The sequence below is a fragment of the Mustela lutreola genome, chromosome 5, assembly GCF_030435805.1.
Source record: "Mustela lutreola isolate mMusLut2 chromosome 5, mMusLut2.pri, whole genome shotgun sequence".
In the NCBI taxonomy this organism is placed as follows: Eukaryota; Metazoa; Chordata; class Mammalia; order Carnivora; family Mustelidae; genus Mustela; species Mustela lutreola.
In genome coordinates, this window is record NC_081294.1 from 18716235 (window position 1) to 18788323 (window position 72089).

Sequence of the window (72089 nt, forward strand, 5' to 3'; positions counted from 1 at the left end):
TTTCATTTTTGCTACAACATATATTTAAGATTTAATCTAAATATATTCATGAACTTTGCAAAAAACTCTAGAGTCTTTTCAACCTTTTAGAGTTGCTGGAAAAAACATTTTTTTTTCATATACTCATGAACCAGTGAGTTCAAGAATATTCAATTGAGACTGAGATAGAGAAATAAAAGAAAATGGGAAATATTTGTAGTAAAAATGTAGATGAGCAGACTTTTTAAAAAAGTAAATTAAATTGGAGATGTACAGCTAAAGTGACTGAGTTTCAGTCTCTTTATTTTAGCTATTTGCATGCAGAAGTAATAGAGCATTAACAAACTATTGTGCAATCTGCTGTAATTGCCGCACCAATGTAACCCTCATATGCCGTGGATGTATTTGTACACAAAATAACTATGATGATGGAATAACAAAGAAATAAAATTTGAAGCTGGATTTTATGTGATAAGAAAGAGAAAGCAAAGAAATTATGGAACACAGGTAGCATTTTTACTCTCTTGTCTTCTTTCAGGAGCTACCAGCTGTTATGCTCACACAAATAGATTAGTTGAAAAATGCATTAACATGCACAAATTATGTCTTTACAGTGAAATTAATGACCAGTTCATTCAGCATAAAAGATAAATTTACAAAGGAAATACTGCATCATTAAAGTTCGCATTTATGCAACCCAAATGTGCAGAATAATAGGACAGCAGCTTTCTCAAAGTGGTGTTATGTCCTACTTAAGTGCCTATCATTTAAAAGGAAGAGCAATAACAAAACTCCACTCCTTTCAGGAGGAAGGAAAGGGTGCTGCTAAATTCATTCATCTTGTTCTAAAGAATAAGGATTTTAATGGTCTTCAAACTCTTAGAACACATTTTTGTTTCATTATTATATGATATTAAAATTATGCATTGAAGGAGAACAATGGCTTGGTAAGATACTAAAATTGCTTAATTTTAAGGCAAACTGACATAATTATATACAGATATTTTAACTTATGATATTAAAGTACTTGGATATCTTACAAAATTGGAAAGTCTCACTGCGTTCAAAGAACTACACTAGAAGCTAGTTATTCAATCCTATGACTAACTGAAACAGTTCTAGTTAACCGCCTCCAAGTCAATGTTTGCAAGATAGAACACATACTGTCAAGAAATACTGAAGTTTTATAAACACTTTATCAAGAATCTCAGAAGGGCAGCACGTGGGTGGCTCAGTCAGTTAAGCATTTGCTTTCAGCACAAGTCATGATCCCATGGTCCTGGGATCGAGCCCTACATCAGTCTTGTTGCTCAGCACCGAAACTGTTTCTCCCTCTGCCTACTGCTCTACCTGCTTGTGTTCTCTTTCTCTCTGACAAATAAATAAAAACTGTAAAAAAATGTTGTATCAATCATCACTATGGATTAGTAAGTTATATATCTAATGCACACTATTAATTTTTTTCACAAAAAAAATCTCATTATTTTATATTTTAATTTGACTCCAACTTCACAGAAAAGTTGCAAAATCAGTACAAGAATCTCCTAGCAACCTTTTACCTAAATACACCAACTGTTTGTATTTTGTCCCACTTGCTTTATCATCCTCTCTTTCTCTTATTTTCTGTTTCTTTACATTTCTCTGTTTATCCACTTTTATGTATGTGTTTGTGTGCCACCTTTTTTTTGAAACATTTGAGATTAAGTTGGAGGTATCATGTCCCTCTACCCTAAATACTTTAGCATGCTCAGCCTAAGAGCAAAGTTATTTTCTGACACATCTGCATTATAGTTATTAAAATGAGGAAATTTAATATGAAATGCAATTAACTAGTCTGTACTCCATATTCAAAGTTCAACAATTTGTCAAAAGAGTTATTTACAGTTATTTCTCCTCAGCCAAAATCCAAGCATGTTTAGTTGTCAAGTCTTTTTAGTCTCCATAAATTTGGAATAAATTATATTTTAAAATATGTAAGAAATTATCAAGTGGATATTGCTTAAAGATTTTTGCATTTTATTGTAATTTATCTTATATGAATTTTATAAGAGAATTATGTTTGTCAAACATGTTGAGAGAACAAAAGACTTTTCAAGAAATCTCTGAACTTAAATTTGAATAACAAAGTCTGACGAGTGCTGGGGAAGAATCAGAAATGACTGCATCAATACCTTTATCTTGTGCAAGATTCAGATTCCACTACTAATTATTGCACGCCCCCAGAGCTGGATAATAGACCAAGGTATCTCAGACACACTGACTTATTTACTTGGGTCTTCTAACCCTTTGCATCACATGCCACTATCCCCAATAAATAGAAGCAAATTGACATACAATGAGGATACCAAATACTAACTTCAAGTGTACATAGTCGGCGTTTTGAAACTGGAATTCGAATCCAGGTTCCGAACTCTACTTAAATTGGTATAATGCATGACAGAAAATAATGAGAATTGTAAGTAAATGCAGATTAAATTCCAGAAGCAAGGGATAACACTAATCCAGAATATGAGAAATTACTGAGAATTTAGAATTTGAATGTAGATGTGCATAAGTACATTAAGAATACAAATGCAATAGTCTTTTTTTTTTTAAGATTTTATTTATTTATTTGACAGACAGAAATCACAAGTAGGTGGAGAGGCAGGCAGAGAGAGAGAAGAGGAAGCAGGCTCCCTGCTGAGCAAAGAGTCCGATGCAGGGCTCGATCCCAGGACCCTGGGATCATGACCTGAGCTGAAGACAGAGGCTCTAACCCACTGAGCCACCCAGGCGCCCCAATGCAATAGTTTTGAATGTGATGCATCCTATCCCTAAATTCCACCAGTGCTGACTTTAATGATCACGTATCTGGGTCTCATCCAAAATGAGTTCATTATTCAAGGCTGAGAATAACCCGTAATGTTCACTTCTGGAGAAATCATGTTTGTGTTGGATGGGATGCTAGTACACAAATGTAGCATAGGTTGTTTTTCCCTCAAGTATGCAGGGTGTCTTCATTTTCTATTGCTGCAAAAATAAAATATCAAAACCTTGATGGTTTCAAACAGCATTCATTTATTAGCTCACAGATGTGTAGGTCTTCAATCTGGCAGGTTGGGGGATGCTCTCAACTGGGTCCTGTGTTCAGAGAATCATAAAGCTGACATTAAGGTCTTGACCAGGCTCAAGAATCATCAGGAGGCTCTGGATGAGAGCCTGCTTCCAGGCTCATTCAAGCTGATGGCAGAATCCAGTTCCATCTTCCCTGCTGGCTGCCAGCCAGACATTGTTCTCCACTACTAGAGGCCTCCTGGATCCCTTCTCACGCCATCTTCAAAGCCAGCAACTGAGTGTTTAGTCTTTTTCACACTTTAATCCCTTGCAATTCCCCTCCTGCTGCCGGCTGGAGAAAATACTCTGCTTTTAAAAAGCTCTTAATTAGGAGCACCTGGGTGGCTCAGTGGGTTAAAGCCTCTGCCTTCAGCTCAGGCCATGATCCCAGGGTCCTGGGATCAAGGCCTGCATTGGGCTCTCTGCTCAGCAGGGAGCCTGCTTCCTCCCTCTCTCTCTGCCTGCCTCACTGCCTACTCGTGATCTCTGTCAAATAAATAAATAAATAAAATCTTTAAAAATAAAAAGAAAAAGCTCTTGATTACAACTGGCCAGGATAATTACTTCCATCTTAAAGTCAACTGATTATAAATTTAATTACATTTGCCAAGTCCCTGTGGTCATGCAAAGTGACATATTCCTGGGCATGACTTTCATTATATTAACATTCCCGGGGATTGTAGTGAACATTGTTGGTTGTGTGTGCAAGGGTACTTCTTGAGTTATCTCTCCCTCACAGGGTATATTCAGGTATGTCCTAGACATAATTCACTTTAGCCTTCCTTCAGGGCAGCACTTCCGCTCTCAGAACAAATCTGCCAATCTGGGGTGACCGTCTTTGTAAATCAAATATTAAAGAGCTTTTCTTTTTCACTAAGGATTCTATTTGACTTCACAGTATTATTTGATACAGTATTGATAAACTCTATTTTATATACCTCCTACTCTCTTGGTTTATGCAAAACTATTTTTATTCTAATTTAATTATATGTATTTGGCCACATATTTCCCTGGCTTTCTTTGTTGCTGTTTTTCATGTGAAGTTGTATTTTGTTTGCTTTACTTTCGCTCACTAGCCATGGAATGTCCACCAAGATTCTGGAATAAAATCCTTTCTTATAGTGCATTTTGTTTCTGCTGAGTACTTTTTCTCATGGATTTCATTATCATATCGCAAGATTCTTTCTTTTTTTTAAGATGTCTTTTTATTTGAGAAAGAGCAAGAGAGCACAAACAGGGTGAAAGGGAGAGGGAGAAGCAGGCTGCCCACTGAGCAGGGAGCCCGATGTGGGGACTTGATTCCAGGACCCCAGGATCATGACCTGAGCTGAAGCAGCCACTTAACTGATTGAGCCACCCAGGTGTCCCTCTCAAGATTTCTTTCTTTCTTTCTTTCTTTCTTTTTTTTAAAGATTTTTATTTATTTATTTGACAGAGAGAGATTACAAGTAGGCAGAGAGAGAGAGGAGGAAGCAGGCTCCCTGCTGAGCAGAGAGCCCGATGCGGGACTCGATCCCAGGACCCTGAGATCATGACCTGAGCCGAAGGCAGCGGCTTAACCCACTGAGCCACCCAGGCGCCCATCAAGATTTATTTCTAATATTGATACCATTTTACTATGAAGTCTTCCACTTATATTTGAAAGATCTTGCTAAATTCTCTCACCTCAAATGCCTCAACCTTTAGTTTATCCCTAATATCTCTCAGTTAGAAATATCACAACGTATCTAGGCACCCAAGCCAGAAATTTCAAATGTACTTACTCATTTGCTTCCCTTTTCTTTCACCTTCTTGTCAACTCTAACTAAAAAATTCCCCTGAATATTTATCTTTTTGTTACTATTAAAAACTACATCATGAATTTATTACCTATACACTTAATTTGCTCAAAAATGTTCATATCTAATTTCCTACGTGACACTCTATCTTTATACTCCAGTAACCCAAGAGATGTTAGCCCAAAAGTCATTATATCTATAGATTACAAAGAAATGGACACCCAATATGTTATACTCTTCTAATATAATAGAAAGTAGACTGTTGGTAGTGAAGAAAATTGGCAATCAATTTGTTCTTATCCATTACATTGAATAAATTCTCATAAAAAATTTAAAAAGTAAATCAAAGAGTAATTCTTTTTAAGTGGTAAAATATATGCTCTGTAGAGTCTGAGGATTGTCTCAAACTTTTAATGATGCATGTCTAAGAAAGTAAAGAGTCCTTCATTCTTCATTTTGCGTTCCAAATCATTTTGGACGTGGCAAGGTAGATTTTGAGTTTGTATAAAGGTAAATTATTGTTGGGACTCCTGGGAACTGACAGCTCCCAGAAGAAATCCTCTCCAGGAAATTCTCTTGTCCAACTTCTTGCTCATCTCTAGGCAACTGCCCATATCTAGTGACTGAAATGTGAGAAGTTATAGAGACTCAACATATGTCTCAAGGCGGGATAACTCTGGAGTCCCTGTGATCAACTGTGGCTTTGGCTGCAAATACATCGCTACTTTGCAGTCCAGCAACTCCCTCTGACCAAGCCTACTTCTTTCACTATTTCACAGGTGTTAAGAATCTTCTGTTACTATTTTAGCAATGTATTACGTATTTTAATAATTACTAAATAATAGACTAGGGTTTTTCTCTGATGATCTCAAGATACCTGCCCCCCAAAAAATAAATAAATAAAATTTAAAAATCTATTTCAATGCAATCTGTTAATTTAGTTGTTTTCGTTCAATTACCATAATTCTCAGAAACAGTGCCTCCAAATTATTTTCAACAAGACTGCACAATTTATAGTTTTGCTTTTAAAAATGCTTTGACATAAAACATGTCTAAGTTATGCATCATTTAAAATAGTGGTAACCTAGACCGTGCTCTATGTCTCTAAGATTTCAGTTTGTGATTTTTCTCAAAAGAGTGGATTCCCTAATGCAAGCTATTTAACAGAATCGCCATCTGCCTGCCCTTTGGTTTAACATCTAGTGGAAGACAGAGACTACTGGGGAAATTTCCACATGTATTTCAGTTGAAAAGATAAGACTTACTAACCTCTTGCTGTCCTTTGTGCTTGGGGAAATGGAGTACCGTTCAACACTGCTGGTTAAAGATACAGCTGGCTGATTCTGACCTTCTGGATTCTGGCCAGCAGCTGCCCAGTCTGTGCTCTGCAGCCAAGAGGCTTGAATTTCAGGCATCATCTCCTCACTGCCAGTTCCACTCTAATTATCTCAAGCCCTCATAATCCAATCCTAATTATCTCAGGATTTTTTTTTTTTTTTTCTGCTAGGATAACCTGGGTTGCATTTCCCCTATCAAACGTGTAGAATCTATTTATTACTAATCACCAAATGAATGATTGGAATTCTAATATTTATCAATTCAGTAAGGATAAGGTCAATATTGTGTATTTGTTTAAGAAAGCAAATCTGAAAACTTTCACACTTATGAAAAAAAGAGCAGTGAGCCACAGTTAGCAAAAATATGGGAAGGAGTTTATATTTAGTTATTAAATAAGAATAGGAGGGTGATAAATTTACCTCTACTTTTATCAGATTTACAAGAATGTTTGAGTATTATCTTTTGATTATAATAATCCCCTAAAAATTGGCTGGTGGAATTATTTTAAGAAGATTTGAACTAAATGCTCTGATTTCTTTCTTTCTGTTTTACTTTTTTTTTTTTTCCAGGCAATGGGACATTTAAAAGGGTTAGATAACTGGAGAAGCCTGGTGTACTTACTAAGGCATTGGGTGACTATTTAATAAGTGGAAGAAAGAAATGTGTATTTTTTGGTTCTATTTTAAAATATTTTCTGTAACTCATATTTCCAAGAGTGCCTCTGTTTTGTAAGGCATTTTCACAATTTTCCCCTTTAAATTCCCCACAGAATTGTGTATGCCACTTTTCCATAAGCTCAGAAACCACCACATAGGGCTTTTCCATTTCTTTTTCAGTAGTGGCAGTGAAAATGAGCTACATTCTGCTTACTCTTATGTAAGAGTCCTGTGTCTAATATCATCACTGAGTTGCATGATGAGGTAGAATAAAGATAACAGATCACATGTCAATTGTACCTCTTATTTTATTTTATTTAAGATTTTATTTATTTGACAGATAGAGATCACAAGTAGGCAGAGAGAGAGGAGGAAGTAGGCTCATTGCTGAGCAGAGAGCCCGATGTGGGACTCCATCCCAGGACTCTGAGATCATGACCCGAGCCGAAGGCAGAGGCTTTAACCCACGGAGACACCCAGGTCCCCCTGCACCTCTTATTTTAATAAGAGTAATTAACTATGGTATCCATCATATTATGATGCCTATGTTTATTACTTTAAATACGTTCATGTCTTATCTGGCACACTAGCCGGGAAAACGCTCTATTGTTATGGCTTGTGTAATTGGTTAGAATAAGGTGATATTTGGATCGTTTTGTTTTCTAGATGAAATCTCATTTTGTCCATATATTACATAGAATTTTAAAAGAACCAGACCTGGAGATTGAAGTTTGGATGTAAAAATTTTGTTTGGGTTATTGTAAGGATTAACTATAAAGGCAGGAAGGAACTAGGACTGAGCAAAGGGAGGACCTGACCGCAATGTCATCTCAGAGAGAGGTGTTGGCCAATCCTGTGGGCAGCTCTGCTGGGTTGGCCCTTCAGAATATTCCTCCTTTGAGGTAGAGATGAGGCACTTATATTATCACAAGACCCAGTCATTTGATACTCAGTGTCCCAGTAAAGGAGTGTTTCCTTAGGTAAGACAGTTTTCTTTGGTGAAGGAGAGTTTCAAAGTTTGGGACTCAGTAGAAAGATGTGGTGGTTAGGTGAATGAGAGCTTCAGAACTGATGGGTAAATTCTTTTTTTTTTTTTTTTTAAGATTTTATTTATTTATTCGACAGGTAGAAATCACAAGTAGGCAGAGAGAGAGAGAGGAGGAAGCAGGCTCCCTGCTAAGCAGAGAGCCCAATGCGGGGGGCAGGGGGGGGGCTCGATTCCAGGACCATGGAATCAGGACCCGAGCCGAAGGCAGAAGCTTTAACCCAGTGAGCCACGCAGGCGCCCCCTGAGGGGTAAATTCTGATAACACAACAGCATTGCCATTACAGTGCATCCTTTTCTCTCTTCAGTTCCACATACTTTATATACTAAATTGTGAAAATTCTATCTCTAAGATTTGTGTTGGGTACGTTTTCCTGGGCTAAATTGCAACAGGAAGTTTAGTGAAATAAGCATTAGCCCTATCTCTGCAGATGGTCTCGAAGATGCATCTGAAATAAATTCTCTCCTCTTCCCCCCTCCCCCCCAATTCAATATTCTCCTCACTTCCAACAAATGTCTCCACTGTCTTAGGGACTTACCTAGTATTTTGATTCAGAAGTTCTTCAGTGGGATCCAAACTCCTGGTCAACATGGCCCTCCCAGCCTCCTGAACCTGTGCATTTGACATCAACATTGGGTAAGAAAATAGCAAGGGGCACCATAGAGTGTCACATGGCTTTCAAGCAGATTGTTTTCCATCATCCCATAATAGTATTCAAATCTCCTCCTCATGATCAAGATCAAACACTCCTGCAGATGGTGACTGCTTTACTTGATTTTAGCTCAGAGTTTAAAGGGACTCTTGGTGCATATCCTGGTAAAAGGTTTCTCCTTCAGGAAATTCAGATCTCGAACGTTAAAAAAGATAAATAAGCAAAATCCCCATCTGGTCATGGGAAGTAAGAATAAGTTTCAATTCTGCTTTTAAACCTCAGTTCTTAGATTCTTATATCGAACTTTGGGGGATCCCGGTAAGATAGAAGGATTGTTGATTTAGGGAATACTTACCTACTGGAGGATAGTGCTACGACCCTAGAGAGTCATTATCTTCAGATTGGCGCATCAGTTAAGCCTTCTGTAAGCTGTTTTATAAGCTGCTCTGTTTGGTAAGGAGCTCCTGGGTGATATGTACATGGTTATATGCTTTTGTGGGTGTTTGTGTAGGTGTGTGAGAGACAGAATCAGTCGATTCTATAAGCAAACCAAATACTGGCACACTGCGTTGCTCTAAAGTGGATTCTGAGGCAATCCCATATCACTTTATAAGTCCTTGAGGAATAGTGCTGAGTGAAGTCCTGTAGGCAAGAGCTGTACCTGGAATAAGTTCTGATTCAATGGTGCATGGCTTTTGTTGGCTATTATCATTCATATACTACAAAGATCATATAGTATAGCCATTGTCATAGCTATATTGACATATATGTTCCCAGACATGCTTGACCCTTTTCTCTCTCTCTCAATCTCTACTCCCCTTGTTTATTTATTTATTTATTTATTTATTATTTATTTTTTGTGGGATTGGTCATAGTGAGGATGAGCTTGCTAAGTTATTTGCTCATGGTTCTGTATGTATTCTTTCACTGGTGTTGTTCTTTCCACATAAAGTGAATGACCAAAGTTTTGCTTGCTGGGGAGAATATCTTTTCTCCACTAACTTTCAGGTCTACCCCTGGAGCAGCCAGGCTTTTATTAGCTTGCAAACAAATACTGAGTCCTACTGACCCAAAGTCTGAGAAAGACAGAAATTATCAAAACTAGTTCAAGAAAAAAATAGAAAATCTGAATAGACTTACGTCAATAAAAGAAAATTAATCTGAAATTAAAATATTCTCCCAATATAAGTGTTTTCTTCCCTCCCCAAGCAAAAAAAAAAAAAAAAAAAAAAAAAAAAAAAAAAAAAAAAACATAAAACTAGCTCAGACAGATTCAATAGTGATTTTTATCAAACATTGACCAACCAGTACTGGGGACCTAGATTCATGAGGAAAGACATAAACACCTCTCTCAGAATGAAGAATGTCAAAGGACTGTGAGGTCATATTTTAAAATTTCTGTAGTGTGGTTGTAACAATCTTAAGTCTACTTCTGAGAATCATCTGAGGGTATCTTTTTTCTAGATTGCACACATCTTCAGATTATGGGATTGCTTCAAGAGCATGGTCTTTAAATCCAAAAGTTGATGATGATTTAAGTCTCTAATTTTATTATTATTAGAGAGAAAGTAAAACTTATTAATTTGTGGCTCTGTATCAAGAAAGCTAGACAATTTTTTTCACTTCTGCCAAACTAAAGTGAATGTCTTCTTGTTTTTGTATATTTGCATTATAGTGACTACAAAAGTAATCTAGAAGCTGAGAGACCTGAACAATTTATTTTTCCACACGACAGGAAAGTCTAAAAACTAACTGCTACATTTTGAACACTGAACTTGTAATGATAAATCATTATTTTTGCTGAAATTCTAGGTTTGCATTTGTATGCCATGCAAAGAATCTACTAATTATAGACATTTTTGCATGATTTCTTCCTAAAAAGTTGGTTTATGTAAGACTTTCTCTGTAGATACCACTAAATTAGAAATGTGAAGACAAAATTTGGTATATATTGATACCATAAGTAATTTTATTCTACTTCTTTCCTTAGATTATGCTCTTGCACATTGAACAATTTAACTACTCATAGTAGAGACTTATATTAATAAAGAAGACTTGCAAAGATCCGTACATGATAGCAAAGCCTGGATAAAACATTGAGCTATATTTCACATTAAATATAAATCCCTCTCATTGTTAAAGTTCTCACAGGGATATCTAAATCAATGCGAAATTTTCTGCCATATTTAGCAAAATTCCAAATAAAGTGAAATATTAAATTTTGCAACTTCAATTTCTGTATTCTTCCTCAAGTCAGCAGTTTAAACTCAGTTGTTTTTATATGAAGGAAGGAAGGAGTGCTTCTGGGTTTCTTCTTTGACCACTATAGCTTGGACACTCAAAGATCCTTCAGGAGCTCAGAGACTAAATAGGGTTGGATGGGATTGATAAAGATGTTATCAATTAAGTCTTCTCATGACCCAGTTTCTGAAGTTCCAAATAATAAAATAAATAGAACAACTAAGGATAGAATCTAATTAGGGAAAATTTCAAACCATAGTTGGTCATACAGCACATTCCATTTCTCTTTTGCTGTTACCAGTCATATACGTGGTTTCTATATACATGTGCATATATATGTGTGTGTGTGTATTCGGCTATGGGTGGTGTTCCAAAAGAAGATAATAGGAACTCTCCAGACAAAAGTTTATAACTGGGGGAGTGAGGGTGCAGGATGGGTGAGAGTAGGCAGTGCTTTAATAACACCAGTGAAAAATGGCAGAGTTAGTAGCTCTAAGAGCCTTTCCTTCCACTCCTTACTTCCATGTCTCTCCCCCACCCCCAAAATGAACAAAAACTATCAGATTAAAAATGTCAGAGCTTTGGAAAGTAGTAAAATGTTGAAGGAATGAAGCAAGCACTGAATCGGGAATGAGTTGACTTTAAAAGCTCAGGAAAGCTTTGCACCATGTATTTACCTTTGTTCCTATCTTGTTCTCAGGTGGCCAGTGGATGTATCAAAGGCAGCAGCCTGCTTTCCCTGTGTGAGACCCTGGTCTCTGGTCTCCAGAGGGAGCCGAGCAGAACTTGCTTTCTAAGAACTGAATCTGTCTGTGTTCACCAGTTTGGAGGCTGCCTGAAGGATTGAAGCAAGAAGATTGGATTTGTTTTAGCCAAGTTGGAAGTCTCTCAGGGTAAGAAAAGTAGCTTTCTATGCACAGGGCATTCTTCAAAAACAGCGAAAAGCAAAAGAATAATCCACTGTTGCCTGGGGCAAAGATTACAATCAAGGCAAACAATAAATATGCTGGAAGCCTAGGAGGAAAAGCTCTGAAGAGAGTCTGTGGAGAATTAGGGTGTTGTGAAGCACCGCCTCTATACTAGGAGGAACTTAGGAAGCCATGTGTAACCCAGGGAATGGTGCATGCTCAAAAAAATAAATAAATAAATAAATAAAACAAAAAGAGAGAGAGAGAGAGAGAAGAAGACCCTTAAGTTTTCATCTGTGGCTGATCTTTATGCTGAGTACAAGCAGGAAGTAAAGGCTGAGCCAGATTTGTAAATAGCCTGGCTAAGCATTGAAAATGTGTCTCAACACAGCGCCAACCTACAAAGACTTGAGAGAGCTTTTATTTTTTTAATTTTTATGTGTTATTTTTTCTTTCAGACATTGAAGGAAATCTCTATCCACATACGGCTAATGTAAGCAACTAGCCAGATAGGAGCAGGGAATGAATGCTTTCTGACTGATAAAAGGGCGGAGCACAGAGGAAGCTCAAGATGATGAGGGAGCAGGAGGCTGGCTGAGGACAGAGCAAAAGCTGGTGCCTTGCACCCCCTCTTCACCCACTCCCCTCCATATGTGTAGCATTCCTCAGGCACCCCTGACCGCCATAAAATGATAAATAGTTAACTTGCAGGGATCGCAATCCTGCAGAACAGGAATCTCCCTTGCTCTACAGATGTCCTAGAGACCTAAACAGAGAGGTTACCTTATCAATAGCACAAATTTCCAGAGGCAAATAACTCTTAGTTCCTGAAGCCCTAATGTCTCCCTCTCCACCATAAACTGGAGGAGGCTGAGGTAGAAGGGAATGTAAATGATAGCCAGATCATAATACCCCACCAAGAATCTCCCAACTATCTTGATGTTAATGCCTGACCTAAAGACGACATTGATTAAGCCATAAGGGCAAGGACTCCCCTGGCACCTTGTAGGCCCTCCCTAACGTGTGAAAACTCTGTTGAAACCTCCCATCCCTTCACCACCTCCCCCCAACCGCAAGGTATATAACATGCCCACCCTGCCCACGGGTCCTGTCCCCGTGCTCTAATAAACCACCTTTTGCACCAGCGACATCTTAAGAATTCTTTCTTTAGTCGTCGGCTCCGAACCTCACCCCACCGAACCTGACTTAGGTTCTGGGACTTCATCAAAGAGTGGCCCAGGCTTTGGGCACCTGGTGAACTCAGTGGGTTACAGCCTCTGCCTTCAGCTCAGGTCATGATCCCAGGGTCCTGGGATTCAGCCCCACGTTGAGCCCCACGTCAGAGCTTGCTTCCCTTCCTCTCTCTCTGCCTGCCTCTCTGCCTACTTGTGATCTCTCTCTCTCTGTAAAATAAATAAAATCTTAAAAAAAAAAAAAAAAAAAGAGTGGCCCTGGCTTCAAAAAGGCAGCATAAAATCTCCTGCAGTCAGCAGGTGCTTAGAAAACAAAGACCTGCTGGGACTGGTGCTCACTGCAAGGTCACCACTATGTCCCTTGTCAGACATTGGAATTTGAAGTGCATGTAATGGAGAATGGCTAATGGCTTGGGGATGATAAAGCAGAGAGTCAGATCTCCCTTCATGGCCAAGGTGAAGGATAAATTTGTCCTCACAGTAAAAAGTCTTAGGAGAGTGACATTCTGGAGAGAGTAGAGCAAGCCAGAGGTAACTGGATTTTTACAAAGGCTGCTATGGGTTCTAACCCTGCCCCTTGTCTGATAGTGATGAGGGAGCAGGAAGCTGGCTGAGGACAAAGCAAAAGCTGGCGCCTTGCACCCCCTCTCCATCCGCTCCCCCTCAGTCATATGTGTAGCATTCCTCAGGCAGCCCTGACTGCCATGAACAATAAGCACATAATTAACTTGCAGGGATCACAATCCTGCAAGACAGGTGTCTCCCTTGGCTTACAAACGTCCTAAATCTCACTAACAAAGACAGTTGATAGCAGGATTATGACATTCCACTAAAAAGTCTCCCAACTATCTTAATGTTAATGGCTGGCCTAAAGAGACATTGATCAAGCAGCAAGGGCAAGGCCTCCAGTAGGTCTCTGGTATCCTGGCACCTAGTAAGCCCTCTTTAGCATATGAAAACTCCATTGAAACCTCGCTTCCCCTCACCTTCCCCCAACCACAGGGTACATAACCTGCCATCCCTCACAACCCAGGGCAGCAGCTCTTCCTGACCACAGGTCCTGTCCCTGTGCTTTAATAAACCACCATTTTACACCAAAGATGTCTCAAGAATTCTTTCTTGGTCATTGGCTCCGGACCTCAGCCCACCGAATCTCACCTAGGTTCTAAAACTTCATCAATAGGATGGACGTAATCTAACCCTCATGCTGCCTCATGGAAGGTTTAGCCATTGTGCTAGGACAGAAAGAGAAAAAAAAATCACAAGAATTGGAAAAAGGAGTTCAAAACTGTTGTTATTCACAAATGCCGTGATTGTGTACTATGTAAAATTCCAAATAATCAAAAGGCAAATGTTAGAATTTATAACTTAATTGTGTAACATTGCTGGCACAATGCCTGTGTTCAAAATTACACATTTTTAAAAAACTATAGGCTGAAAAAGTTAAAATGGAAATTAGAAAATATTTTCGAAATGAATGATAATTGAGATATTTATATAAAAATGTATAAGATAAAGCTAAAGGAACATACATAGAAAAATAATGGCTGTTAACATTTAAATTAGAGAAAAAGAAAGGCCAAAATTAAATCATTTGGCTTTTACAACATGACAAGCTGATTTTTAAAACTCCCTTGGTAATTCGAAAAGCAAAAAATAGTCAAGGCAGTTTGAAAGAAGAAGAACGCAGAAGGACTAAAATATTAAATATCAAGTTGAGAAATGAAACCAAATGAAAGATCATAAATAGAACGATATATGCATGGAATCCTGATTTCTAACTAGGAGAATAGCTTATTACAATGGAAAAAGGATAATCTTTTAAAAATATGGTATTGGGTATATTGGATATAGAGAAGGAAAAACAATTTTCTGCCTCTTATACCCACCCCTCTGGCCCTCAGAAATTCTACCCTTGGGCATGCACTGTACAGGTAAAACAATAATTACAAAGAGCATATTTTCACACATACACACACACAGTACAAAAGTATCCACAGTAGATTTATTCACAATAATTCAAGAAAATGGAACTTCTAAAATGCTTTTTTATAGTGCCTAGATAAACAAATTGAGTTATAGTTACAGAATATGACACAAACATTAATTAAAATAATCCACAACCACAAGGAGCAACGTGGATAAGTCACATAAAAATACTACTGAGGAAGAAAAACCCAGACATCAAAGACTACTGATCATGTGATTTCATTCACAAAAGTACCAAGATAGACAAAATCAAAATCAATCTGGCAACCAGAAGTCAGGACAGGGGATAACCTTTTAAGGTAGTGTGTGGAAGGGGGAGCAAGGGGAATTCCTTGTGTGTTCTGTTCTATTTCTAGATCTTGGTGCAAGTTTTCCAGATGTGTTCAATGTGTTCAAATTTATCAAACTGTACATTGAAAACATGTATACTTTTCTGTATGCATATTATAGTCTCACAAAAGGTTATAAAAATAAAAAGGACTGGTCATTTTGTGCTGCTGAATGGTTTTCTCCATACTTGTGGAAACATAATTCTTGGGGTACCTGGGTAGCTCAGTCATTAAGCATCTGCCTTGGCTCAGGTCATGATCCCAGGGTCCTGGGATCGACCTCCATGTCAGGCTCCCGGCTCAACAAACAGCCTGCTTCTCCCTCTTGCCCTACTCCCTGCTGCTGCTGCTCTCTTTATCTCTTTCTATCAAATAAATAAATAAAATCTTAAGAAAAGAGAATTAAAGAGAAAGAGCTAAGACTTAATGTTACTCTCTGTGTGAAAAATTCCAATCAGGAGAAAAAAATGCATATATATTATTTATATATACATATACATATATATAAATACATATATATAATACATATATACATATATATAAATATACATATATTTACATAAATTATATAATTATATGTATATTATATAATTTTTACTAGTGCTTTTCATCCAGAGAGATTTAGTCCCCAGAGGAACATTTGGTAATGTCTAAAGTATTATTTGATTTTCTTTATCACAGGGGGGTAGGGAAGGGTGAAATTGGTATCCAGCAGGTAAGAGGCCAGTGGTGTCTAAGTATACTAAAAGGCACACAACAGCCCCTACACAGAAATAATTTGACCCAAAATGTCAATGACACCAAGGTTGAAGAAACTCTGACTTAAATGATAGGCTTTTTACTAAATGCGTGTTTAGTAAAACAATGAAGCTTTCTTTAGCTGGATTCTGCTGCTGATGGATTTCCCAGGATGTTCTCTTTTGAGACTCAGTGGATGTCACATGCTTTTTGCCATATGCTGCTTGACAACATCTTGCCTCCCCTCAGCTTTTAATTCCCTGAATATTAATTAACCTTCACGGCTGCATGTTACTTCCAAATATGCATTAACATCACATTGCTTTTTCTCTTTTCTCTGTCTTGACTTTATCTGCAAAACCTTAGCGATTCCTCACACCAAATGAAAGTCAGATTAAGGAGTAAAACAGGCAAAATTTTGTTCAAGTCAAGGTAAATAAGCATGTTTTACTATCCTATTTCCATCCCTGTAAGGTAAAAAAAAAAAAAAAATAACAAAAACAAAAACTAAAACCAAAAATTTGAGGTGAGATTTTCTTGACTCTAGCAAAATTCTTTCTGAAGTTCACAGGAAGTGTGTTACACTAGAAACTTAAGTTCTGTGAGGAGGTTAAAACAGGAAAGAATTCTCTATCTCAGTCAAAACCAGTCCCCTCCTTTCTGTTTTACGCATTAGGAACCATTTCCTAGTCACAGAACCACCTATTTTTTTGAATTCCAACCATCAAACAGTTCCTCTGACTGTACTCACAATACTACACAATAGATTACAAACGATGGTGGATTTTTAGTGTTATTTGACACCAATAAAGCCAAGGAAACAGGGATTCCTACAAATCACTTTTCTTCACTGCTTCATGAATTTTTAGAGATGGCTCTATGAAAAAAGGAGCAATCCAATATGAATCAAAGTATAAATTTATTATTTGTTATGGAAGTCTTCCAAACTTCCATTGTAAATTTTCTTATGAAAGCCAGTAATCTGCAGTTTGGTTTGTTGAATAAGCAGAAAGTTTGTGAGACAGACTACATCAGCAAAGGGATCATGGAGAACGGGAAAGCAAGCATTTATTCCCTCAAAAGGGTCATCTTTTATATTCCCCACCCAGCTGGAGGCAATGGCAAGAGAGACATATAAGAGCTTGTGCCTTACAAGACTCAGTGATCTCAATCACTTCTCAAGGTGACTCAGCTCATTGTCCTAAATCTTGATCATTCAGATTATTCCATAATTTTCCTGGTATAATTAATTTTTAGTGTTTTCTAATCTGATTAGGATAGATAAGTTTGCAAAAATACCTGCAACTGGTAAATTCCTTAGGCAGGAGATGGTGTGCTTGTACTCACAAAGGAGACCCTGGGGAGAAAAGGGTCCCCTGAACAAAGAAGAGCTGAGGAAGCTCGGGGCAGCGGTTTTGTCAGAACATGGCATGACCTGCTGCCTTAGAAGATACAGCTGAGATGCTAGTGGACTTGGTAGAAGCCTTTGAGATGGAGGATAAGCACAGGTGCGACTGGCAGATCTTCCAGGAGGCCTCCAGCAAGATCTTCAGGTTACTCTTAAGCTTAGATACACAATACTGAATGAAACATAGAGATGCAGAATTCCCTTCGGAAGTCAACAACCAATCAGAAGCACTTACAGGACACTGAGTGACTGACAAGTAGGTGGAGCGTCTGCAGCAGATGTATGAACCACGTGCAGTGTTATCAGCAATGGGATGTCCTAGCAGGGGGGTGGGAAGAAACAAAGGCAAAACCAGTTGGCTGACAGCAGTTCCTCACAGCAGAATGTTTTTTTGTCTCAAACAACTCAATTCCTACAAATATACACCAATGATCTCCAGGGCCAGCTGGAGAAATTGAAGGCATTTGGCATGAGACAAGAAATCAGGAGAAACATCGCCAGTAGTAATCGGTACATGGCGTCTCATATCCATCCCACCTATTGGTGGGCAAATACAAACGGCCCCATTCTCATTTGTTTTTGTAGGAGAAGGGTGAATATCGCTGTGAATGAGATTATCTACAGAGATCCTCTTCAGAGTTTAAATGGAAGACTTGGGAAAAAGCTATAGCCAGAAAAATTTTATAAAAACTTACTGTCAAACTTGTCAGGTCAACGGAAAGACTGAGACCCTGGAGATATCCAATTTTGCTCTCTGAAAGAAAAATGACATCAAGATTTCTTATATGTTCATAGTGCCTCACACTGAACATGTCTGTATCACAAAGGTAGATGGTGGTGACAATGGGGACGATGACAGCAGATGCCTGGGTGTTGGGTATTGTTCTCATGTTACTGGATGAGGAGACAGAAAAGAACACTGGTTTGTCACAAAGTGGCTCTAAACGTTCTTGGTGTTCTTAGGCAGGCAAGTTGTTCTGCAGTGTTTCCTTATTTCACTATGAATTGCCTTCTGCTTAGAAAAGTAGTCATAAAACATAATATTCTCACTCTTTGTTCTTTTGGTGTTTATCAGAAGCAGTGATAAAATATACCCATTCTTACCCTGAATAGGCTGGTTTTTTGGACCCAAACAATAAACACCTAATTATTATACTGTCATTAGAAGAAGCTAGTCAGCTTTCCATTCAAAGATGAGGAGGAGAATTTGTCATATCCTAACCTTTTTTTTTTTTTTTTTTTTTTTTTGGTATTATCCTATCTTGAAGGCCTAGTAATCAAGTTCCATGTTTATTAACCATTCTATTATATTCACCCCCACCCCCATATGTATGGCAGCATCTCTGTGTGTTTCCCTTAGTTTTAGGGAAAAGTAAATATTCTAGGGAAGAAAATAATCTACATAAAGACACAGGATTTGTTTTGAGAATGGAAAGTCATACAGGACCTTAACCAACTCTCAGAACTCCCATGTGTTTCTTTCTCTCCCACTTAGCATCTCTGTTTCTCTGTAGACAAGTTTACTACCTCATTCACTTATTTCAAACAGGCAATTCATCTTCCTTCCTAATTAAAGAGGAAGTTAATTTCATTAGCTGAACTAATTACCATCATCCCTCTTGGATGGACCAATTTAATCCAGACCACGTTGCGATTTTCTGGACCTAATATCCATTTGTTCATCTTCATCTGGTCAGTAACCAACCTCATGTTGCTCCTTGGGACTCCAGCCCATGAGAAAAGGAATTTTTGTGAGGAAAGAACCTTTAGGTACGGTGATATGTTCAGTATACTAGTATACATTACACTACTATACTATATACTTGTGTACTATACTATATATTTGAGTACTCAATATAGTTGTATAATAAGAAAGCAAAGAGGCATCCTGTATGCAATTGAAGCTATTTTTTGTGACACAAATATCCACAGGTGAATGATATTCTCAAGCAAAGTTCACCAGCCTAGATGTACTTGTGAAATTAACATATATTTGTTTCAATATGTTTAAGAGGGGATCTTGTATACAAGGGATACTGTTGGTAACTAATTTCTTTCACAAGGTTAATTATTACATAATCCCTCCATTAGAGAAGTCAAGTACCTGCTTTGAGTACTTAACAGCATAGCTGGTGTCCTGATAATTGTATGCCAATTGCTTCCTGTACAATGTTCCATGCAGATCTCTTCACTAATAAATGCAGGTTGGTCCCAACAGCTCCCCTCTGTAGCCAATGGATGCATTCTCAGAGTTTAGAAAGGAAGGTAGAGAAGGTTACATGTCATGATAGAAACACGCGATATTCTTCTAGTGAATTTCACATTTACAACATACTTGTTCATGCATTATCTTCCTTGTTTTTCAAAATGCTCATTTGGAGAAATAAGCACATTTTAAACACATTTAAGCTAGACCAGAAACATTTAAATAACGATATCATTTGGAATCAGGTTTGCTCATGAGAAGCAGACATCAAAGTATCAGAGGATTTTTTTTTTTCTTTTAAATCTGTCTCTCATGTAGAGATGATAGAAAGAGGATTCCCAGGACTGTTCTGGCTGCTCTGCACTATAAGGTCCTAAGGGACCAAAACATTTCCAGGATTCTTCTTTTTCTACACAGTCTTTGTAATACAATTCAGGAGGAGACTACAGCCATGTACACGTTCTAAGTATCAGCATAAAAAGAAGTATAAGATACATATATTAGTGGGGTGCCTGGGTGGCTCAGTGGGTTAAGCCTCTGCCTTCGCCTCAGGTCATGATCTCAGGGTCCTGGGATCCAGCCCCGCATCGGGCTCTCTGCTCAGCAGGGAGCCTGCTCCCCACCCCCCCCACTCTGCCTGCCTCTCTGCCTCCTTGTGATTTCTCTCTGTGTCAAGTAAATAAATAGAATCTTTAAAAAAAAAAATACATATATTCATTATCTCTTAGGATTCCTGGAAGCTGCCATATGAAACTGTTTATGTACATTGGATAGAACTGGGCCACCTGGGATGTCTGGTGGCTCAATGGGTTAAGTGTCTGCCTTTGGCTCATTTCATGATCCTAGGATATTGGGCTGGAGCCCCACATCGGGCTTCCTGCTTGGCAGGGAGTCAGCTTCTCCCTCTCCCTCTGGTGTTCCCCCTGCTTGTGCTCACTCTCACTCTCTCTCTGAAAAATAAATAAATAAAATGCCTTCTTGCAGTTATGCTGAAATAAAAATCTTTTTAAAAAACCGGTGCACTTGGGAATGGTTTGCCTTCAACAGAGGTTGGGAATTATAATGTTTATTCTCAGTGCCTTACGATCAACCTGAAACTTCAGGTTTGTGTAAATTTAGAAAAAAGGGCTATATAAAATACTGAGGGATAACCATCATTCCATCACAAGAATCAAGCTTACATATTTTTTTTTTTTTTTAAGATTTTATTTGCCAGAGAGAGAGAGAGCACAAGCAGCAAGAGTGGCAGGCAAGGGAGAAGCAAGCTCCTGGCTCATTGGGACTGGATCCCAGGACCTTGGGATCATGACCTGAGCTGAAGGCAGATGGTTAATGACTGAGCCACCTAGGCAACCCCAATTATTTTTTTTTTAAGATTTTATTTATTTATTTGAGAGAGAGAGAGAGAAGGTGAATGAGTGAGCAGGAGGAGGGGCAAAGGGAGGAGAGTTTCCAGCAACTCTGCTCTGAGCATGGAAACCAAGGCAACTCTCCATTTCACAACCATGAGATCATGACCTGAGCTTAGCCCAGTAGTATTATTAATACTACTTTCCATAGGAATAAAATTATGAATATTAATTCCCTTTAATTTAATTTTTATTGTTTAAAGATTATTTATTTATTTGAGAGAAAGAGAGAGAGCATGAGCCGTGGGCAGGAGCAGACAAAGAGGGAGAAGCAGATTCCTCACTAGCAGGGAGCACTTTGTGGGACTCAATCCCAGGATCCTGAGATCATGACCTGAGCCCAAAGGCAGAACCTTAAGTGACCGAGCCACCCAGGAGCCCCTCAGTTCACTTTAATTTTAATTAATTTTCACTTTTAATATTAACTTTTAAAGATTCTCTTAATTAAGTGAAACTATATTTCAGAACCCGTGAAGGTACAGAAATTGCATAAGACTTAGCAGGCTTATGTTGCTTTTGAAATTGGAAATTTTCTTCCACTGAAAACTACATAGGGTGGATCACATTAAAGAAGGTGACCCATATTTGCATGAAATCTCTGCAAAAATAATACTCTTTACTTGGGTCCTTGTATGATGGCATCAAACAAAATTAAATGCCTTCTAGCAGGTGTGCTGAAATTAAAGGGACAATAATTAAAATTTGGAAGTGATGCCCGGACTGTATGACTGCATTCTTCATAGCAACATGTTCTACAGATAATTCTAACTTTGGTAATTTACAAAGTAAATATCCTAATCCTGTTAATCATGCTTTCTTTTATTTAATATTCCTCTGTGGGAAATACATTGTGCAGGACAGTGCATTTCCTGAGACTACTGGATAAGGTTGTGTTTGTGTGCTCTCCCTGGGGTACTAAAATGTGACTATTTCTATTAAATGAAGCAATTATCTATTCCTCTCACTTGTTTTATTTTTTTCAGTCTAATTCCAAAATGAATACTAATTATACATAGCTTATTTTTGTTTATTCAGTGACCTAAAATTTATTTACCATTATAGTTAGAATTTCATTAACAGGATAAAAAGGAATTCTTATCCATGTGTCCATGTGTAGAGGTAGAATACCTCTGATGTAAAGGAGTGGCATGTGTCATGGTGGAGGAGACAGTCAGTTGGGGGTGCTTGTCTAGGCAAATTATAAATGATGGCTCCATAAAGTATTTCGAGGAAACATTTAGTACACTGCCATGGATACTATCATTAAGGATAAAAATGTTTAAAATTCATAAATGACTTTCTATCTTTTTATATCTATATATATTATATATATATATATATATATATATATATATATAAAATATATATTTATTTGTCAGAGAGAGAGAGAGCCCAGCACAAGTGGGGGTGGGGTGCCAGGCAGAGGGAGAAGCAGGCTCCCTACTGAGCAGGGTCCTGGGATTGAGACCTGAGCCAAAGACAATGCTTAACTGACTGAGCCACCCAGGCGTCCCTGTATTTATGTTTCAATTGTGGGGGAAAAAAAAAAATAAGAGCCCTCAGCAGTTAGATTTTTTTTTTCTGGGCATACCATACTCATGAATGGGTTTTGGATTCATGTAGGCTGTCCTTGTGCTCAACATTGCTGGAGAAATTAGAGCTCAAAGAGTGAAATATGATGATCAAAAGATACATCGGGTCATGGCAGAGAATATTGAAGACAAACTGGTTTTAGCAATTGCTTTACTTTGTTTGGCTTTGGTATATTTTTTGTGTCAATTTCGTGGCTGGTGATATTTGCATGAGTGCTTTTCGGCTTGCATGCTTGGAAGAGTTTGTCCTTGAAGAGATCAACATCTCTGCAGGTTGGAAATAAAAGATTTTAAGAATTAAGGAAAATCCCATGTGTCTGCTTTGCTTGGACTGTCTTCTTATAATAGCTATGATGCAGGGGAAAGGTGAAGGAGCCAGTTTCATAGGCATTGGCTGAATTGCTCAGTTTTTCATTTCAGAAAAGATTTTTCATGTATATAATATGAAAAGACTTTTTTTCTTTATGTTAAGTGGAAATAAAAGGCACAGTTAAAAGATCAATTCTGTTTACGTGTCACTCTAAGTATCATTTGCTTACTGAAAAGTATGAAAAACTATCAATTGGCTAAAAATTCCATAGCCAAATTGTTTATCACAGTTCAACTGAAAGTACATATACAATATATCCTAATTATTCTTAATGTGCCAGGAGACAAATAATCTTTCTTTATTTGAATTTTTGATATCTTTCATATAGTTTTAGTTCTTATAGGCCTTATGGAGAACTAATATTTTTATGTTATTAAAAAAAAGAAAAAAAAACTGGGGCCATCAAATCTTTGCCTCTTTCCAATTAGAAGTGGCAAGTTACTTGGGTGCTGAGTGGTTCAGTCTGTAAGTTACTTGGGTGCTGGGTGGTTCAGTCTGTTGAACATCTGCCTTCAGCTCAGGTCATGATCCCAGGGTCCTAGGATCCAGTCATGCCTCAGGCTCCTGCTCAGAAGCAAGTCCATTTCTCCCTCTGCCTGCTATTCCCCCCTGCTTGTACTCATTCTCCCTCTCTCCCTCTCTGTCAAATAAGTAAATAAAATCTTTTTAAAAAAATAAGTACCAAGTTACCACTTTAAACTAATTAATCAACTAGTATACTATATATTCAAATATGTATGTTATAAAAATAAATAACAAAAATAGTAGTAAAATGATATTTCTTTAGTTTCAGAACATTCTCTGGGCTAGGTCATGTTACTTCATAGTCTGTTTGAAATTTATCTTAGATGGGAACATTAATAAAATACATCTTGAAGGGTTGTCTATATAATTTGTGATAATATCAAAACAGCTTATCTCAACATAAGCTTGTTGTTGTTTGTTTGTTTTTTTAGTAAAAATTGGTGTTTTTGGAATAAGCATTCAGTTATATGGATATATGTTAAAGACAGTAGTTTTCTTACTAATTCTAATCTGACATAGTATAGCATGTTTCTAAAACATTTTAAATAACTGGCATACTATCCATACAGCTCTTCTAAAATATTTGTGCTTGCACATGTAGTCCTTTGACAACTGAAAAAAACATGTGGTCAGCAATTTTGGGGTGGTGTCTTTTGGGTTTTCCTACATAAAGTATCATGTCATCTGCAATGAGTGGGAGTTTGACTTTTGAATGTCTTTTCTTTCCTTCTCTTATCTCAGGGCCGAGGCTAGGACTTCTAGTATTATGTTGAACAATAGTGGTGAGAGTAGTCATCCCTGTCGTGTTCCTGACCCTAGGAGAAAAGATCCCAGGTTATCACCCCCCCATAGGGAAAGATATTCCCTGTGGGCTTTCTGTAGATGGCTTGAAAATGAGGTATGTTCCCTCTCTCCCTACACTGTGAAGAGCTTTAATCAAGGAAGGATGCTGTATTTTGTCAAGTGCTTTTTCTGCATCAATTGAGAGGATCATATAATTCTTTTCCTTTCTTTTATTAATGTAATGTATCATGCTGATTGATTTGCAGATGTTGAACCACCCTTGCAGCTCAGGAATAAATTCCACTTGGTCATTGTGAATAATCCTTTTAATGTACTGTTGGAGCCTTGGTGAGAATTTTGGCATCCACGTTCATCAGGGATATTGGTCTGTAATTCTCCTTTCTGGTGGGGTCCTTGTCTCGTTTTGGGATCAAGGTAATAGGGGGCCCATAGCGAGTTTGGAGGTTATACTTCCATTTCTGTTTTTTGAAACAACTTCAGAAGCATCAGTATTATTGAACAGCAATGTAAATATATTAGTTAATACTACTGAACTATACAGTTAAAATGGTTAAGATGATAAGTTTTATGTGTATTTTACCATATTTTTTTAAAAAGTAAAAAAAATCTTATATAAACATTTTTAGAAATCAAAATTTGAAGAACATTCTTAAGTGTAGCTGAGAGTAAGGGTAATGGGACCACCTGTGCTACCACCTGTGCTAGTCTAATTGCAAACACAGTGATCTCTTCTGCAGGGTGTTGATTAAGAGAATAATCTGACCATGAAGCAGTATTGAGGAGGGAGACGATCAAGTATTGCTCTGCAGTTTGGTTAGATTTTTCATGTTTTGAATGAAAGGATCCAATTTTTTGTTTTATCTTCAGAGTAATACACGGTCATCTTCAAAACAATCTAATTTCCATATTGGTGCATTGTGCAGTAACTTTTCATTCTGTTGGGTAAGTTGAGCAGAGAGTAATATAAACAAAGAAAGGAATTTTTAAAAAGATTTCCCTTTTATGTACTTCAAACCCCATCTTCCTATGCCATTTTGAAACACTCTCTAGAGTAGCAGTAGTCTCACTTGGTTTGAGTTTTTGAGTACATATATTTTGAAGGACATCTTTTAAAACATGGTGATTTATTAAGTTAATCTTGGTAGAACAGTTTATAATGGTTTTGTACTTTTTATACAGGTAAACTAATGCCAAATGATATGGCAAGTTCTACTGTCTTCCCCAGAGACTGGAGTAAATAATCATGTTACTTATTCAGTTGTAGAAATAATCACATGTGTATATTGGGGAAAGAGAGTAGGAAAACAGAGAATAGTAAGTTATGGGGATATCGTAGGTCATTACCAAGTATTCTCCATATCAAGCATCATGCAAAATTAGACACTTAATAGAAGCTTTGCTAATAGAGGCATGACAATTATATACTCACATTAATTTTCAAAAAATTTTAAAGATTTTATTTATTTATTTGACAGAAGGAGAGAGAGAGAGAGTGAGCACATGAGCAGGGGCAGAGGGAAAGGGAGAAGCAGGCTCCCTGCTGAGCAAGTAGCCTGATGCACGACTTGATCTCAGGAAGCTGGGATCATGACCTGAACAGAAGGGAGCTGCTCAACCGACTGAGCCACCCAGGCGTCCCTCAAATATTTTTGACACATGAAAAATGAATATATGATTTGGACTCTGTTGAAGGTATAAAATATGTCTTGATTAAAAGCAACTTTTAGAGATACAATGTATTTACATCTAAGGCTAGCAAGTAAGACTTGGTGGAGATAATTTTATTCCTGATAACAGGAGAGGGAAAGAGTAACAGAGAACTCTCTTAAATCTATTAAATCTTCTCTGGCAAAAACTGGAAAGCCCACCTGGGTATAAATTTGAATAACAGTTAATGAAGGGTCTGTGCACACAGGTCTGGGCAGCATCAAGGGACCCGTGAGAATATTGAAATTCCCAGGACCTACCCAGGATGAAAAGCATTTTATACTACCCATCAGCCTGCAGGAGCAAGGGAGAAATGAGTGGAAAATATTCTGGTTGTTCCCACCTAGTCTCTGATCTGTCACTCCCCTTGCCTGAACCTTAAGAGTAAGCCAGTAGTCAAAGTTGTATGGCTGATGCTTTTTGAAAAAGTCAAAATACCCTGCCCCACAGAGTAGGGCAGAGAAAGGTGAGTGTATCTAAGAAAAAGCAAATAAAGATTAATAAAGAATACAATAGTATTATTATGTTATTCTAGATCATAAAGACAATGTTACGTAATGACATTTGTCATCAACGTAATTCATTGACATAGAGAATAAGTCAGACAAGAACATTAGGGACAAAAGTTAAAAGAAAAAAAAGATACTGGATTCTTTCATCTTTAAATTCGCTTAGAGATCAGTCAGAACAAGTACAACATGTTGCATTTCCATTCCATAAGGAAGACCATAGGCAGATCATAAGGTTCGAGAGGCAAAATAATAAATGGTTCCTACTGTAAGTGTTAAATAGAAATGATCTGCAGCAACAAATTATTTCACATGAGGTACTGGAGCTGTCAGCGAAATACATGAGAATGGTTTCAGATTTAAACAGTGGCTGTCTAAGAAGGGAAAGTCCATATGTTTTTGATTCTTAAGTATAGCACGAAGAGTAAAGATTTAAGAGAGAGAGAAAGAGAGAGAGCAGAGGGAGGAGGCAGACAGAGAGGGAGATGGAGGGAGAGAGAGAGAGAGAAGGAACCTCCAGCAGATTCCCCTCAGAGCGAGGAGTTCAATGTGTGTCTTGATCCCATGAGCTAAGATCATGACCAGGACTGAAACCAAGAGTATGACACTCAACCAACTGATCCATCCAGGAGTTCCATAGTTGGAAATGTTTTAAAATTATCTTCCAAGTTTTAGATTATAGAACACATGCACCTATGAGATTTTTTTAAAGATAACTATGAAGTATTTGATATTTAATATCTTAACCCAATTAAGTTACTGGAATTAGAGAATGGGGATTGAAATACTTGCAGAAAGTTGATGAAAATACTTTTTTAATTTTCTAATCCTTTATTACTAATAATCCATGTTCCCAAATATTACCTTTATCTTATTGATATGAATTAGATTGAACTATATTAACACTTATTTAATAAAATAAGTGATTGGATTTCTATATAGTTTCACTCTCCTAGAAATCATTCCAAATAATCCAAGTTTCAATAAATTTAGTGATTTATTTGGAAAGTATAAATAAGGTGTTTGTTTGTTTGTTTGTTTTTACCACCAAGATCAGAAAAAAATCCTTAGAACACTTAGAGGTGACAGAAATAATTGCATAAGCTACTAGAAATAAAAACAGCATTACAAGCTGAAATGACAAGTCATGTTAAATTCCAATGACTTTCCAATTCTAAAAGTGATCGCTAACATTTGTACAACTCATTGGAAAGACATCAATATTTGTAGGTTATTATTAAAAGCATTGAAGTGATAAGAAATTGACTCACACTCTTCATCTCTGTTATGTGTAAAATCTAGGGCTTCTTTAATTTATAATATGTCATCCAGGGATTACATTACTAGTTTTCATATTCTATATGTTCAATATTTTTCATTACTAGTTTTCATATTCTATATGTTCAATATTTTTCTTGAAGTATTAAATAATAAACATTATTTAATAACTTGCAAAAAAATGCCACACATAATTTTAAATGCACCCTGTATGCCCTTCTCATTCCCCATGGGAGATATTGCAAACCAAATTTTCAAAATAACAAGTATTAAAATATACAGTAACTTTTTTTTTTAAAGCAGGAGTGTACTATAACTTCTAACTAGTCAGAATCAGGAAGAAGTCAAAAAACATTTACCAGAATGGGAAAAAAATCATTAAAAAAAGAATTAACAAATATTAACTATTGTAAACAAATAAAGCATGGAGAAATTATTTAAAAATGTAAGCAATAATAACAAATTTAAATGTATGTATTTTGCCCATTGAAATGGTAGATATTTTTGATAGGTAAATGTATCTGTTTGATGTTTACCAGAGACAAATTAATTTACAAAACAGAAGAGTTATATAGGGAAGGAGTAACAAATTTTGAGAAAAGATTTAAATTGTGATTTGACTCTAAAACTTTCTGCACATTTGAAACATCCAGAACTACCTGCAGAATGGTTTATGGGAGGAAATATGTATATCTAATAATTTTATTCTTATTTCACAAAAACTCCTTAAAACTGGCCCATGATACTTGTCTAGCAGCTTTTGTCCTGGACCTATACTTAAGTTGGTTGAAGCAATTTATTTTATTTTCTTTGTTTGCCAAAAGCTATTTGCAAAAATTACTATTCTTGTTAATAACATGTGTTCAGACCTTCTGAAAAATTACAACAGCATGTTTAAATAAGCAAACAAATATATTTGCCTAAATAAAGAATTATGTCTCCTATCAGTTTCTTTCAGCGTCTTTTCCATATGCTTTGAGAAGATGAGAATTATTGAAATAATTCCACCCCCTTACAGACACATTCCTACGCTACACTGATCTTTCCTTACTTCATGATAATAGGAAAGCTAAGAAATAAAGGCCAGTGTTGCAAAATTAATATTAGGAAAAATATAAGCTAGAATTTAAAAAACTTGGATAAAAAATATTTACAGTTTACAGGGGTGCCTGGGTGGCTCAGTAGGTTCAGCATCTGCCTTGGTCTTAGGTCATGATCCCAGGGTCCTGAGATGGAGCCAAGCATCTGGCTCTCTGCTCAGCTGAGAGTTTGCTTCTCCCTCTCCCCTCCCCCATTCCCCATCCCGCTCCCGCCTCCGCTGCCAATGCTCTCTTTCTAATAAATAAATAATATCTTAAAAATATATTTACGGTTTACGATTTACAGTTGACTTGTTACTCACGGTAGTTACGTTACATAAAGTTTTTATGAACACTGAATTAAGGAGCAATAAACTATTTGTCCTAGAAAAAATATGTGCATATATAAAAAAAATATATAGATATCTGTGCACATATCTTACTTGGTTTGTGATCTTACATCCTAAAACAGCTCATCCTGGTAGATGCTATTTTCTTTGTTTTGCCAAAGAGAAAAAAAGCTCAGAAGTGGTAAGTGACTTACCACTGGTAAATGGTAAATGTACTTCCCACTAAACGGTGCCAGAGTTGGGATTTAAATCCTTTCCAACAGGCTTCAAAGTGAGATGCTCCACTGCTTGTTTTCTACAGTTTCCATCCTCTGGTCCTATCTGGAGTGGCCACCAGAGGCAGAGAATCACCTTGTGCATCCTCACCCGGGAATGTGCAAGTTGGGCAAATCCCTGAATGGGATGCAAGCTGAGAATATCATGGTCTTTCACTCCCTTGATTATGTTGCCTTATCTGACAAAGGGATTTTGCAGATGAGTTAAAGTCCCTAATTAGTTAAGTATAAACTAATCAAAAGAGTTTTCAGCCCTAAATAGCTGTGACCTACTCAGTTGAGCCATTCATCAAGGACAGACCAGAGGCAAAGGAGATGATTTCTTATTGTCTTTAAAAGAACAAGTCACTATGAGTTCTACATACAAGGAACTGAATTCTTGCCCACCTCTTGCCCACCAAGAGGATCCTGAGCCTAGGATGAGATCCAAATTCAGCTATAATCTTGAATACATACAATTCTGTGAGATCTTGTGCTGAGGGTTTTAGAAATTGAGAAATAATAAATATATATTGCTCTAAGATATTAAGTTTATGGCAATGTGGTATGTGGCAAGACACGAGAAATGCACCCACTTTTTAAAACAGAAATAGCTGTGCTATTCAGTGGACAGACAATTCTTCCCAGAATGTGATAATTTGCTTCTTATTGGTTATGTGGCCTTAGGCAAGCAATTTAATTTCTCCAGGCATAAGAAGTGTTCTTTACAATAGAAGTTTCCAAATCCCTTAAAGATTTAAAGATTCTTTGAGATGCAAAGAAAAAAAAAGAAAGAAAGAAAGAAAGAAAGAAAGAAAGAAAGAAAAAAGAAAAAAAGGAGAAATCATTGTCACAGTTAAAGAAGGCAGGCAGACACTTCCCAAGTACTGTAGTTTTTCAAATATTAACAGATTAATTAGTTAATGTATTGGAACATTAACCACAAGATTAATTAAGATGACAGTAAATTAATTTGATTTTTCTGTGCTTTAGCAAATATTTCTGGGATATTTACCACACAAACTGGATGATAAACAGAGAAATAGTACTTCCAACTTTGCTGTGATTTTTACAGTGGGTAACACATTGGATATCACTAAACAGAGATGCAGGGAACCAGAGAAGCTTTCTCTATGAAATTAGAGATATGTGGAAGCTGATTAATAAAAATGTACAAAATCAAAACATGGCACTGGGGAGAATGAGGAGTGTTTCAGACCAAGGGAAGATGATAAGCAAAGGTCTGAAGTTGTGAATGAACTTTGTAAAATTAAGAAATCAGGAGTGCCTGAGTCGCTCAGCTGTGTAAGCGGCTGCCTTCAGCTCAGGTCATGATGCCCTGGTCTTGGGATCAAGCCCGGCGCTGGACTCCCGGCTCATCTGGAGTTTCCTTCTCCCTCTCCCTCTGCCTGCCATGTCCCCCTGCTTGAACTCTCTCTCTCTGTCAAATAAATAAATAAAATCTTTAAAAAAAATCATTTCTCTCTTTGATTTGAGCAAACAACTAGATTAGAAAAATGTTTAGGAGGAAAGAAAAGAAAACAAAACAACAACAACAACAAAACAACACCAGGGCAAGATTATTAAGGGCTGGTAAATAATTTCAAGGAACGTAGGTCCTACTATATAAACAGTAGTAATATTTGTAGATGTTATTTTGACATGTTTTGTTTGTTTTAATGAACTCTCAGCGTCAAGAAGAATTATTAGTGGATTGTAAATTTATATACAACATAATAAATTGTCTTATTAGTGTTGCTGCAAATATCTGTGAAATGATAAACTATTGAAGGTCAGATATGAATCTACTTAATAATTTGTTTATAAAGAGATGTATCCTAGAATGAAGTCGGTGATAGTGGGAATGGAAGGAAAAAATACACTGAGGAAGTAATGAGGAAAAGATTGATGACAAATTCTATAATTACTTAATTATCGAGACAAGACGATAGAAGAGAAAGGAGTTGGTCCTACTTTACTTAATGTGTAGATAAAACACAAATTAGAAAAGCGTAAGCAGATTTAGAGAGATGGTCTCTTCAGTTTTGACCATGATGAATTTTAGATGTCTTTGGAACACTTAAATCAAACTTTTTTGACACTTTTACATAGAATACAGTGTGTCAACAACTTACTTAGTATCTCATCAAGATTTTAAGATTGAGCCACATTGCCAAGGTTCCCAGAGCAGCCACAGTTGGGTCCAGGGAGAAGGAAAAATGTATGGGTTTCTGGAAACCACACCCATAGAGAGTGGCCTCTAATTTAAATGCTTGGAGGTTAAACACTTAATTCAATCCCTAAAATGTGTGTTGAGACCCAAATATGTCTTTTATCATTATTATTATTATTATTATTATACAAGCTCAAGACTTATCAGGATGTTTGTACCGACCTAGGACTCAGGTTTTGATGAGTCCCTGGGAAGGAAAGTGGCTTCAGTCCCATGGGTAAAACAGAAAGTGAACACAGTGAAATCTCTGCAGAGAAGAATTCAGAGTATAATGTATATCAGACATGGTATGTTTCATTTATATGTTGCTGCTTAATAAACCATCCCCAAATAGTGATTGAAACAACCATTTAATTTTGTTCACTGTATATCAGAATGTAGGAAGGGGGGATTGTTTGGTCATTAATCTCTGACTCATCTGCCATCACCTGGGGTGTTTAGTATTGGAGTTTCCATGCCACGAACGGCTTCTTCACTCTCTTGGTAGAACCTTGATGTCCACTGATCTCTCTGTCCACATGGTCTGATACGCCACGTCTTCTTCAGGGGCTCGGGCTGCTCACCGCCTGGAATTCTCAGGTTAGACACACGTTTTCTATGGAGGCTGCTTTCTCAAAAGCTGGTGTTGAGAGAGTGAAAGGAGAAAAACCTAATTCAAGGAAACTCAATATATAAACATGTAATACAAAATACATAATGCATATGTCTTTATCATATATTACATGAAATGTAAATGTATCTAATTTCAGAAAGATTTTGGGAACCTACTCATTTTGAATAATAAACCAAAGAATATGAAGGGCAGAGACCCTCTTTAAAACAAAAGCATAATTTGCTGTGGAAAGATCATCATTCAAAACAAATAGCATCCAAAATGGGGTTAAAATTTAACCACAGAGGATAATTTGTACATGTTTTAGAGATGCAATGTGGTTCTGTAAGATAAAGCCAGATAAGTGAACTTTGAACAAGATCCATAAGAATTATTTATTTTTTGACTGATTTTAGTAATTTTGGGGTCTATTCATTCTCTGCATGTCCTAATATGCATATTTCTCCACAGGAATCGGCTAACCATAGTTTAACCTATTTCCATTAGCCAGAAAAATAAATGACACTGTTTTCAAATAATGGGCTAAAGCCACTGTGTATGCTGATATGTGTATGATTTATCTTCTTAGATTGCCATTCTACATCTATTCTATTGTCTGGCTTTAGTGTTATTTCTGAGCTTTGCTTTTATTTTGTGTATGTGTGTATGTGTGTTTTTTTGTTTTTTGTTTTTTTGTTTTTTTTTTGTTTGTTTTTTTTTGTTTTAGTTTGACTCTGACACAGATGGCAAAGCTGAAATTTCTCTTCTTTATCAGGCACTAAATATAAATTATTATTTACTTCAGGTGAAAGATTTCCCTTATAAAATTGATAACAGAATGTCCTTTATTTCTTTAAAAAGTGGCAATCTCTTAGCTGTGTGAAAACAGTTCATCCATGTGAGGGAGATTTACACATGCAATGGAAACCATTATTTCCGCAAGGTTATTTAGATGATAGCTGCCTCATTGTTCCCTGGCAACAGTATCCTCCCAAAATGCTACTGAAAACTCCAAGTATTAAATAAACTGTTACCCATTGTTCTATAGGTGGCTTCTAGATGTTCTCTTCTATAGTGACAGGATGTATGCTCTCATATATATGAAACTCAGCTGAGAAATCACTAGTAATAATTCATTGCAGTGTTTTCTTTCTCATTATTGTATTTTGTTATTTTTGGCCATAACATATGCACACATTCTTACAGTCTCTCTCAAACTGTAAAGCAAACCATTTTGAAAATATGCAGGTGATTTGTAATACTAAGTGTTTCATCAGTGATGCAAGTATGTAACCAAGAGTAAGCTGAGCTCTTTCAATTCTCCAAGGCTTCTCTGTTTCATGATGAAACGAAAGTGGAGTCATAAGAAAAGATTGAGTACTGATATATGCAATCAACCTAATTCTATTTACATATTTTTTTCAGGTACGCTAACATACGATCAACTGAAAAATACCGTAGTGCATTTTCTTTTTTTCCTTAACAAAAGCTATAAACTTAAATTCTAAGTTAAAAATGAAATGCCACTTTCCATTTGTAGAAGATAAATACACCTTCAAAATATACTGAATGGGTTTCATTATATCCAGCCTCTTCATGCAATACACAATTACTGTGTTTTCTGTTTGTAGTTGTTCTAGACCTAGGGACTGAGAGACTAGTAAATCAAACCTTTAACATTAAACAGACCAGTCTTTTGAGAGAGCTAGATTAACAAAACCTCACCACCATCCATGCCAACAACATCATTATTTTCTATCCCTGTAATTTGCTGTATATTCCTCAGATAATGTTTATTCTCAACTACCACCAGAATGACATATTACATATAGTATATGTATTTGATTATTACTCACCTATACCCATCTAACTTTCATGAGAACAGAAACTTAGTTCTGATAACCTACTTTTATGAAGTTATTTTTAGATTCCAGCTAACCACTTTCTTGGAGACCTAGTGACAAAATGAATTTAAATTTGAAGTAAATTTAGTGCAAGAATAGACTATAGATTTTTCTTCTGGTCACCATAGTCCCATCCATTTGGCTTAACTGATTCTAGCTGTGGCTATGGTGGTCAGTTCCATGCAAGCTCAGCCTCACACTGACTATGTCACTTCGAGCATACACTGCCGCCTCCTGATGGCCCACGGAGAAGAATGAGGCACAAACGAGTCAACTACAAGAGAACGGGAGCAGAGGATGACAGTAGAAAGGACTGTTGCCCGAACAACTCCTCAGTCTCGTATTTATTAGAAAGTGAGTAACAACTAACAAAGAAGCCAGAGTAGATTACACATTGACCATGAGTCTTGTAAGTATGTAAGAAGAAAGGCAAAGTATGTCTGGTTACATAGTCCATGACCTAAAGTGAGCAAGCTCAAACAAAAGGATTGTCTATCAAGGATGCATATCGTCTTATCCTCCAGAGCCTGTTGCCAGTACATGCTTTTCTTAAGGTTATATCTAAGCATGCTTGGTAACTCGTATAATTTCTCATAGGTTATATTTTAAACAGTACATTGTTCTGAGGGGTGATTACATACACCATGTGTCTTTTCATATGTTGTCACAGAGTTTTCTTTGAAACTGTGGAAAACTACTCATCTCACAGGAGACCACAACTTGGAACCTGGGACTTAATATCCTCAGGAACAAACTTTGTGATAGTTAGAATATTTAGTTTTATCAAAAATAGTACTGGGGAATATATTTATATGGGAATAAAGCATGTTTATGATTTGGGAGGGAAAATGTATTGTAGATGAGAAAATTAAATATGAACTTGAAATTCAGAGCTGATATTCAGTCTTCCCTAAATCAAGTTTTCAAATACACCCAAACCAAAATACTTCCTCTGATGTGAATGCACTTTTAGCCTTTCCAGTAGCTGTTGAAGATGGTGTCAAAACTTGTATTCCTTAACGGATGTAGTCTGCAATATTTTAAACTTGGGCATTACTAGAAGGAAGCATATCACATTAGTATGCTTTTATTTTTCAGGTAACTTGGAGAAAAGGCTATTTATCTACATGGAATTTCATGATCTTATTTATTATTTATATGATACAAGTGAAACATGAAATATTTATGTAACATTAACTGAATATTCTCTGTATGGAAACTATATACAAATGAAGAAGATGGAGTGTTTTATAGAGTGCTATGGGGACATTTTACTTAAAACTGGGTTTCAAAATTAAGATTTGAAATGCCCCAAAAAATCACTTCTCTATAGCTATAGTAACATAGGCACCTTTATACACAGAATTACTGTAAGTTTTAAAACTTTGGGGACTTTTGCTATTACTTGCATATGCAGTTTAGGTAGCATGTAACATAATCTTTCCTAACTGTAGAAGTTTGTAATTCAAGTCTCATGTCAGACTCTGAAAGCAATACGTTAAAGATGTGAACACACATTTTGTTTAAAAATTCCAAGTTAAATGTGGATGCAAATGCTCTTCAAATTTTTTGGTTAACTCTTCTCTGTGGTCTCTTGTTCTCCATGGTCTTTATGGCCTCTGTGCCTTGTGGGAGAGGCAGAGCTGGCCTTTGGCCCGGACTGTCATTCCAAGGATGTGTTCAAAGTGAACAGTTTTGGAAGATAGACTTAGTGTCTCCTAATAGAGCAAATAACAGCTTCAAATGAAATAAAAATAAGGTCTCCTGAGGAGCAAAATTTATGTGGCTAGTAGTTTGTGATGGTAAATTTTTTGTGTAATCTTGACTGGGGCACAAATGCCCAAATATGGTCAAACATTATTTTGGGTATATCCATGAGAGTGCTTGTGGGTGAGATAACATTTTATTTTATTTTATTTTATTTTATTTTATTTTATTTTATTTATTTTTTATTATGTTCTGTTAGTCAACATACAACACATCATTAGTTTTTGATACAATTTTATTTTAAATTTCATTTATTTATCTGAGAGAGGGGAGAAGGTCGGAGGGAGAAGCAGACTCCCCATGGAGCCAGAACCCTGATGCAGGACTTGATCCCTGGACTCTGGGATCATGACCTGAGCTGAAGGCAGTTGCTTAACCAACTGAGCCATACAGGCGCCCTTAATGTAGTGTTTAATGATTCGTTAGTTGTGTATAACACACAGTGCTCATCACAAACACATGCCCTCCTTGATACCCATCACTCCATTACCCCATCCCCCATCCCTTCTGCAACCCTCAGTTTGTTTCCTGGAGTCCAGAGTCTCTCATGGTTTGTCCCCATCTCTGATTTCTTCCCATTCAGTTTTCCCTCCCTTCCGCTACTGTCCTCCATACTATTCCTTATGTTCCACTATGAGTAAACAGTTGAATCAGTAGACTGAACAAAAGAGAACAAAAGTGAATATGGGTGGTCCCCATCGGATGAGTGGAAAATCAGAACAGAACAGAAGACTGATACTTCAGAAAGTAAGAGAGTTTTTCCTGCTTACAAACCTTCAAACTGTGACAGTGGTTTTTTCCGGCCTTAGACTTGAACTGAAACATTAACTAGTCTTGACTCTTGAGCTTGACACCTTTCAGGATGGAACTACATGACTGACTTTCCTCGTTCCGCAGCTTGCAAACTTACCCTGTAAATTCTAGAATTCATCAGACACTATAATCATGGGAGCCAATCTTAATAATAAATCATCAGTCTATCTGTTTATATCTATATCTAATCTATTGGTTCTGTTTCTCTAGAGAACTCTGATGAATATACAGCTCACTATAAAAGATTCAACTTTTCCGTTAACTTTTTAAAACCTTATTTTTATCTCTTATGATACAGATTTTTTTCCATTTTATTCTATTTTATTTCTTTTCAGTGTTCCAAAATTCATTGTTTATACACCACACCCAGTGCTCCAGGCAATACATGTCCTCCATAATACCTACCACCAGGCTCACCTAACCCCCCACCAACCTCCCCCTTAAAGCCCTCAGTTTGTTTCTCAGAGTCCACAGTCTCTCATGGTTTGTGTCCCACTCCGATTTCCCCCATCTCACTTCTGCTCTCCATATACAATTTTTTAAAAGCTAACTTGGAGTTATTCAATATGATGAAATGTTTTGGGAGGCTGGATATAGTGATTACTTCTGTGTGTTATTATTGTCATTCTTCATTAATCTAAATAAGACAGGATTTTATATTTGATTTTTATCCAAGAGAGTCTCTTTTATGCCATGTATTGCTCAGCTTTCCAAATGTGCATTGACAAGAATCAGGAATCTGTCCCACTGACACATTACACACCTGACAAAAATCAATGCAGAGAGATGATACTTAATTTTAATGAATGGCTTTCTATGTTCCAAGGATAACCCATAAATCATGAATTAAAAGCTAAGAGCCGACACAGGAAACACAAAAAACTCACCATTTGACTAGTGATATTTGAACTGGATGAAAAAATCCAGCAGGAAAAGATATGTTGCAAACTGATTATAAAATTGGACAATGTGAGTAGCCATCTCCTCATAGAAAGAGTATGATATTTAATTTATTTTAATAATAATAATACATAAATATATACATAATAAAATAATAACAAATATAAATAATAAATGTGTAAGGTATAATAAATATAAAATAAATAATAAAAAAAGTAAAAATAAATATAAAAATTTTATTATAAAGCCTTTAATATTGAAATATGCCTATTTTATTAAATACTGTACATACACTCTTAGTTTTTAATCAGATTTATAACAATGCACTTAGTATTTAATCAAATTTATAACAATTAATGCACAAAGTATTTAAAACACAGTTTTACAGAGATTAAGGGAAGATGACCATGAACTTCAGGTGGCTGCACTGGGATTACTGGAGTGTGATTATTCTTCACATGGTTCTTTGGTCACCAACCTTAAATGAGCTATGACGGTATGAGAACACGCTCTCATTCTTGGCTTCAAAAAATAACTTGCTTTTTTATTTGATTTTCAATCAGAAGGGTATAATTGTGTAAAGATATAGATGAGGTAATACTTTGTAAAAAAAAAAATAAGCTTTTATGAGAACAAATGGATGTGGTAAAGATGGGCAAAAGATCTGTGTTCTAATTTATTTTATCTGGTGACCAAGCTGTCCGATAGGACACCAGTCTCCAATGGAGATACACTTGTTGATCCGGGGAGAGATTTTGAGTAAGGGATTATTCGCCCTGTTAATTAATCCAAATGAGTGAGCCTTACAAATAAAATAAACATAAATAAGCAAGCATAAAGAAAATGGCTTTATCTTATTTTGTTGCAAGTATGTGTGTGTGTGTGTTTGTGTGTGTGTGTGTGTGTGTTGAAAACTAGTTTCATCTTTGGCCATGACAATAGGGGAATATACATATCTACAATTATAGACCATACTTCAAAATCTTAGTTATTAATTGTGAGCTGATTGATATCTGAGGCAAATCACAATTCATAAATATTTAGTATTTTTTTTTAAGTTTTAGTGTGAAGTGAATTCAAATTCAATCTCTTTAAATGCAAACTTTATGTTAATTTAGTGAGAACCTGCTATACACAAAGTGTTATTTTTAAGGACTGTTGCAGAAACAAAAAATAAAGGAGACATCACATTCTTAACATACTATTTACTAGAAGATATAATATGTTTAAGTAAATCAGTAATTAAACCTTTTAGTTAATTGACTTTGTTCTTTCAAATGAGTAAACATACTTTCATGCTGATAACTGCTAGTACTTTATATGTGAGGTTCAAGTTCTAAAAATTGAAAAGTTTTTAGCTAAATTTTGATACATTTTATAAATATCTTGCTGCTGCATGTAAGTGGATTTGTACAAAAATGGTGTGGCACACATGCCTTGCATGTTGCTTTTATGTAGCTTTGTTTTACATAAGAATAAGCTTTGGCTAGCTCGGTTCTCCTACAGCCACTATGGAAATACTCCATGAGCTGACTAAAATATCTGTTTTTCCTCATCTCCATTTCCTACACGTCCTAGAAGGATCATTCTTCCTATAAAATCAAAGGCAGGATAATGACCTAAGTATACTCCATTGAGAGAGGAAGGATAGACAAGACAGGAAAGGGAGATTCAAGACCATTCTTTTTGTCTCTTTAGTAACAATGTCCTCAGATGACCAAATACATAAAGATATCTAATCTCCTTTAAATAATTACCATTTAAATCTTTTCTGTCAGCCAATGCTGGAAAGTATCATCCCCAGACCTAAATATCAAAAAGCTCAAATTGCAAATGCCATATTGTGGAATATGTTGAATGAATCAAAAGGTTAATTTTTATAGTCCTGACAGTTGAATGAAGGTGTTAAAGTGTGAGTAAGTAAGGGTGAAAGATGAGTAGTCATCTCAAAAGACATGAAGTAGAGGCATCAACAGAATTTTAAGACCAATTAGGTGTGGAAAATAAAAGAAAAGGCATAATCAAGTGCAATCTGTGTTTCTGTCTTGGCTAATCACTTAAATGTTTTCTACCAATAGCATTTCTTTTTTTAATTTTTTTATTATCTTTATTTTTATTTTTTTTAAGATTTTATATATTTATTTGACCAACAGAGATCACAAGGAGTCAGAGAGGCAGGCAGAGAGAGAGAGAGAGAGAGAGAGAGAGAGAGAGGAAGGGAAGCAGGCTCCCTGCTGGGCCAAAAGCCCCATGCTGGGCTTGATCCCAGGACCCTGAGATCATGATCTAAGCTGAAGGCAGAGGCTTTAACCCGCTGAGCCACCCAGGCGCCCCTAGTTTTTTTTTTTTGTTTGTTTGTTTTTTAAAGAAGAGGTTTGATTTGTATAGCAGGCTTCTATGCTCAGTAAATATAATGTTTAGTAAATACTTGCACACAAAGAAAAACTGGAAGCCATTTATTTATTTATTAGGGCAATTTATTTCAAAGAGTTCCCAAATGTTTATTGAATGTTTACTATGCACCAGGCACTAGTTTTGCTTTGGGGGATAAATGGGAAACGGAGTCATAAGTTCTGTCCTATTCATACAGCTTGTACTCTACCCAGGGATACCAACAGTAATCCAATCATCACACCAAGAGCTTGCATGAAATGAAGGAGGAGCATCCATGGTATTGACAGTTCACAGCTGAAGGAACCTGATCTGTGTGGAGGGAAGAAGAGTACAGGATGACTTTTCAGAGAACGTGATATTTCATCAGTGCTTGGGAAGGACAATGGCCCACTCAGAGAATCTGCTTCGTGAGGAGATAGAGAAGGAGGTACAAAGCATTCCATGCAGAGAGAACAGCATTTGTAATGATCTGGGCATAGGAAAAACAAAATAGGGTATATCTGAAAAACTGGAAGAAGACTTAAAGGTGAGGAGGACAGATATAGAACGTGACAAAGATAAACAGGCAAGGAAAGCTAGACCGTGTGGGGATATGTCAACCCTAGTCTCACTTGGTTGCGTTCCAACTTGTTCTTTTGATGGAAAGGACAATACTCCTAAGCACAGGTTATAAATGTCAGAAACTGTTAACTTGGGGCATCCATGAGGGTGGGTCTCACCCCAAATTTGTCATTTGTAATCAAGATTTTTGTAGAAGAAAACTAGAGAATCCCCTTCCCTTCCTGCTACATTTTCAAATAATGCTTAACTCTTAGTGTTTAAAATCATATGTATGACTTTTTAAAAGGTGTCCTACAAATATGAATTCTTTCTGTATGTTCAACCAAAAAAGAACTGAGGACTGACAGAAGAAAAAGCAAGGATAGTTAATACAACTCAATAAAGATTGCTACCTCCCTACTCAACAAGTTCAAATATTTTAATTAAAACTGCAACCATAAAGGAATACTATGAATTATTTAATGGCTATCACTTAAGACAACTGTCTATGAAATATTCCACAACTAGTATGTTTTGTCAGAATGAGCATTGCATATCTGCCTTACATGTAAGACAGAATCATTTTCTCTTTTTCATAAAATATTTTATACTTCTAGATCTTCCAACCACCTTCTACAAAAGGAATGACATATGGCTATATTTTGACTAAGAGTGTTATTATCAACCTAAAATGTCTGTCTATATCAAACTTTTAGAGGAATACATACATAAGACATGATAATTGACAATTGTATAAAAGACACTTTCAACTTACTTAATTCAAAACCACCTTCATTAGAAAAGAAATGAGCATGGAGAAATCAAGCAAGACTAAATTATATCCTTCAACTTCTTATTCACACAGCTAATATGTACACAGAGCTAATTCCCACTCTAATTCTCCTCCCCTTCATTTACTTTCATTCACTTGCTCAGGAAATATTTACTGAGAGGTTTCTACATGGCAAGGGCTGTCAGTGGTATGGATTGTTCTTCTGCTCTGATAGAGCTAGAGAATAAATAAATAAATAATTAAAAAAAGTTTCATATAGAGACAAATTCTATGAGGAAAAGTTCACTGTACTAACATGAAAAAGCTTAATGAGGGGCTTACACCAGGGCCTACTGTATAGTGGGTGTCAGTTTTGATGGAGTTTGATATAGACAGACATTTTAGGTTGATAATAACACTCTTAGTCCAAATATAACCATATGTCATTCCTTCTGTAGAAGGTGGTTGGATGATCTAAAAGTATAAAATATTGTTTTATGAAAAAGAGAAAATGATTCTGTCTTACATATAAGGCAGATATGCAAGATTTCTGAGTTCAAATCAAGTACCAAGACATAACCACCTTTGTGAAGATTTGGGAAAGAATATTCCACTCAGGTACTACAAACACCTGCTATTCGAGGGACACCAGTAATGTGAATGTAACTGGAGTGTACTGAAAGATTATGCGGTTTAAGGTAGTGGCGAATCTGGTTGCAGAGGCCTTTCGTTACCTCCATAGAGAGGGTGGGCCTTTTTGAAGGGCCATGTTGACTTCTCTTTAGGGAATGAGTGCAGAGTAACAAGAAGTGAAAACAGGAAGAACAATTAGATGGCTATTCTTGTGTCCTTAATGAGACAATAAACTATTCTTTTAGAAATAAAAACCTGTAGGGGCGCCTGGGTGGCTCAGTGGGTTAAGCCTCTGCCTTCAGCTCAGGTCATGATCCCAGGGTCCTGGGATCGAGCCCCGCATCGGGCTCTCTGCTCAGCAGGGAGCCTGCTTCCTCCTCTCTCTGCGCCTGCCTCTCTGCCTACTTGTGATCTCTGTCAAATAAATAAATAAAATCTTTAAAAAAAAAAAGAAATAAAAACTAAAAAATAAAGAATTGACAAAACTAACAGATATTTTCTTTAAAAAGATTGTTTTGAGAATTTTCTTTAGTTCTTGTTACTAAGTACCATGTTCTGAATATCTTTGAACAAGTTGTGGCAAGTAAATGAGAGAAGCTTTATTATAATTTTCAAATCTGAAAAAGAAAACCTAAATGCTGCTGTTTAATCAGTGATGAAGATATGTATGCTCAGAACATATTTATACCTATTTGCAAGAAAGTAGGATTGATTTAAATGTTATATATCATAACTCATGTTTAAATTCAAGCTATACTTCAAGTATCATATATATAATTTGGGATTATTATTTACATACAGAATTGTTGCTAATAACATTTGTGAAAGGCAACGTGGTTTATTTACTCTGCTAGCTAAACTCTCTAAGTATTTTTTGCTTCTACAATCATGAATTTCCATGCTTTAAAAGTTTTGCTTTTTATTAAAAAAAAAAGAAAGATTTTATTAATTTATTTGACAGACAAAGATCACAAGTAGGCAGAGAGGCAGGCAGAGAGGGAGAAGGGGAAGCAGGCTCCCCACTGAGCAGAGAGCCCAATGAAGGGCTCAATCCCAGGAACCTGAGATCATGACCTGAGCTGAAGACAGAGGCTTAACCCACTGAGCCACCCAGGCATCCCAAAAGTTATGCTATCATATAACATGGTTACTATGTTCTGCTTTAATGTATTATACATCATAAATTACTCATGCTTCATTTATTTATTTATTTTTAAGATTTTATTTATTTATTTGAGAGAGAGAGAGAGAAAAAACACAAGCCAGGTTAGGGAGGGGCAGAGGAAGAATGAAAAGCAGGGTGCAGGCATGGGGGGGGTGGGAATTAATCCCAGGACACCTGGGATCATGATCTGAGTGGAAAGCAGATGCTTAACCAACTAAGCCACCCAGGCACCATCATAAGTACATTTATGAAAATTATTTGGATATTTGGTCTTTTTTTTTCTTGTGTTCTAGATAAGAACACAAAGGCAACTTAAGAATCTTATGGGCCATAATTTTGGCACATTATATAATTTTAGTAAATCTTTAACTACATATTTTCAGAAGCAGGAAAATGTTGAAACGAGATTCATGAAAAATAGAGAATATATTGGCTCATGTGAATTATTTTTTAAAATCCATTTCATGTTTAAATATATTCTTTGCCCTTTTTGAGTTATACTGCTTTTAGTTTTAAATTTATAGGTTATGTGGGTATATTGTAAAATTTCAAAACTTCAAGTAACAACCAAAGCAAAAGTTACTTTTTGACTTCAGAAAATATATTCAATTAAATAACACTTATGACTTAAAAATAATCTTAAATTAATATTTGATTATGATAATAAATCTAATATGTTTATTACAATTCATTAAAGGATCTGTGTAAACCTGTGTTCCTTCTTGTTAACTAGTAATATCTACTAAAAAAAAACCCTCACCAATTATAGGTGTAGAAACATAGAGCTCTAAAATACATGTATTTCAATCATTTAAAGGTCAAGAGCAAGTCTAATAGCCCCTTACACTTTCCCACTGTTCACCAAAAATTTAACCCAAATTTTCATCTACTTAGCTACATTTAGAAGAGTAGTGTCAAAAAGTTGTCGATTTCTTCTAATACTCTCCCAACTAAGTTATTACATAATATATAACAAGAGAAGTCACAACATATGCAGTTGGAAGAAGACACTATATTATATTTCTGCAGTTGAACCACTTAATCAATATCATATTGAAAACATATCAGTGGTTATGCAGGAGTTAGGTAGCTATGATCAGGTCATGAAAACATATAGAATTCTAAATGTATCAGTACAACTATATGTATATGTTTTTTCCTATTATCATAATCAAATTGGAAGAATAACTTTTCATAACTTCAGATGCATCATGAAGAGTGTTCCATGTTTCATTGTCTTTAGAGTCCCAACACTAAGTCCTACTTCGTTATATACCTGAGGTTTTTGATAAGTCTTATCAAATCTACTTTACTGCTTTTATTTTTTATTACATATTAGGTGTTTCAAAGTTTAATTTTCAAATGTTGTGTTTGATGTTTTAATCATGAATAAACATTTTGATTTAAACTTAAATAAAACTAAGGGTGCCTGGGTGGCTCAGTCGGTTAAGCATCAGACTCTTGATTTCAGCTCAGGTCATGATCTTAGGGTCATGAGATTGAGTCTCTTTCAGGCTCTGTACTGAGCATGGAGCCTGCTTAAGATTCTCTCTCTCTCTCTCCCTCTGTTGCTCCCTACACTCTCTCTTGTGTGCACATGTTCTTCTCCCTCTAAAAAACTAAATATACATATATTATAAAATTATACATAATTATAATGTGTATATTATATATATAAAGTAACCTTAAATAAAGCTTGCTTTGATGATCATTATAACAAAATATCTACATCTTTCCCTTATTTGTTTTGATTTGTTTTAATGTTATTGGTATATATATATTGAGTGATACAAATTATATACAAATAAAAGCATTATATTAGATATTTCATATGTATTATCTTACTTGTTTTATGGGACAAATCTATAGAGTAGATATTATTATTTCCATGTACCGGAGAAGAAAACTGATGTGTACAGTGGTTAACTAACTTTTCTAAGTAAACAGAGCTATGAATTATTAAATCAGACTTGAAATCTATTAAGAATACAGTTTAACATATGTATTTGCATGGATTGCATTTGTCTGAGATTTCAGATTTTCTCTCCAAAAAGCATTGTTCCAACAATGTAGTTGTTTATGCACTGAGCATGGCTAGTGGAAGTTGAAAGTATGTACACAGTCTTTCACAAGTCTGTCTTAAAGTGATTATTCTTCACCACATGTATATCCTGAGGAAGCATAAAATTTTCTGGCATCTGAAGAGAGATTAAGGATCTAATCACAAAAATGAAGCCATTTATTGAAGTCTGATCAATTCATAATGATTCTCTAACAAGAAAACTGATTCATTCATTCATTATTAGTTTATATCACATTTGAAAATATATATGGTAGAAAAATTAAACAAAATGGAACACATCAAAATTGTACTAGAGAATGTTGAAGTATTTGATTATAAAAATCCTGATAGAAAGCATGTGTGTGTGCCAACTAAAAGTTCTGATGTTTCAGCCAGAAATTCTTTAAGCCCCTGTAATTGCTCCATGATGATATGACTGGTAATACTATTCAGGAGTAACTCCCAGTGAGAAATGCACAGAGTATAATTAGAGTATAATTAGAAAGTACAAAACATGAAAGACAATTTTGAGTTTCAAGCAGAATTCACACCACAGGGGGGGAAAAAAAAACATTAAGGGTTTACGGAAGAGTAACTATATGTGGAAAAAGAAGAGAGGAAGGGTTGGCACAGGTGGAGAAAAAGAGAAAAAATTGTAGGTTAAAGATGTTATCTTAATATCATTTTGTTGTTTGTTCGCAGAAACTATTTGAGTAAATTACCTACGAATGTTGAGGCAGTAGTAGGAAAAGCAGACTTAACATGAACATTTGAAAATACCAGTGGTTGGTGACTATAGTGACTGTCAAGGGTCTTGGGGTGGGTGATATGGATGTATGAAAAAGTATAATTGAAAGTCAGTGTCCTAGAAACTTCCTGATCTTTCTTGCAATTATCTCAGAGTTCTGTTTTAGTTTTTTTTCTTTTTAACTTTGTTCTGAACTTCATTTCCTTTGCTTCAAGTACCATCTTGCTAGCATTCTCAACTCCCTTTTAACATTGCAACTTCCTGTCAGAACAACGTCACATATTTTTATGTTAGTGCATGTGAGTATTTAAGAATTGCTGGAGAAAATCCTTTTGATGTGACAATAAAAACAGATAAATGTCACAGTTGATTCATGGTCTTTAATGACTCTTGGATTTGAATTACTAAAAACAATAAATTCTGTCTTGTCTCTTCTTCATGTAATTATTTCAACTTTTATTAAATTCACTTTCCTTTCTCTCCTAGTGATGGCTTCTGCAACTTTTTTTTTTTTTTTTTAATTTATTTGACAGAGAGAGATCACAAGTAGGCAGAGGCAGGCAGAGAGAGAGGAGGAAGCAGGCTCCCCGCTGAGCAGAGAGCCCGATGCGGGGCTCGATCCCAGAACCCTGGGATCATGACCTGAGCCGAAGGCAGAGGCTTAACCCACTGAGCCATCCAGGCACCCCGGCTTCTGCAACTTTATAAAGAAACTAAACACTATCAAATGGAAACACCTATGATTATTTGTTACCTAAGCTACTGCTCTATATATGCATTCTATATGCATATATGCATTCTATATGCTCTATATGCATTCTTGTCTTTCCTACATATACTCTTTCTGTTTCCATGGAGCAGGTGTTTTTTTCTCCCTTGTCTGTTAAACTAGTTATTTTAATTGTTTAAATTCTACCCTAATCTTAATCTTCAGAGACTATGTATAAATTATACTGCACTTCAATGATATCAAAATGTCTTGCTTTAATAAATCCTTCCAATCAGCGCAGACCATTTTTAATCTATCTTATGATGATGTCATAATTTATATCTCCATCTTTGAGCTCCCACTTGAGCTTCCATATACTCATATAATTACTTATATCTCTATTTGCAATGATGCTAAATTAAACAAACCAAAAAACATAATTAGCATTTCTTCTCTCTAATCCTGACTTCCAAAACTGCTCCTCTTCTTCTTTCTTTTTGCATAGACTTGTACTGTTAATACAATGCTGTTTTGGGCAGATACTTTGTTGCCTTCTGCCACTGGCCTCACTTCTTCCTTCTTCAAATTTATAGCAACATTCTCCTACTTGTTTTCCTTGTACACAGCCTTATCCACTTTAATCTAGTTTCCAATGTTAGATATATGGTTCTCTTAAAAAAATGATTATTCTACTTTATTAATGAAAAAGTTTCAATAAGTTTTAGTTACCTTCAGTTAAAAATCCCAAGTCCTTAACACAAAGCCTCACTCACCATTCCAATAAACTTGTTTCCTATCCTTGCAAACACCTTTGACTTGGTACATATGCTGGCCCACCTCTCACTTCCTGAGACATTCCAAACGCTGTTTTCAACCTGCCTTCCAAAGATGGCCAAATTGTGTAGTTTGATAACCTAGTTAGCTATCACTTCCTTCTTTCAGTTTTCTCTGTCTACTGCAAGAATGGTTACATGTCCATCAAGAACTCACAGGGCGATCTGCACTGCTGTCTCATGGAATTTCTTATCTTGTTCTTCTCATAGTTCCATGTATAAAAAGATGTTTCATTCTCATTTTCTAGTATCTGATGCTTCTATACCTTCGTTGAAACCATTAAAAACAGTTTCATGAGCATGGTGAGGAAATTAAGCGTGATTCCTGCCACCTAATTTCTCTTCCTGCTGTTTTGAAAGGTATTTTCTCAATCATTCTGACTTCCACGCCTGCTGTTCATATAGCAAGCACTCTTGTACATCAAGGCAATTTTAAACTGATTAGGGACTTTCTCTCTAGTGAATAATAAGTTAGGTCATTTTAGAGAAATAATAGTGATAAATATAAACAGAATGCATCCCCCTCAGTGAATCATTTAAGTGGTGTACCGATGTGTTTCTGCCTCATTCAACATGAAGGTTGCAGGGGACCTGTAGTCAGCTTCCACCACTAGTAATGGAAAAATGGCTTTCTTCTTTTTCTTAAAAAGAAGTCTGTGACAAATAACTAAAGCAAGTAAATTCCCATTAAAACATACCTGATGATGGCCTTAGAGGACTGTCACTGCATATAAATAGACCTAGCATTTATTTTTGAATGTTATGGAGTTCTTCATACCATTAGGGCAGAGTCTTTCATGCTTATCTAATGTTCATATCCTATCTTATGCTGTATCACTTTCTCTTAAACTGCCATAACATATCCCTCCAAAATAGTGTTTTCATATTTATAGTGATAACAACCAAGTATGAAATCTCTTTATTTAGCCACCTGATAATGTAGAGAATCCTCATTTATCTCTTACGTTTTCCCTATCCTCTTGTTTCAAACTGATTTTTAAAAGTTTGCATGTAGCATAGAATGTGTTTCAGCCTTTCTAATTCAGGCAGACTGTGAGTAGACATACTGCTTTCAAATTTATAGACCATGGTTAGTTTAAATATAAAATTTCACTATAAATTCAATCAATTGAAATCACAGATGCAATTTAAAAGAGCAAATATTTTCTCCAGAAACTTAGATAATGTCTTCTTTTGTTGAAAGGTGAGGGAAAAAAAAATGGTATGGAATTCCTATTTTGAATCCAAAGCTCTAATTCTGTAATGTAATTACTGTTATTAAAGTTTGAAAAGCTGCAACAATGTAAGGTTGTACTGGAAGAAAATGTGTTCTTTCCCAAAGATAACAGAATTACTGAATCACTGACAGTAGAATGGAGCCTCTCTCATGGGGCAAGGAGACTTTTTGTAAAGTGATAAAACCGGTTACAATTGTTGGGCAAAGAACTGAAGAGACAAAGCAAATTCTGTATCTGGAATAAGTCATTATGAGATGGAATTCAAGAAAGAACATAATTTGCTTCATGGAGAAGGACAGTGTATTTAGAATGTTGGTACTGTCTAATAAAACTCAATGGTGTCACAATAAAGAATATGGTATCACATTTGTTTAAAAATTTTTAAAAAATACTTTTCATGAGGAAATTTATGTCAATACAAAAGCGTTTTTTTGATGTGGGTATTTCTATGTATTTTAGCTTATGTAAAAAAGAAAACTATAGAAGAAAGTTACATTTATAAACTAGTCAGATTAGACACATATTAGCTGAAATTGTGTCAAATAAAAACAATGATTTTTTTAAATATAAGTCTCTCTCACAGTCATTCTTTTCTACTACTCTAACAGATCATCACAATGTTACATGTCAAGCATAAAAAAAGCATCCCTATTTTACTGATAAAGTAGATTGCTTTTCTTAAGGTCATAAGTAATACATTTTCAATAATATAGTGATGTTTAAAATCTTCCAAAAATACACACCCAATATGTATAAATATATAAGATCAAATTCCAAGATCCATATTATTTCTATTTCCTCCCAGGGGTCTTAGTACATCTTTATTTTGAAGGGTAAAACTGATATTATTGGCCTTCATATTTCTATATTCCAATTTCTTATTTTCTCTTTTTTACATGTCTATATTAATTGAGAGCAGAACCTTTCAAAAGTAAAGATGATCTTATAAAAATATCTGATTGGAATTAAATTAATATTGCAAAGTATATTTATGTTTGATTACAATAAAACAATTTTATTTATAAAATAATTTCTATTATCCAGATAATTATTTTAATTTGGGGGAAAAAGAAGAATGCAGTGAAGGAGATATCCATAAACCCATTAAGCAGCAACAAACTCCCCTAATTTTTATAAAATTTTAGACTTTTATGTATAAATACTGTATTAGTTATCAATTGATACACAGCACGTCATCCCAAATTTAGTGGCTTCAAACAACAAACATTTATTTTCTCACAGTTTCTGTGGTTCAGGAATCCAGGAGCAGCAGAGTGCACGCTTGGTGTTTGAGGATCAGGATCTCCAATGATGCTACAATCAAGGAGTTGTCTGGGAACATAGTTGTCTCAAGGCTCAGATAAGGGAGGATTTATTTCCAAGATCACCCACCTTGCTTTTGGCAGACACAAAAAGATCAGCTTCCAAGCTTCACATGCCCGTCTCCACACAGTGACTTCATATGTCAACTAGCTTCCCATAGAGTCAATGTTCCAAGAGAGAATAGGGAAAAATATACCCAGAATGACAGCCAAGTTCTTTATCATCTAATTTCAGGTGTGACAACCCACTGCCACCATTTCCCATTTGGTAGAAGTGAATCAATAATTACAGACTACAAACAAAAGTAGGAGATTAACAAGAGAGTCAAGAGGAGGAGCCTGCGATCTTTGGGGCCCTCTTAGAGGTTGTGTATCTACCACCTGTGTATGTGTGTTTGTATGCGTTTGTGTATGTGCAATAATTAATGAACATCTTCTACTTAAAATGTTATACATATAATAAATATAAGTAACAGTAAGTTATTTTATCAAAAAACAACCCAAATATACGCATAATGTCTGATTTCTGATGCTGTGGTAGATACATAAAGGTCCCACTGATGATGTCTAAAGTCTAAGCTCCAGAACCTAAGGGGTGAGAATATGAGCTGACTAGAGTTGGAGAGGAAGTTTCCCTTCCCCTATGTGAGGTAGTTAAAAAGTTAGGTTCTGGTTAATTAATTCCTCCTAAGGGTAGGCCTTGTAAAGAAGAACAGAGTGCTCTAGCCTATTTCAAATATATATATATATACATATATATATATATATATATATATATAACATATTTTATATAAATAAGAATACAGAATTGAATATATCATTGTAATTATTATTTTGCACAAACTTATCTATTGGATCAATCAAGAATAAAAAAATATTTCACTTTTATTCACTATTTTCTAATGCAGTATATTTCTTTCATTTTCATAGTATATTTCTTTTTTATTTTTCTTTTCTTTTCTTTTACTTATTTATTCAACAGAGAGACACACAGTGAGAGAGGGAACACAGCAGGGGGAGTGGGAGAGGGAGAAGCAGACTTCCCACTGAGCAAAGAGTCCAATGCCAGACTCCATCCCAGGACCCTGGAATCATGACCTGAGCCAAGGGCAGATGCTTAATGACGGAGCCACCTGGGCACCCCTTCTTAGTATATTTCTTTATGTAGATCAGAAACCCAATTAGCTTCTCTTTTCTCTAAATAACTTCTTTAAAATACAAACAAACTTATTTTAACATTATGTAGAAAGCAGGTCTACTGACAACAAATTCAATTTTTGTTTGAGTATTTCTCTTTGACTAATCAAAAATAATTTTTCATGGCACAGAAGTCCAAGTTGGTAGATTTTTGTTTGTTTGCTTTTCTTTTTTTTTTTAAAATTTTTATTTTTTATAAACATATATTTTTATCCCCAGGGGTACAGGTCTGTGAATCACCAGGTTTACACACTTCACAGCACTCACCAAAGCACATACCCTCCCCAATGTCCATAATCCCACCCCCTTCTCCCAACCTCCCTCCCCCCAGCAACACTCAGTTTGTTTTGTGAGATTAAGAGTCACTTATGGTTTGTCTCCCTCCCAATTCCATCTTGTTTCATTGATTCTTCTTCTACCCACTTAAGCCCCCATGTTGCATCACCACTTCCTCATATCAGGGAGATCATATGATAGTTGTTTTTTTCCGCTTGACTTATTTTGCTAAGCATGATACGCTCTAGTTCCATCCATGTTGTCGCAAATGGCAAGATTTCATTTCTTTTGATGGCTGCATAGTATTCCATTGGAGTTTGTTTGCTTTTCTTGACACTAAATACTTTACTCCACTCAGGACTTGCTTGCATGGTTTCTGAAAACTCAGATATAATACGTAACATTGCTCCTCTATAAATAAGATGTTTTTTCACCCTTCCGGAGTTTTTCAGGATTTTTTCTTTACCTCGGATTGACTGTAATTTGAAAAAGATATGCTTAGGTATAGTTTTTGTTGTGTTTTGTTTTTTTTTCCAAATTTGTCTTCCTTAGCATTCTCTGAGCTTGGTTTGGTATTTGACATTAATTTGGGGAAAATTGTCACTCATAATTGTTTGTTGTATTGTCATATATTTTACTTTTGCATGTGTTATAAACTTCAAAGTACATTAGTATTTGGTTCAAGCACTGTTATCTGAATAATAAAACTAAAATTTTAATAATAAGAAAAATATTTTGCATTTATTAATATCATCATAATATAATTAGCATAATATAATTAATAATGTGTAATGATTATAATTTATTAATATAATATAGTAATTATATTAATATAATTGATACAATAATTTATTGATATAATTAAAACAGATACAGCATATAAAATATGATTGATATGATATAATTATGTATTTATTAATATAATATAATTATCATTAATAAGTAATTATTTGCTAATATAATTAATACAATATAAATATGTAATATATAATATAATTAATATAATGTATTTTAATAGATGCAATTAATATAATTGTATTTATTGACATAATTAAAAATATAATTAATATAATAATAATATAGTTTATTAATATAATTGTTCTAATTCCATTGGTTTGATGCATTTTTACATCTAATACATCTGATATCATTATTGATTCTACCTGAAGGACTTCTTTTAATGTTCATGTAGTATGAAGGTGATGAATTATTTTAGCTTTTTTTGTGTTTAAAGTATCTATATTTTACCTGAGTTTTTGAAAGAAATTTTTACTGGGTACAGGAATCTAGTTTTATTTTTTTCTGCTAGAATTTTAAATATGCTCTCCCAACTATCCTCTTGTTTATATATTTTTCTAAAATGAAATTTCTCATTCTTAATTCTGTTCCTTTCTATTAAATATGGGTTTTTTTCCCACTCTATCTATTTGTAAGATTTTCTGTTGGCTGCTGGTTTTGAGCCATTTGATTATAATTGTTTTCTCCGTATTGTCTGTGTTTGGAACTCAATGAGATTGTTCAATCGATGAAATTATAGCTTTAATCAATGTGGAAAATTTTTAGTTTTTCCTCTGTATTTCATTTCTGACGGTTGTTTTTATAATGTCTTCAAATTAACTAGTCTTTTCTGCAAAATCCAATCTGTCTTTGGACATTAATTCCACCTATAGTAGATTTAAAAAAAATCCTAATCATTGAATTTTCATCTATAGATGTTCGACACAAAATTTGATTTCTATTATAGTTATACAGATGTATGCTGGAATTTCTTAACTTGTTTCAAAGATCCCAGAGGAACTATAAGACAAAAGATTAGTTCTCTTGGATGTTTAGCCAATCAATAGTTAACTTCTTAGTGATCCCAAAGCAATCAGTATTTAGTTCTTATTGTATGGACTAATTATTTGATCCATGTATATTTATGTATGTATACACACACGTGTGTGTGCATGTGTATGTGTATACTACTATTTATGTGTGTGTATGTATGTATATATATATATATAGCATGCACATATTTTATTGTAAGTACTAATTTGTTCCTTATACATATAGATACTAATGGAGATTATGTTTGTGGTTTGTAATAAAAGTGTATAAAATATAATTTTCCTTGTTTTATGAATGTCAAATTTAAGCCAAATAGCAAGACTATATTTACTTCAAATAATATACAATCATTGGTGTACATTTTCCATAGGGCATAAAATGTGTTGGATCTATTTTGTCTGTACATTTTTTGTCAGTACATGTTTGCCTTCCACCTTGAAAGTCCACATGCTGTTATCAGAGGAAGATTTTATTTTTATTTCTTTTGGGTTTTTATAGAACTCACTATGTTGATTTTTAAAGTCCTGCTTTTGGGTGTTTCTAGGGCTATGTCTCTGCACATACTTGTTTTCCAACTTAGATCTTATTCAATCCTGTTGAGTCAATCTCTCTTTTTTAACTCTCTTTTTGAAAAACAGGTTTCAGTTGCTTTATAATAATCAGAAGTTTTATGTCTAGTGACATGCTTCATGAAACTGTACCTGCTGCAGGGTCATATTTTTTAGGGAAGGAAAAATAATGAAATATATTAAGGCAAATATTGACTCTCAAGGTTGGCTCTGCTGGCATAAATTTTTTTGATTTATGTACCTAACAAGTTTGCAAGCCCTACATGGATAGGAAGTGCAATAGGTGTGAAATCTTTCTACTATGATAATACAATAATAATAATTACAATGGCACTTGTAGCATTTTTGTGTAAGACTTTAAATTTCATTAAGATTAAATATTAACGTTTATGATGATTAACAAGGAATAAATTTTCAATGTGTAATTAAACTAGTGCATTGCAAAAATATGAACATACATATGGCTATAGAAATTAATGAATATTTCAATGCTTAAACATTAGTTTCAGGAGAAAAAAAACCAGCTGTGCCAGGTATTATCAATTGAGTAGGTAATTTGTAATTAATTATAGACACATATGGCCAATGTTACTCAGGCAAAGAACAAGCATTTCTTAGGTAACACAGGAGGCAAATGTTAAATTATCTGTAACTATTAAAGACTATTCTTGTTGCCATATTGTGAATTAGTTTGATGAGATCATCTGTTCTACATTTTATAAAACTGGCAGTTTTGATTTGAAAAAAGAAAAGCACATTTACATAGGGATAAAATGAATTTCTTTTGATTCACCTGTTAATATTTGAACAATAGTTCCATGATAACAACTTTTCCAAAGGTATTTTGCTCATTTTACTGAGATGTTGAGCTTTTTGGTGAGAGAAGTGAAGAGAATATCCAGGCTAGGGTACCTGGGTGACTCGGCTGGTTAAGGATCTGACTCTTGATTTCAGCTCAGGTCATGATCTCAGGATGTTGAGATCAAGCCCACATCAGGCTCTGTACTGAGTGTGGAGACTGCTTAAATTCTCTTCTCCCTCTCGCTGCACCCCCTCTTCCTGTGCTCCTGCTCACTCTTTCTCACACCACAAGAGACAAAAAAAGATAGAAGACAAAAATTCCAAGAAAGAAAACAATGGGACCCATATTAATTTCTGATGAAGGTCAGAGTATGTTTAATAATTATTTGGAATCCTTCTGAAGAGAATTATCTCTTTTTCTTATATACTCATTCATCATTTATATTACTATAGACTTACAAATATTTGTTTTATACTTTGATTTATAACTCCATACAAGCTTATTTGTTTTGGTGTTCATATTGAACTTTGGGAGTTTTAGTTGGCTCTCATGTTCCTTTAACCTACTACTATAACAGAGTTGGTTTGTTTATTTTTGAGCAATTTCTTACTCTGGTACTGAAAGTTGTTCCAGACTCACACAGTGTATTTCCTGTTTCACTCTAGACTCAGTCATGTGCCCATGGAGTCCTGCTTCCTTTCACTGGAAAATGATATTACAAATAATAAGCTGGACTTAAGTTTACTCATTGTTAGTGGTGTAGTTTTGCTCTAGGTCTTCTCTGATGACAAAGAAAGGAAATATAGGTGTATATATTAACCTTATTATATACAGAGATCTATAAATATTTCTATATGTAACTAACCATATTAATCTAGACCTGAGTTCATATTGCTGTCTCAACGTTAATTCATTACTGTATACATCATTCTAGCCTCCTTTCCTTGCTTATCTGTGAACTTCCACTCAAACTGTCAGAAACTTGGCTCCTATTGTACACCATCCATTCACTTAATTGTTAGCTTCTAATATACATGCATAGCAGCATCAGCATTTTTAACCCATACCCTTTGTGATGCAACTTTATGGCTTGTATATAATTTCTCTTGTCTTTAGTTTTAAATTCCACTTATTTGTAAAGTTACTTAGGTCAGCAACTTTTCTCCCCATCTACTTTATTGAAGTTGTTTTATGTATTTGCAATATTTTGCAATCCATTCTGGAATTCCCTTAACGTTCTAAGTTTTTTTTTTCTTTTTTAAGTTGGTGTACATTAAGATTCACTCTTTGTACTATGTACTATGAAGTGTTTTGAAAAAGGAAATGTTAAGTATCCACATTTATAGTATCATATAGAATAGCTTTACCACCGTTAATATAGATACCATGTTCATTTATTCCATTCTTTCTTCTTTCTTGACCTAACCTCTACTTATCACTGATCTTTCTACCATCTTTGTACTTTGCCATTTCCAGAATGTCACATGATTGAAAACAGAGCATGTGTCCTTTTTAGACAGACATCTTTAATTCATACAAATTACCTAATTAACATGCATTTAAGATTTATTTAGCTGTGCCATTTTTGTGGCTTGATAGATTTAAAAAAAAATTGTGGCTACATAAATCCAATATAAACTCATTTTAACCATTTATAAGCATATAATTCAGAAGCATTTACAATGTTGCTTAACCGTGATATCTGTTTGTTTCCCTCCATCAATCATCATGTTTTTGCAATATTTCAAATTCTCCATGAGACCTAACCTGACCACCTTATTTAATATGGCATCCTACATCAAATCTTGTCCACCAAAAACCTCTTTTAAAACATCACTTTTTCTTCTGTATTTAACATTCTAAACATTCTACACATGACACAATTTTGTTTTTGTTTTTGTTTGTTGTTCATTTTGGTTGTCTCTTGCTAAATGAGCACTCCATGAAGGCAAGGGCTATGGTTTGGAAATAAATGCAAGATCTTAGAGCACCCTGTACATAGTAAACATTCAACGTATATGTATGTTTTAGTAAATAATTGAAATAACGAATAAAGGGATCTATATGTAAATCAGTAGGACATTGACAAAGAGATTTATTTTAGGTATGTTTTGGCTGAGAGTTGTCATCAAAGCTGAGGACAATTAGATATAACTATTGTTCAGTCTTTTTTTCTATAATAAAGAAAACTGTTTATTGCATTCTATTTTTGTTTTTTATGTTCAGTTAGCCACTACATAGTACACCACTGGCTTTTGATATAGTGTTCAAGGATTTATTAGGTATGTATAACACCCAGTACTCATCACAACATGTGCCCTCCTACTGGGTGTGGCATATAAACAATGAGTTTTGGAACACTGTAAAGAAATAAAATAAAACAAAACAAAACAACAACATGTGCTCTCCTTTATGCCCATCACCCTGTTACCCATCTCCCTCCACTCCCCTCTGAAAACCTCAGTTTTTTTCCAGGTGTCCATAGTCTCTCATGGTTCATCTCCCTCTCTGATTTCTTCTCCTTCAGATTGCCTCCCTTCCCCTATGGTCCTCTGTGCCATTGATTATGTTCCATATATGACTGAAGCCATATGATGATTGTCTTTCTCTGCTTGACTTACTTCACTTAGCACAATAGCTTCCAGTTCCATCCATGTTGATGCAAATGGTGGATATTCACCTTTCCTGATAGCTGAATAATATTCTCTTCTATATATGTACCACATCTTCTTTATCCATTTTTCAGTTGAAAGGCATCTCATATCCTTCCACAGTTTCACTATTATGGACATTGCTGCTATGAACATTGGTGTGCATATGCCCCTTCTTTTCACTACATCTGTATCTTTGGGGTAAATAATGCAATTTTTTACATCATAGGATAGCTCTATTTTTTTATTTTGAGGAACCTACATACTGTTTTCCAGAGTGGCTATATCAGCTTGCATTCCCACAAACAGTGTAAGAGGGTTCCCTTTTCTCCACATGCTCGCCAACATTTGTTGTTTCCTGTTTTGTTAATCTTTGCAATTTTAAATGGTGTAAGGTGGTATCTTATTGTGGTTTTGATTTGTATTTCCCTGATGGCTAGTGATGTTGAGCATTTTTTTATGTGCCTGTTAGTCATTTGTATGTCTTTGGAGAAATGTCTGTTCATGTCCTCTGCCTATTTTATGTCAGGATTATTTGTTTTTTTAAGTGTTGAGTTTGAGAAGTTCTTTTATAGATCTTGGATATCAGCCCTTTATCTGTAATGACATTTGCAAATATCTTCTCCTTTTCTGTTGGGTGCCTCTTAGTTATGTTGGCTATCTCCTTTGCTGTGCAGAAGCTTTTTATATTGAAGAAGTCCCAAGAATCCATTTTTGTTTTTGTTTCCCTTGTTTTTGTAGATGTGCCTTGAAATAAGTTGTGGTCAATGTTAAAGAGGTTACTGCCTATGTTCTCCTCTAGAATTTTGGTGGATTCCTGCCTCACATTGAGCTCCTTCATCCATTTTGAGTTTATCTTTGCATTTGGTATAAGGGAATGGTCCAGTTTCATTCTTCTGCATGTAACTGTCCAATTTTCCCAGCACCATTTAATTCTTCCATGGGGTGAATTTTTGTAGCCAGTAGCCTTAAAGCCATGGGGAAAGATGACTGGAAGCCAGTCTGGCTATCTTTCATAATTCTATAAAGCACCCCATAACCTAATTTTATAACTCTCCCTCAGAATTTTAAATCTCAGAATTTTTGTAATTTCTTTGAGATGGAATATTCTAACTCATGTCCTGGGGCACCTGGGTGGCTCAGTTGGTTAATTGTCCAACTCTTGGTTTCTGCTCTGGCCATGATCTCATGGACTGTGAGAATGAGCCCTGAGTTGGGCTCTGCACTCAGTACAAAGTTTGTGTGGGATTCTCTATCACCCTCTGCCCCTCTCCCTGCTTACATGCAGACATTCTCTCTCTCTAAAATAAATAAACAAATCTTTAAAAATATATTATGTCCTAAATTTGTTTGGGATTGAGAGTTATTATGTTTAATTATATTATTATTAGTCAGTTTCCACTATTTTTCTCTATTTCCAAGAAACTTCTCAAATATTTTGTCTACTTATAGAACACTTGTCATTTCCCTATTTTCTTATGTATTTATTTGGTTTTCTTTTTAGTACTTATTCTTGTCAATTCTCATTGCAGAGTAGATAAACTCATGTAATCATGCATATGACATGAACTGGAAGACTCTGGATGTTTAATGGTATTATAAGTGGAATATAAACATATAAGCTCACAAGGCATAACACATGGTCCCCCAAAATGGTGTGATTCACAGATATTTTTAGTCTATGTGAATGATGTAATGAATAAGTAAGTGAATAAACAATAAATTTGTAATAAGTTTTAATAAATTTACAGTTAATAAATTTAAAGAAATTCACAACAATGTTTGTTGAAACAATGTGTGCATGCCAATGAAATTCTCATTATAACATGATCCTCATGTATTTTAATATTAAAAAATGATTTTTTTCACATAAAAAGTAGGTAGAGAAACAATAGAACATAATTCCTATGGACAGAAATTTGGACCCACATTTATTAAAGTAAAAAATTGTAACTATTTTGCTTCTGGGAAAAATGGCAGAATAGGAGGATCCTAAGCTCCTCTTGTGCCATGAATACAACTACATAACAGCCACACTGGTATAAATAACGCAGAAAACAATTTAAAGACTAGCAGAAGAAACTTTCTGTAACTAAGTATATAAAAGAAGCTACATTGAAGAGGAAGAGGGTAGGAAGGATGGAAATGTGATGACTAAGTGGACCTGTGGGACTGTCCACAGGAGTGAGGTAGTTGCTCAGAGAGGAAAAATAAACAGATTCTCCTACCAGGGAGTCCACATGGAGGACAATTTCCTATAATATTTGGCTTTGAGCACCAGAGACCCTTATTTTGCAAGTTATTACAATAAGTGTGGCTTAAAACCTGGAACTTTAAAAATCAGTAGGCTAGTCTCTGGGAGAGCCTGGAGGGTGATAAGAAGCTGAGCCTCTGTCCTTGGAGAGAAGACACAAGAAAGAACGCCAGGGGAAAAAAAAACAAAAGGCAAAAAACAAAAACAAAACAAAACAAAAAACACAACAACAACAACAACAACAACAACAACAAAACAACAACAACCAGCATACCAGCAGCAGTTTGAAAAATGCCTGGGATTTACTGGACAGAGATTTGTTTACTAGTCTCAGAGCCTGTGCTGGAAGGGTAGGGATTGTTAGAAGACTTCTCCAAGAACAAAGGAGTTAGCAGGCACCACTTCTGTCCTACATCCTTCACCATAAACACACAGACACCTCTGGGAATAAGCAAGGTAATAAGACTCCTTACATAAATTGCTAACCATGTACTCTATAGACACACCCTCTCCAACCAGCTCTCAGAACCAGGTCCCTCCTCCCCCAAACTCCATCCCCTGAACATACAGCAAACCCATGCAAACCTTGCTAGCACTGTGTTCCTCTGCACTTCTGTGATACTGCACCTCTGGGGATTCAATTTAAGCCCAAGGTGTCCCCAGACTTGTCCACTAACAATGTAGGGATCAAATCTTGCCCACAATAGTCAAAGAGAGCCATTTCAGACTAATGGACTAAAGACAAAATTGGTTCTGCAACAACAGTAAGGAACATGCAACATTTATGAGTTACCTCTGAAGTGCCAAGTTTTGGTGAATAAGGGTCCTACATTATAGTACACTACAGGTCCTCTTCTACTTAAGGTCACCATTTTCAAGAGTGGGAAACTTTCCTCACATAAAAACAGACACAGAGAGTTAGACAAATGAGAAGATAGAGGGATATGTCCCAAATAAAGGAATAGGACAAAATCGTAGCAAGAGATCTAAACAAAATAGAGAAAAATAATATACCTGATGGGGAATATTTTTTAAAGATGCATTTATTTTAGAGAGAGAGGGAGCGCACAAGCAGGGGGAGGGGCAGAAGGAGAGGGAGAGAGAGAGAATCCTCAAACAGACTCCCCACTGAGGACAGATCCCAATGCAGGGCTCTACCCCAGGACTTTGAAATCATGACCTGGCCAAAATCCATAGTTGTCTGCTTAACCATCTCAGGCACCAAGGTACCCCTGCCTCATAGTGAATTTAAAGAAATGGTCTTAAAGATACTCACTGGACCTGGGAAAGAGTAGAGGACCTCAGTGAGACCCTTAATAAAGAAATAGAAGCAATTAAAAAAGAACTAACCAGAGATGAAGTACCCAATAAATGAAATGAAAAATACCCTAGATGGAATAAACAGGCTAAAGGAAGCCAAAGAACAGAGCAGTGACCTGGAAGATGGTGAAATGCACAGCAATCAAGCTGAACAGGAGAGAGAAAAATTAATCATTAAAAATGAGAATAGACTTAGGGAACACAGTGACACCATCAAGCATAACAACATTCTTTTATTAGGATCCAGAAGGAGAAGAAAAAGAAAAGGGGTCAGAAAATTTATTTGAAGAAATAATAACTGAAATTTTGCAGAATCTGTAGAAGAAAACAGAAATCTAGATCCAGAATGCACGGAGAGTTCCCAAAAATATCAACTCAAGGGGGACCATACCAACCACATAGTAATTAAAATGGTAAAAAGTTGTGATAAAAAGAATTTTAAAAGCAACAAGGGAAAAGAAAAAGAAGTTACTTACAAGGGAAGCTCCATAAGGATATCAGGTGATTTTTTAGTACAAACTTTGCAGGCCATAGGGAAGTGGTATGATATATTGGAAGTGCTAAAAGTGAAAAACTTGCAACCAAGAATACCCTATCCAGAAAGAATAGCATTCAGAATAGAAGGAAAGATGAAGTTTCAAAGACAAACAAAGTTCAAAGAATTCATCACCAGTCAACCAGGCCTGTAAGAAATGTTAAGCAGAACTCCTTCAGTAGAAAGGTAAGACCATAAGGAGGAGTAAGAAAAGTAGGAAACACAAAAATAGTAAAAATAAGTATATTTATAAAAACTAGTCAGAAGATTCACCAAATAAAAGGTGTAATGCATGCACCATTTACCTAAAACATGTGGGTGGGGGAGAGGAGTAAAGAATGGATTCAAACTTAAACAGTCATCAACTTAATATAAACTGCTATGCATGGAATATGTTGTATACATACCAAATAGTAACCACAAATCAAAAACCAGTAATAAATATACAAAAAATAAAGGGAAAAGAACCCAAGTATATCAGTAAAGAAAGCCAACAGACTGTGAGAAGAGAGTAAGAGAAGAAAGGACAAAAGTACTAAAACCATAAAACAAGTAACAAAATAGCAATAGCTACATGCCTATCAATAATTACTTTGAACATAAATGGGCTAAACACTCTAATAAAAATACATAGTTTGATAGAGTGGATAAAAAAGCAAGATCCAGCTATAGGTTGGCTACAAGAAATTAATTTCAGATGCAGATAAAAAGTGAAGGGATGGAAAAGGATTTATCATGCAAATGGAAGTGAAAAGAAAGGGTAACAATACTTATATCTTACAACATAGATCTTAAAACAAAGACTGTAACAGGAGACAAAGAAGGAAATTACATAATTATAAAGGAAATGATCCAAGAACAAAATATAACAATTGTGAATACTTATGAGGTCAACATGGGAGCACCCAAATACATAAAGCAGCTAATAACAATCACAGAGAGAGCAATACATAGTAATACAATAATAGTAGGGAACTTTAACACCCCAGTTACATCAATGTATAGATAAGGTAAACAGAATACTAACAAGGAAACAGTGCTTTGAATGATACATTGCACCAGATGGGACTAACAGATATAGTCAGAACATTCCATCCCAAACAGCAGAATGCACATTCTTCTCAAGGGCACCTGGAACATTCTCCAGAAGAGATCACATATTAGACCACAAAACAAGTTTCAACAAATTTAAAAGTATCAAAGTCATACCATAGATCTCTTCTGACCACAATGTTGTGAAATTCAAAATCAACCACAAGAAAAAACCTGGAAAGGCTGCAAATACATGGAAGTTAAAGAACATGTTACTAAACAATGAATGTGTAAACCAGGAAATAAAATAAGAAATAAAATATACACAGAGACAAATGAAAATGAAAACACAATGGCCCAAAATCTTTGGGGTGCAACAAAAGCTGTTCTAAGAGGAAAGTTTATAGCAATACAAGAATATCTCAAAAAGCAGGAAAAATTTAAATAGACAACCTAATCTTACACCCAAAAGAGTTAGATAAAGAAGAACAAAATCCAAAGCCAGCAGAAGGAAAGAAATAATAAAGAGTAGAGCAGAAATAAACACGATTAAAAAATAAAAATAGACCAGATCAGTGAAGCCAGGAGCTGGTTCTTTGAAAAGAACAGCAAAATTGATAAACCTATAGCCAGACTCACTAGAGAGAGAGAGAATTCAAAACCAGAAATGAAAGAGGAGAAATAACTAATAACCCAGAAGTACAAACAATTTTAAGAGTATATTATGAAAAACTATATGCCAATAGATTGGACAACCTAGAAGAAATGGATAAATTCCTAGAAACATACAACCTCCTAAAACTGAATCAGGAAGAAACAGAAAATTTGGTTTCAGACTGATTACCAACAATGAAATTGAATCAGTAATCAAAAAATCCCACAAACAAAAGTCCAGGACTAAACAGCCTCACAGGTGAATTCTACTAAAGATTTAAGGAAGAGTTAATACTTAGTCTTTTCAAACTGGTCCAAAAAATAGAAAAGGAAAGAAAGATGTCAAACTCATTCTATGAGGCCAGCATTACTCTGATACAACAAGTATATAACGACACTACAAACACAAACACAAACAAAACAAAACAAAACAAAACAAAAAACTACAAGCCAAAATCTCTAATAAACTCTGATGAACATAGATACAAAATTCCTTAACAAAACATTAGCAAACAATCAAAAAATGCATTAAAAAATAATTCAGGTATTTTAATTCTGGGATGCAAGAGTGATTCCAAATAGAACTCACTGAAGGGTTTTGAGCAAAGCAATGTTATATTGTAACAAATATATTGGTGTGTTTAACAAAGAATGAAAGAAAGTAACAAAAGAAGCAGGAAAATTTTTGTATGGGAAACTAGTAATTCAAACTGGGTAATATTGGTTTGGACTTGTGACCCATCTGCATATCTCAAAAATAATATAGACAGTCTAGTCCCAAGGTACCTCCAGGGAGGTTTCAAAATTTAAGTGCGTAAATTAAGTAATTGTAAATAACTAATAGCCTATCATACCCTTATCTTGACCAAGAGTCAGTGGCTGGCTTCTGGCATCTCTAGAGATAATCACAGAGCTGTGCCAACCCCCTATAAATTAACTTATCTCAGGAAAACCAGATTTTTACAAGGGTCTACAAAGGCCCTGTGTTAACTGCCTCTGGTTCCCTTACTTCAACTCTCCCTGTTCTCCTGACTCGACACATGCTGCTGGTTAAACTGTCTTGCTCATAGTTCCTGGAACAAGACAGTGTATCCCATTTCAAGCTCTTTAAACTTGTTATTTCCTCAGTCCGGAATGTTCTTTCTCCAAGCAAAAAGAAGCCTCACCCCCTCACTTCCCTCCCATCTTTACTCATCATTTGCAAGACCATTTGGGTCTTTCTGGTCACTGGATCTAAAATAACAATTGCATCACCCCTGACAACACATATTTATTCCTCTTATATTATTAAACATAACATTACTACTATCTAGTTTATTGAACATTTATTTAACTTATTTATTTTGTCTTCTTCAGGTAGGCAAGGACATTTGTCTCTTTTGTTTCCTGCTGTATCTGGGATAAAAACAGTGCCTTACTCTTTGTAGGAGTGCAAGATAGATTTAATATATAGGGGGCTGCAACTTATATCTCTGGGTATCCTGGATAGCTGGCTATAATTTGTGGCTAAGATAAGAATGATGAGCTTTATTACGTGTTGTTAAAAGTCCAAAACACCCTGAGGAAATTTAGTTCTCTATTAGTTTTGTTGTTGTTGTTATTCATTTTTTTTGTTTTGTTTTTGCTTTTTTGGTTTGTTTTTTACTAAGACTTTTAAACTAGCTTACTAGTTAGAAAAGCTGGCTTCACCACTTGACTAAAGGGGCATGAAAATTTCCACCGGGAACTTCTCTCTTGAGACTTCCTAGAACCAAATTGTCTAGTCCTGATGATCAATGTCAGAATAAGAATACTGGTGATTTATGACTAGTTGATTTATGAGACCCTTAATGTTTGCCAGCGCCCTCTTTATCTATTTCTTATCCTTTGCCATCAAAAAACCATCACCTTTTCATGTGTCTGTTGACCATTTGTATGTCTTCTTTGGAGAAATGTCTGTTCGTTTCTTCTGCCTATTTCTTGACTGGATTATTTGTTCCATGGGTTTTGAGGTTGATACATTCTTTATAGGTTTTGGATACTAATCCTTTATCTGATATATCATTTGTGAATATCTTCTCCCATTCTGTCCACTGTCTTTTGGTTTTGTTGACTGTTTCCTTTGCAATGTAATAGATTTTGTCTTGATGAAGTCCCAATAGTTCATTTTTCCCTTTGTTTCCCTTGCCTATATAGATGTGTCTAACAAGAAGTTTCAGTGGCTGAGGTCACAGAGGTTGTTGTCTGTGTCCTCCTCTAGGATTTTGATGGATTCCCACCTCACATTTAGATCTCTCATCCTTTTTGTGTCCATTTTTGTGTATGGTGTAAGGAAATGGTCCAGTTTCATTCTTGGTTGTCCAATTTTTTCAACACAATTTATGGAAAAGACTGTCTTTTTTCCATTGGATATTCTTCCTTGCTTTGTTGAAGATTAGTTGACCATAGAGTTGAGGGTGCTTTCTAGAGTCTCTATTCTGCTCCACTGACCCATATGCCTGTTTTTGTGCCAGTACCATACTTTCTTGTTTACAGATTTGTACTAGAGCTTGAAGTCCAGAATTGTGATGCCATCAGTTTTGGTTTTCTTTTTCAACATTCCATTGGCTATTTAGGGTCTTTTCTGGTTCCATACATGTTTTGGGGTTATTTATTCCAGCTCTGTGAATAAAGTTGATGTTATTTTGATGGGATGGCTTTGAATGTGTAGATTTCTCTAGATAGCAGGGACATTTTAACAATATTTGTTCTTCTAACCCATGAGCATGGAATGTTTTTTCATTACTTTGTGTCTTCCACAGCTTCTTTCATGAGTATTCTGCAGTTTTCTGAGTACAGATCCTTTGCCTCTTTGTTTAGATTTATTCTTAGATATTTTGCGGTTTGGGGAGCAATCATTAATGGTATCAACTCCTTAATTTCTCTTTTTTCCATCTCACTGTTTATGTATAGAAGTGTAACTGATTTGTGCACACTGATTTTATATCTTGCCACATTGCTGAGTTCCAAGACTTAGTAATCAGTCAACAAAAAGAAAATAAAAGAAACAACAAAGAAGAAGTCAATCCCTCACTCTTTGCAGATGACATGATACTTTATGTGGAAAACCTGAAAGACTCTATGCCCAAATTGCTAGAACTTATATAGGAATTTGGACAATGTGGCAGGATATAAAATTAATGTACAGAAATCAATTGCATTTCTATACACTAAAAATGAGACAGAAGAAAGAGAAATTAAACTCTTTATAGCAGGTCAATTAAGTTTTATTTACTGGAACATTTGCAGGTCTTTCTCTTTACTTAGGGAAAACCAAGAGCGAAAAGAGAGAGTAAACAGAAGAAAAAATATTTTCTACTGTTGTGCTGTGTATTAACTGTCCCTAAAGCTAAATAACCAGAGCAGATTAGTTTTAGGTTTCCAAGCAGTTGACCAAAGTAAGGACATGTATTATGAAACTCAAAAATTCATGGTTTTTTGTTTGTTTGTTTGTTTGTTTTTTACTAATTCAAAGGGATACATTCACCCCTATGTTTATTGCAGCATTATCTAGAATAGCTAAATTATGGAAGCAGACCAAGGTTCTGTTGATAGATGAATGGATAAAGATGTCACACACACACACACACACACACACACACACACACACACACTGGGATATTAGGCATAAAAAAGAATTAAATCTTGCCATTTGCAATGACATGGATAGAACTTAGAGAGTACAATGCTAAGTGAAATAAGTCAGTCAGAGAGAGAAAAATAATCTATGATTTCACTCCTGTGTGACATTTAAGAATCAAAGTGAGCAAAGGGGAAAGAGAGAGAGAGGCAAATTAGAAATACACTCTTAACTATAGAGAACAAACATGTTACCAAAAGGGAGGTGGGGGAGGAGCATGGGATAGAGAGGTGATGGAGCTTAAGGAAGGCTTGCTGTGATAAACACCTGATTGTATGGAAGTGTTGAATCCTGTGTTGTGCACCTGAAGCTAACATTACACTGTATGTTAACTAACTGAAATTTAAATAAACACTTTTTAAAAATCTCTAAAAATCTTACTTCATGCTCATTGTAAAGTGTCTGGTCATGAATATATTGAGTGTATGTCCTATGTTTGTAAATATATATTTGTGTTTTTCTCTTTGCTTTTTTTGCTTAATGTATGCACTTTTTATTAATTCATCTATTTTTTAAGATTTTACTTATTTATTTACTTATTTGAGGAGCAGTAGAGGGAAAGGGAGAAGCTACCTGCTGAGCTGGGAGCCTGATGTGTCATTCAATCCCAAAACCCTGGGATCATGACCGGAACTGAAGGCATGCTTAACCAACTGAGCCACCCAGGCATCTCTTAATTCATCTATTTTTTATCATTGTGTATCAAAAAATCTTTTCCCCACTTTCTATATATTCCCAGGTTTACTTCAAAGAGACATATTTTAACCACTAGTATCCATAGGGAGATTTCTTTGTGTGTTTGTGTGTATTGGTGCAGGGTGAACTCACAAAGACTTATGTAAACTAAGGTAGGACAAATGCATATATTGATTTGTAAGACTATTCAGGTCTGTCTACTCAACTATTTTAAAAATGATGTCAACAGGGGTGCCTGGGTGGCTCAGTGGTTAGGTACCCACTGTTGATTTCAGGTCAGGTCATGATCTCAGAATAATGAGATTGATTCCATCTCAGGTCCTTTCTCAGCAGGGAGTCTGCTTGTCTCCTCCCTCTCCTTCTGCCCCTTTCCCCTACACTTGTGTTCTCTCTCTAAAATAAAAATAAATAGATCTTTTTTTTTTTTTTTAAATGATGTCAGGGTCACCTGGGTGGCTCAGTTGGTTGAATGTCTGACTCTTGATTTTGGCTCAGGTTGTGATCTCAGGGTTGTGGGATCCAGGCCTTCATTGGGCTCCCTGCTGAGCAGGGAGTTCACTTGAAATTCTCTCCCCGCTTGTTCTCTCCCTCCCCCTCCTCATGCTCTCCTTTTCTTTCTCTCAAATAAATAAATAAATCTTTAAAAAAATGATGTCAGCAATGTCATTCACAGAAATTGTATTCCTTCTTCCTCACTGCCCAGGCCTTGAAGAATAATAAGTTTAGGACTTTCTTATGAATCTTATAATTCACTCTGCTAATGATATGGGAGATTCATCCATTAATAATCACATGTTCTTTCAAAATCACCTTTTTCCTCTAAACTCTTGTGCCATCTAATAAATTTCTTTCATTCTCAGACTGTGAAAGTACTAATTAACACCACTATATAACCCCACACAAAGGTTTTTTCATTGTTAAAAGAAAAAAAAAGTTGTATGAGACAAATCTGTGATTTTTACAGCAGATAAAAATTTCTATATGAATTATTTCATACCAATAGGATATATAAATGTTCAGTTTTAAATTAATTTAAATTGCAATAATTAAAAATTATGCACCTGTAATGTTCACAGAGAAAATTAAAAATTACCATTATCTGCTTTCTTACTGATTACAATTATAGTATGTCAACTACAATATCCCTAGCCCACCTAACAAAATAAGTTCCACAGTTATTTTTGGTAATCATAGGAATGGATATATATTATTTAAGAATTAAAAACCTATTCATTTATTTTCCTACCAATAAAATTGGTGTTGATATCAATATCATAAAATTTGAATATTTTGAAAAAGGTTAAGCATTTCAATTTGTTTTATTAGAGACCAAGACAGAGTTTGAGAGTTTAGTGATATTAATAACTACTATTTTTTCCCTCTATTTTCTTAACAAGTGAAATGAAGCAAGTATCCAAAAGCCCAAAATCCAGGAGCTTTGAGTATATTATGAAAAAGGATAACTCTTATAAATGATATTTCCTCTTCCTCTGTCCATATTTCTCCAAATTTAGGTTTTCTTTAGCCTGGGTGTGGAAAAGTCAAATCTTAACCTAAAATATTAAATATTTTGGTTATATATCTATAGGAGAAATGAATATGTTCACTCCACCTAAAGACATGAAGGTGTGAATGTATGTGTGTGTGTATGTGAATTTCTTTAATACTCATGACTCTTAGATTTCAATTAGACCCACATTTCATAAGAGGAAATTAGATCCCATGTTTCCCTCATATACTGGCCCAACTTAATAGCCTAATTGATGACAGTTTCTTAGCATTCACCCCAGTGCCACCCCACCCCACACCATATTTTCCTTTATGTATATGGGCAAGGAAGTAAGGAGAAATGAGTCCAGAAAGAGAACTCTGGTACTTCTTCCCACAGTAGACTGGTTAGAACTCATTTTTTTTAATATTAAGTTGATAACAAAAAGCTAAACAAATTCCTATTAATAAAAATTTATGATTTGTACAGTTTCAGATATGTTTTCAGGTAAATATGTGAAGTACATAAAGAAAAACATTGTTTAATTTGTTTGTTTCTTATTTACACATTAGTGGGCCTTCCTTTTTCATGGTATATCCATGGTCATCTCAAAGTCCATCACTTGGTAAACCCCCTTGACATCTAACACAAAATATCACACCATCTATTACAAAGGATTCATGTGATAGGCATCAATATTTTATTGAACATATATTCTCTGTTCTAGAGGTAGATTCTCCATTTAAAAAGGGGTAGCTATTATTTTATGGAGAATAAAATATATGAGTAACTTTAAATATGTTTTTAATAAAATGCAATCATACATAAGGCATAAAAATGTACAACATAATGTACAAGGACATTGAGTAAGGAAAGGAATCACCTTATAAGATATATTAGCAAACACCTACATTTTTGCATAATTTTGTCATCCAAATCATACATAATATCATTTTCACACACTTGAAATCTAACTGACGGACATTAGGGTGATTACCAAAGAACTGAGAAAGTACTAAGAAAAGATTACCTGTCTCCTTATGACAATGTCATGCTGATAGAGAAATATGTATACAGAAGCCTGTTTATTACCTAAAAGGAAGAAATGTAATAATGTGTTCCATGTCCCATAGTACGATCCTGCTCAGTAATAAGGTAATAGGAGGAAACCAGAGCAGAGTCAAACAAAAGTTAAACCCCACAAAACAGGGAAAAAAGAGGGTCACCAACGTGTTAAGGTACTAATGGGTGGTTTTGTATAATATATAGTTATCCTATAATTATTTGCATTATAAGGATCTTATAATGAAATTGAATAATAAATGACCTCATTAGAATACTTCATTTTTTTCACCTTTTCTCTAATATCAACTTGAACTTTTAAAACAGGTTAACATTAAATGAGTATACTATTGACTGATATGATTTCATTTTGTTCTTTCTTCAGTGCCTCTGTACAACCGGTATGCCTCCAGGCCTTTTCAAAGGTAACATACTCCTTTAATGAGGATATTGACAAAAATATAAAAGATGTCTACCTCCTTCATGTTATTGTTAAACAGATTTTTGTTTCCTGTTAATAAGGCAGGAAACCAAGCTTCTGTACAGCACTTAGAATTTAATTTTTTTTTTAAATAAGGACATAGAACATGACAGAATAGAATAGAATGCAATGCAGTAAAACAAAATACAATAGAATGGTGCAATAGAAGATAAAACACCAGAGGGTTTACTCCACTTCTTTGTAAGAATTGTACTTATTACAACAAGTTCTGCAGGAAAATGAAAGTCATGGAGTGGAAAGACAGCAGGGAATGATGTAACAAATTTGTCCCCTGACATTTTATGTGTTCGGGTTTATGATGGTCGTAGGTGACGTCACCCTAGATCCTCCAGCTCTGGCATAATCCACAAGATAAATGTGGTTGCACCAAATTTAGACTGTCAACAGTCTACCAGACAATGCACCAAATTTGGAAAACAAAATAAACAAAATATTGGGAAGATTTTACTTATGGTACTAAATATGCTTTATAGAGAAAAAAAATACACATGTATTTGCAACTCCATTGAAACTTTTTATTTTGTTTTCAAGCAGGCCAAGGATGAAAGTTTTACTTTACCTAAAGTGGATATGGTAAATAATATTAACAACCATACACTTTTTCTGATTATCCATGAAAGTTTTTCTTATGGCATAATCTAATTTGATTATGTATATTTTTTATAATCAGCATTAGTTTGGATCATAAAAATCTTTTTCTTTAGGAAGTAATTTTAACCTAAATGTTAACTGAGATTTTTTAAAGTAGACCAGTTTTTCTTTTCTTTCTTTTTTTTTTTCAAGATTTTATTTATTTGAGAGTTAGGATTGAGAGAGAGAGAGAGCGAGCACAAGTAGGGAGAGGGCAGAGGATGTGGGGCTGGATCCCAGGGCACTGAGATCATGACCTGAACTCAAGGCAGCTGCTTAACTGAATGAGTCACACAGGTACCCGTAGATCATTATTTCTGGAGTATTTCAATATTTTCTGCTAGAGATAATAATTAATATTTTAAGATGGAAAAATGGAATAAGTGTAACCTTAACCTAAACTTATTCTATCATCATTAGAATTTATTTTCCATAACACTGTAACAATACTAAGAATATATAGTAACTAGGGCAATTACTTTAAAATCTTACTTTTTGTGGCAATAATGTGGGGTTTTTTTTTGACATTTTGAATTTTTTGTGTATTAAATGTGTTGGAAAACATCATTTTTCTCCACATAATTTCAAATTTAGCCTGCTAAGTATTCTGAAAATACCAGATGGAAACATGACAGAAGAACTCTGGCACCAGCTGGAAGGAGTTTACATTGGCCAGATTTGGGACAATTTGAACATCAAAAAGAATAATGATATTAATGGATTATAATACACTGAATAAAATTTAAAACATGAATCTTTGTAAAAAATAACAATTATATATTATTCCTCTAAAAATACTGAATAAGTCTTAATTCAGAATAATAGGCACCCAAAATATTATCCAAAATAGCAGGTAATATGTTAAATGAATGAGTT